This window comes from Pungitius pungitius, chromosome 4 (assembly GCF_949316345.1).
Source record: "Pungitius pungitius chromosome 4, fPunPun2.1, whole genome shotgun sequence".
Lineage (NCBI taxonomy): Eukaryota > Metazoa > Chordata > Actinopteri > Perciformes > Gasterosteidae > Pungitius > Pungitius pungitius.
In genome coordinates, this window is record NC_084903.1 from 5,452,446 (window position 1) to 5,514,646 (window position 62,201).

At 45.8% G+C, this 62,201-nt stretch overlaps 6 protein-coding genes across 15 annotated transcripts; all 6 read right to left on the reverse strand.

Annotated features, from left to right (window-relative positions):
* Positions 1 to 556: 556 nt before the first annotated feature.
* Positions 557 to 20,043, reverse strand: celf1 (cugbp, Elav-like family member 1). Of its 10 annotated transcripts, XM_037489527.2 has the most exons (16): positions 19,578 to 19,809; positions 17,843 to 17,949; positions 8,102 to 8,289; positions 7,686 to 7,768; positions 6,826 to 6,874; positions 6,255 to 6,389; positions 5,831 to 5,910; positions 5,538 to 5,699; positions 5,386 to 5,455; positions 5,092 to 5,214; positions 4,721 to 4,837; positions 4,353 to 4,538; positions 4,056 to 4,076; positions 3,531 to 3,674; positions 2,779 to 2,938; positions 557 to 1,071 (listed from the first exon to the last, which is right to left on the reverse strand). In XM_037489527.2, the coding sequence occupies exons 2-15, from the start codon at positions 17,932 to 17,934 to the stop codon at positions 2,811 to 2,813; spliced, it is 1,578 nt and encodes a 525-aa protein (XP_037345424.2). In that variant the 5' UTR covers positions 17,935 to 17,949; positions 19,578 to 19,809; the 3' UTR covers positions 557 to 1,071; positions 2,779 to 2,810. The 10 variants fall into 10 exon arrangements, with proteins under 10 accessions (XP_037345424.2, XP_037345416.2, XP_037345399.2 ...); XM_037489519.2 differs by lacking the exon at positions 19,578 to 19,809 and adding an exon at positions 19,833 to 20,041 and having other exon boundaries at positions 557 to 2,938; XM_037489502.2 differs by having other exon boundaries at positions 557 to 2,938.
* A 1,550-nt stretch (positions 20,044 to 21,593) lies between these two features.
* mtfmt (mitochondrial methionyl-tRNA formyltransferase) lies at positions 21,594 to 24,714 on the reverse strand. Its single transcript, XM_037456783.2, has 9 exons — positions 24,403 to 24,714; positions 24,112 to 24,309; positions 23,404 to 23,526; positions 23,220 to 23,322; positions 23,058 to 23,133; positions 22,889 to 22,980; positions 22,731 to 22,809; positions 22,434 to 22,507; positions 21,594 to 22,027 (listed from the first exon to the last, which is right to left on the reverse strand). The coding sequence occupies exons 1-9, from the start codon at positions 24,558 to 24,560 to the stop codon at positions 21,845 to 21,847; spliced, it is 1,086 nt and encodes a 361-aa protein (XP_037312680.2). The 5' UTR covers positions 24,561 to 24,714; the 3' UTR covers positions 21,594 to 21,844.
* A 1,453-nt stretch (positions 24,715 to 26,167) lies between these two features.
* On the reverse strand, positions 26,168 to 32,244 carry gpt2 (glutamic pyruvate transaminase (alanine aminotransferase) 2). Its single transcript, XM_037483089.2, has 11 exons — positions 31,827 to 32,244; positions 31,453 to 31,542; positions 31,180 to 31,288; positions 30,819 to 30,952; positions 30,386 to 30,629; positions 29,226 to 29,305; positions 28,719 to 28,855; positions 28,456 to 28,630; positions 27,826 to 27,981; positions 27,600 to 27,712; positions 26,168 to 26,595 (listed from the first exon to the last, which is right to left on the reverse strand). The coding sequence occupies exons 1-11, from the start codon at positions 32,097 to 32,099 to the stop codon at positions 26,463 to 26,465; spliced, it is 1,644 nt and encodes a 547-aa protein (XP_037338986.2). The 5' UTR covers positions 32,100 to 32,244; the 3' UTR covers positions 26,168 to 26,462.
* A 1,604-nt stretch (positions 32,245 to 33,848) lies between these two features.
* c4h16orf87 (chromosome 4 C16orf87 homolog) lies at positions 33,849 to 39,796 on the reverse strand. The gene is made up of 4 exons (XM_037483100.2): positions 39,521 to 39,796; positions 37,140 to 37,239; positions 35,638 to 35,817; positions 33,849 to 34,622 (listed from the first exon to the last, which is right to left on the reverse strand). The coding sequence occupies exons 1-4, from the start codon at positions 39,584 to 39,586 to the stop codon at positions 34,504 to 34,506; spliced, it is 465 nt and encodes a 154-aa protein (XP_037338997.1). The 5' UTR covers positions 39,587 to 39,796; the 3' UTR covers positions 33,849 to 34,503.
* A 985-nt stretch (positions 39,797 to 40,781) lies between these two features.
* Positions 40,782 to 51,873, reverse strand: vps35 (VPS35 retromer complex component). Its single transcript, XM_037483074.2, has 17 exons — positions 51,779 to 51,873; positions 50,859 to 50,957; positions 50,206 to 50,302; positions 49,198 to 49,321; positions 48,432 to 48,614; positions 47,771 to 47,990; positions 47,340 to 47,423; positions 47,011 to 47,120; positions 46,715 to 46,811; positions 46,025 to 46,173; positions 45,663 to 45,870; positions 44,991 to 45,146; positions 44,780 to 44,902; positions 44,516 to 44,695; positions 44,011 to 44,250; positions 43,377 to 43,520; positions 40,782 to 41,873 (listed from the first exon to the last, which is right to left on the reverse strand). Exons 1-17 carry the CDS (start codon positions 51,779 to 51,781, stop codon positions 41,694 to 41,696), a joined length of 2,397 nt encoding a protein of 798 aa, XP_037338971.1. The 5' UTR covers positions 51,782 to 51,873; the 3' UTR covers positions 40,782 to 41,693.
* Positions 51,874 to 52,813: 940 nt separating this feature from the next.
* fgf19 (fibroblast growth factor 19) lies at positions 52,814 to 57,482 on the reverse strand. Its single transcript, XM_037456835.2, has 3 exons — positions 56,280 to 57,482; positions 56,103 to 56,206; positions 52,814 to 54,884 (listed from the first exon to the last, which is right to left on the reverse strand). Exons 1-3 carry the CDS (start codon positions 56,488 to 56,490, stop codon positions 54,576 to 54,578), a joined length of 624 nt encoding a protein of 207 aa, XP_037312732.2. The 5' UTR covers positions 56,491 to 57,482; the 3' UTR covers positions 52,814 to 54,575.
* Positions 57,483 to 62,201: the final 4,719 nt, after the last annotated feature.

Genomic DNA, 62,201 nt, shown 5'->3' on the forward strand with positions numbered 1-62,201 from the left:
ACAATAGAAGCACTTTGCTTTCTGCTGTGGCATCTCATTTAAACCGGTCACAGAGCAGTGACATGTTGGATATTATATACACGATACATATGAGGGAGCAGGACCTTCCATGTACATTTGAGCACTCAGTGCAGCTTTGAAGCAAAGAACATTGATATAATTAAGAGATAAAAAAGTCAAATTACACCTACACAAAATGATATGAACAGGTCAAAGAATATATGTATCCTCTGGAGATCAATATGTTTCGATTATTTTAATCTCGAGGTCAAAATGTGTCACACAGTATTTTATTCCCAATATTTGTGTTGTTCTTAACTTAACAGAGCTGTGCCATGTTGCTCTTAACAAGAGATTCTGTGGCCAACAGAATTGAGCAATTACCTGGAGTTTGTTAAATCGACCAAACCAGGCAGGACACAGAGACACAAAGACAGAGTCCTCAAAAAAGCTGCAGTGTTGATGAACTGTATGAACTGAGGAGAATGTTGGTTGGGTTTCCTTTTGGTCTGAGGAGCGATCTCGTCACACCAGGGAATAAAACAGTCATTGTGGAAACATTTGGCACCAGTTTATTCATCATTTAACTCAACGCAAATTAGATAACATTTCAGTTATGTAAAAAACAAACAAAAACAAACAAGCACACCGAATACGCTGAGACAAAGGTCTCCTCTCCGGGCATCGTGTGCGTGCAGTATGCTGAAAGGAACACACACACACACACACACGCACGCACGCACGCACACACTCCAAATAGTGAACAAAACCAAAGGGGGGGTGGAGGTGGGGTGCGGCACTGGGAGGACTGCTCCACAACACAACAAAAACAAACTGGGATAAAGAGTCCAAATGAATCTGGTGGTTATGAAAGTCTGTTCTACAAAAATAGATTCCTTTGATGTCTCGTGGTGATTTGAATGCAGTCCTTCTAGTGCTCAGAGGACAGAGACAACCTCCTGGAACTTAAGGCCTAACACAAGGGCAATGGTGAAAGTGGGAGCGTCAGAAGGAGACAAGGACTGGACGACGGACTGTCACATCAACATGCTAGGACGAACAGGAAGAGATCTAGAAGGACAAAAAGACAAACCACAGGGAGACAAACCTCGGTTAAACCGCAAAGGAACAGGAAAGAGAAACCAGAAGGATCAGCTGTGTGAGGTGACACACACACACACACACGTGTCATGTGACATGGAGGGGGGGGGGGGCAGCCATACCATGATATTTTATTTAACAAAACACGAAAAAACTGTAAAAACATCATCACATCACAGCCAAGCATTGTGCAAATGCTGCCAACTCCCCCCCCCCGAGAAGAACAGCTGGATCAGTCCCTGATCCACACTCATGCCTTGGTACACAGCACCAACAGAACAGGGGCTGAATGGGACCGATACACAAAACAAGCACTGCTCGAGACCAGCTGCTGTGGAGAAAGACAATACCTAGGGCTCTGTGTGTTTTTGGAAAAAGAGGATTTTATTTGGATGAAGGCATGAATGACAGTGAGGGGGTTCTGTAGCAGCGCTGATGGATCCTACACACACAGTCCATGCCACAGCGACACACAGTACACATCACGCGCAGGAGAACACACACGACAGGAAAGGAGAGCACGCACACACCAGGAGATCAAACTGTTGCTCTATACATTGTTTTTTGAAATGGATTTCAATTCAGATAAATAATTAAGGCAATAAATAGTTCCCCAGCACACAGGAGAAGTATAAAACCTATATAAAAATAGAAAAGGCATAATAGTTTAAATATACATCTCAACAATTGTCTCGGTTCCTCCTTCAAAGAAATAAATAAAAACATGTCTTGCTGTCCAGAGCCATGTGACATTTATATGAATGATCCAATCACAGTGGTGTAACCCTCTAGACTGAGGGATGCTGAGGCCTGACCTCGGACCTCTGACCTCTGTCACTAGTACGGCAGCACAGGAGGAGCACCACTGAAACATGCTGGATGTGGTCCTCGAGGAAACTTCCAACCGCATCCTCATTAAGGAAAATACGATGAATTCCACATGCAAATGTGTAGCCGCATCAACGTTGGCATTTGGCAGCGGATGGGACTCGTCGATGCGTGTGTCACGGAGTGCATGCAGAGTAACAATGTGTGCTACGGACAGACGTAGCGCTGCGTGTGCATGTTCTAGTGGAGCTCCTCTTGGGAGCGACGCAGGCTCCTGGGCCTCAGCACTCGCAGAAAATACAGAGAACTAATACAAACCACCTTGGCTTGTGACAACGTAAAAGAAATCGCTTTGGGTGTTTCTGTTCACTGACTAAATGGGGCCTGATTTCCGGGTGAGGGGGTGGGGGGCTACATTGGGAAGGTGAACAGGAAGTGAAGATTCACTGGATTTGGCACTCATCTGACCCGACTGTCAATGTGCAACATAAACTAACAACTCATTTGTGTATTATGTACACAGCACACAGTACACAGCAAACTGATAACATGGCAACTGAAATGAAAATACACTTGTTTCAAACTGAAACCCAGGTGATAAAGCACAAGGTGAGACCCAGGTGATAAAGCACAAGGTGAGACCCAGGTGATAAAGCACAAGGTGAAACCCAGGTGATAAAGCACAAGGTGAAACCGAGGAAAGCCGTCCAGCCTGAGAACTACTCCAGTGAGCCGGTGCCCGCAGTGCTTAGAACGACCACAAGGGGCAGCGCAGCAGACTATGCCTGTAATGCACAGATGGGTTTCTGAGTGGACCGGTCTGGGCTGGGCTGTTCATCCTCAACTTACCACAAGTCCACCCTGCCTAACCAAGTGTGCCGTCAGTAAGGCTTGCTGTCGTTCTTTGAGCGCTTCAGCTGCACCTTCAGCCTCTTCATGCCGATCTGGAAGCCATTCATCGACTGGATGGCGGCCTGCGATGAGACTGGGTTGTCGTAGCTCACAAAGCCTGGGGGAGAAATGCAACAGAAGCCAACCCACATCATTTTCTGCAGTGCTCGGAAGCGTTACCCAGAAGGTCGTCGGGGTCGCTTAAAGCAGGACAGTCAGTGCAGATGTGCACGGTCATCACTTGCATGAGAAAAAAAGGCGTTGACGCTTTTGCCACGTTACATTTCTGTGGGATGAGGCGGGGTTAATTGCTCACGAAGCTTAGCACAACTAAACAGGCTGGCAAGAGAGGGATTCTGTGTTTTTAGCCCGGTTTGATCATCTTGGTAAACAATACGCTGTATTTGTGGTGCGTTGCATTGGACTCATGTTTCAAACACGGCCATTTTATTGTTTTACTGTTTCACACAAACTGGTCACATTTGCCAGTTTGTGCCAAGAATGAATTCAGTAGTAAGTAAGTAATGCTACATCCTTGTGTGCAAAAATGAACCCTAACATCCATCAATTCTAAGAAAGCCGTAGAAGCAAAAACTTTGGATGATGTTCACTTCATTCATCTAGCTTATTTTTAAAACGTTATACAATTAGATCCTGGGGGAGGGGATTTCGATATTTCATAGATAATAAAATGACTTTCATGAACTCACCAAAACACTTGCTGAGGTTCGTCTGTTTGTCGATGAAGACTTTAGCAGAGATGACATTTCCAAAGGGCATAAACATCTGGAGCAGATCCTGGTCCCCAAACTCCTGGGGCAGGTGGTAAATGAACAAGTTGGCACCTTCTGGACCTGCCAATCAATTCATCGGTTTACCCATCAATCATAAATCAATAAATAGGCAAATCTACACAATAACTCCATCTAGTACTTTCCCCAGGCCTCTAAAAGTGTTGTGACAGTAAACACTGTGACCAAATGGAAATGTCTGATCTGTGCATGCAGTAGACTAACCTAATACTATCTATAGATAGTACTACTATAAGCATTAGTAGGACCAGAGGCGAGAGGAGGACACGGGGAACCAGAAGCTTCCAGACGGTCTTCATTATAGAGAGAGTGCACGTTCCTTTAATAGGAGGAATAAACAGTGTATGTCGTAGTGTGTGTGTGTGCAGCGTAGTAACAGTCAAACAGTCATGGGGGTGAGGCCATGGAGAAGAGAAGTCTTACCGGAGCTGCGACTGTGGCTGGCTGACGCAGCAGAGTCAAAACAGGACACAATTCTTAGCACATGGCGAGGTCAAAACACAGCACACAAACATCTCTACCAGCTCATCTGGCTCCTCCCATTAACCCACATCACTGATAACGTCAGAGAGAGCAGGAGAGTCTGCCATTTACTGTCATTTCCATACTAATAAATCAATAATATAAATACAGCTGTTTATTCATTAGGAGGAGCCAGAGATGCATCTAACAGACGTGGCCTGCTCCATTTGGTCTCATCCTGCTCACTTTAGGACCCACCTTCCTTCTGGCTGCCTGCGGCTGAGACACTCTGCTGGGACAGCAGGCTCTGGTTGTAGAGGCTGGGGAGGGCGGCAGCGGCATACTGCTGGATGCCGGAGTACGCCTGGCTCAGGGCCTCCATGGTGTTCCCAGACCCATTGGACAGGCCTCCGGAACCGAGGCTGCCATTCAGTGCTGCCATGCCTGCATCGCCGTCACAGTGGGGGAAAGGTCAGATCTTACCACCCACAGCCATGTGCACCCTGTGTCCGCCTCAGCATCCTACACCTGCTGTACTGACGCACAGTTATAACCAGCGCACAGGATTCACATGACACCTGGTGTGCTCTATACAGCGCCAGCACAAAGTCCGACCCGGTCAGTACCTGCCAGGGAGCCCATGTTGAGGCCGGCTCCAGCACTGGCAGCCAGAGACTGCAGGGCACCCAGAGAAGCCATGGGGTTGACTGACGAGTTGCTGCTGGAGGTGGGGGAGGAGCCTGCTTGGGGAACATTTAGTGTTAGTGTCATAAACTCAACTGGAAAATATGAGACAAAGCAATAAATGTTTATCCAAAGCAATCCTGAAACTGGAAGCTTTGTCAATTGATAGAATATCGCTGAAGTTACACATAAATGAACGGCTATTCCACCATGAGGGACTGTCAGAGGTGTGTGTGGCCATTCTACTAAGGCCACCTGGATGTAGCTGCCCTATGGAACAACACTGCAGTTAGAATTCTTGTTTTTCTTTTACCTGAGCTTGTGAGTGCACTGAGGGGGCTACTAGATGTTGTCATGGCGCTGGAGCCCGTGGGCGTGGCCTGTGTGGCACTCGCTGCTGCCGCTAAAGCAGCCAGGTTCTGCATGGCATTAAGACCTGGCAGACACACACATGGTTAAGTTCAAGGCTCCACCCCTCCCGTCCTCTGACCACCACTGTGCTGCACACACAAACACACAGCAGAAGGACGTATCCTCCCCTGGAGTCGGGTGGCGGAGCGGGGTTCAATCCTACATGAGTGCGTGACATCATTGTGTGTGTGTGTACCTGAGACCGGGTGCAAGTTGTTGAGAGCGCTCCCCGTAGACGCAGACTGCTGCAGCAGCTGCAAGTAGAGCTACAGCCAGGAGACATGAGAAACGGCACGCTATTTAAACTGTGCTCTGTGCACACAGACACACACATAAACAGACACTCACTGCCAGGTACTGCGGGCCCAGGCTGTTGAGCCCGGTGAGGTTTCCCCACATGGAAGCAGCACTGAGCTGCTGCATCTGCTGCTGCAGCTGTTGGGCCATTCGCTTCTGCTCCTTGTCCTTCTGGGTGTCTGCAAACTTCACCACGATGGGCGATGAGCAGCCCTGAACACAGGTAGCGACAGCTTGGAGCACGGAGGAACGGCATCTCATTGGACTACTCAACAGAGCACTGCAGACACTACAATCCACGAAATCAGGGCCACCGTTGGGTTTTAGTGGAGGTGGAAGCTCACCTCCATGGTTTGGGACTGGTGCATGGACTTGATGGCTGACTGGGCCATCTGTCTTGCTGTGAATGTCACAAAGGCACAACCTGAAGGAGAGAACCACAATGTATGGTATCAGAACCTCTCAGAGCTCTGATCCAGCAGTAAACTTGTGATGCCGGTGTGGTTTTCTTTAGCATTTTTCTCCTCTTTTCCTTTGTGTGCGCTCTAAAGTGTGTTGGCCCACATCCAACACAAGTGAATCAGTCTGGCGTGAGACCGATTCAAGCTATATTTTGGTTTTATTTCACTCATTGCTACCCTTTGTCCGCCTCTTTCCAGTGGGCATTGTCTATTGAGGCACAAAACAGAGAGACATTTCATACCGAATGGGGGGTGTGTGTGCGTGTGTGTGTGTGTGTGTGTGTGTGTGAGAACCCAATAGGCTTACCCCGGCTGAGTCCATCAGGCCCTCGGAGGATCCGGCACTCCTCTATCTGCCCGTATGCTGAGAACATCATCCGGATGTCGTTCTCGTTACACTTCTTGGAGATCATTCCGATGAAAAGCTTCCTGTCCTCCACAGCTGTATTCAACACAAGGCCATGTTACACACACCTGCTCTGTGTCAAGGGGAATGGTGTGCACGACACCCAACAGGCACCTACGGGTCACATGGGCTCTTTTACAGCATATGTCATCAGAGTGACTTGAGCCAACTTGGTGGACACAGGAGGATGAAACCCCTGATTGGCTTTCACTTTGAATATATCACAGAGCAAACTCTGCCCATGGCTCACGATGAACGCCTTTAGGGTTAAATGGGATTACATCCTGTCTCGTGATGATGGACAGAACCTGAGGAACTAGTCAAAGGTTCTTTAATCATTAGGTCACAGCACAACACACAATTAGTCACACTAAATGTCACTCAACCGTCTCACCAGGCCAGCATCTCACAAATGATAGTTATTTAAAGCAATAGGCCGCTTTAGGACGATTAAAGAACAGGAAGTCCTTACCGTTGTTTTTCTCACTGTCAGCTGGCTTCATCTGGATTGGGTGGTGCATCTGGACAACAAACAACAGCACTGAGACGTTAGCACAGGTTAGCTCATGAGCATTTACTTTGATGTTAATGGACATTGATATAGATGCCTGTATCTCAGGGGTAAGTGTGTGTGTGTGTGTGTGTCTGTGAGAAAGTATTTACATGAAAATAAATGTAAGAATGTAAAGCAATGAATATGTCTGTAAGCAATCATTTTGAAAATTGATTTCATTATTGCTATTAATATACACACTGCATTCATGAGATCAAATAGATGTGTCACATGTTTATTATTATTGTGAAAGAACACGTTGTATTGACCCCACGACAGTAGCAGTGAACGTACAAAATACAAAAACTCTGCTTCCTCTTTACTTAAAGCTCTTCATTGAAACATGAAGTGGTTTGTAAATGAATACAATAATACAACGGCTGTAGACTGAAGGTTTTAAAGACGTTGCTGGGCCTCCTGTTGTTTCAATTAAACATCAAACATCTACAAAGTAGGAAGTCCACTGGGTGTCCACGTCCTCAGGTGATGGAGGTAAATGACGCGATAGCCAGAAAATCACAATGGCGGATTGAGCAGAGCTCCTTAGGTCAGTGTCCCCCAACCACCGGGCGGGGGCCGCAGAGGGAGAGATGGAACTTTTATTTCTAATTTTAATTCTCGCCCAATTACGTGACACATTTTCCAAGTGTCACCCAAGCGGTACCCCCCCCTCCCCCCGCGGAATACTGTCTAGCATGAAAGCGGTCTGTGGGGCTGCACAGGTTGGCGACCGCTGCCTTAGATGAATGTGTGGTTCACTTTTATGACCAAACACTTACCCCTGGGAGAATCTTCATGTTGTGCAGTGCATTCTGGGCCTCCAGGGCTGATTTGCGAGTGTAGTACGTTATAAAACAGCAGCCTGCCGAGGAGGGAAACACGCCGTTAACAGATGTGCTCTCTAGAACACATGTGGAATGTGGAGGGTGGGCTGCTACAGTCCCTGACCATCGACAACTACTGGAAGTAACAAAGATAAAGAAAAGGTTCATATTGAACGGTTGCAGTTTACATCCCTGTCTGGCCTTGACCAACCCACATTCGACACATTGGCCTTGACCGTTGAGCACCACGTTCTAATCACTGTGTCCATGAGTCCAGGGGGACAGTAACTGCGGTCTCCGGGATGAAGGCAAAGAACGAACTGCAACCCAGTTAGGGTTCATACGCGGCTAATAACAAAGTGTTTATTGACCTTTGCTCTGAGGCGGGTTCTGACTGCGGTCTCGGAGAACGTTTATCTCATAGACCGCTCCGTAAGGCTCAAACAGCTCGCGAAGCTGCTCCTCGGACCAGGACCGGGGAATCTGTCCCACGAACATCTTAATGGCATCAACATCTGGTTGGTCAGGGTGGTCCAGAGACCCATTCATCTTCTTCGCACTACAAACACAAAGAACAACATGTAGTGGGAACATGGAGGAAACAACAATCCCAATTGTGTCTATTGATTATTTTTATTCTATCATATAAGGATTCTATTGGGACACATACACAAACAAACCAGAGTTCTCTTTCGAGTAAACATAATATTTATTAATACATAAACAGTCAAATGTGGAGTAGAAATGTTAACATGCACCTTATAATAGCTGAAAGTATCTCACACCATCAGACTTTTACTAACTCTCGTGATATCTGGATTTGGGGATACATGGCATATTGCCACTGCTATAAGGATCCAACGACCTCCTGCTGGGGCCAGTCGGATGTGTCAGGTTCATCTGCGGGAATCAGGACTCTAGTGCACCAAACACTTTGTTTAAGTAAAAAAACAAAATGCCCATGGACAAAACCGGGAGCAGACTGAGCGACAGGAGACACGGACACACCTGCTTTAAACACACCGGGAAGGTGCACAGGAGGAAACAATCAAGTCATTCATGTGGCATTGCAAGCCTTTACAGTTCTAAATGTTATCCTCTTATTTGGTTATGTACTTTTATAGCGCTTTTTTCTTAAAAAAAAAATTAAAATAAGGAGAATGTTTCATTTTGATTGATTAAAAGAATTCTAATCAAATGCTGTGAAAAGATCTCCTTCTCCTTCTCCTCCTTCATTCTCAACAACGCTCATTTTCACTGAACGGAGCCTGAACACACCATACTGGTACATATTTTACATAGTGATCTTAACGTTAAACTTGAAATCAATCCAGAGTTCACATATGTGCCAAACTGTGCTTTTAACAGTGTTAACATTGAATTACTCCTGATGTAACATACAGTAGTCCACCAGTAATCTTTGCACTTAATTCAAACAGCCGATTCAAACATTGATCTTAAATCAATAAAAACACAATCTAGTGTTGTTAATCATTTTAAGTGTGTTTATGCAACTAACCACTATGGAGGATTATAGCAAAAGTAAAAGGACAACATTTAGAGCCTTCAACGGTTTATGGGATAGTGGTGAAATGAAGTTATCAGCAATTGGTACAAGTAGCAAATAACCTAAGGCAATCAATAGTGCTGGTCCACCTTAAAGCAAAGCCCAGTTTAAGGGCTCTGGAGCCCGAGCTGTAACTTTGGGACTAACACCTTCGCATAAACCCGCAGCAGGCTCACAACGAAGACATGGGAAGTTGGTTTGGCTCTCCTCCCAGCTCTTCAAGGACAACAAGCATTTGCCAACCAACTGAAAGCTAGAACGTGCTGCCGACTTCATACCAGTCACACTTCATACATACACACGTCATACCAGTCACACAGACACACTTCATACAGACACACTTCATACATTTGGTTATTTTATTCATAATTGACTAAATTCTTTTGGGATTTCTTTTTTTTAACCATTAGGTAGAACTTTTCTTTATGGTACTATACGTGGTCCATTATTTGGAGGTGCTATACTTTGGGCACAAACCGTATTTCTTAAATGAATGACTGAGTATCATGTATTGTCTGATCCTAAAAGAACATTTGAGATCGACATGCCAATTACTGCTCCATTATGCACAAATCTATTTGAAAATACAGTAAAATATTTGAAAAAACAACTCCAAATACTCCCAAATATGTGCACACGTGGTGCTTTGGGGCAAACAAAGGAAACAGCCCACTGAAGAGCAGGGCCAGACAGCGCGGAGGACAGTTCTCTCAGAAAAAACATGCCAAAACCAGAGCAATAATAACCACCAAACATCCAAGCACACATGAATCATGGATGCCCCTCATGAAAATAATCCAGTATTTCTGCAGTGCAATACGGCCAGCCGTTATCTTCAATGACTCAGCTTTTTTTTTTAAATGACGTTAGTGGGGTATATGTGATTTTAGCCTGGTATGTATTTACTGAGGCGGTGGACAGGATTTTATTTCAGCCAATTCCCAAAACTTTCTGATTTACACATCACACTGCTGCTATGATCATTATTGTACATATTCATCATATTACTATTACTGACATCTTAAACCAACATTTAACATGAAGTCTTTGTGCTTTCCCTCCCCACAGAAGCTTCTGTGGATGGTGGTTCTACCTGATGGTGGTCCTGCCGTACACCTGGCTTACTACTTGCAATTATTTGTATCATCTCTGTTATAGGAACTGAATGTATTGTACATCTTTTACATTGCTCCTTCTTCGGGAGAGGGATCCCTCCTCAGAGGTTTCATCCAGTTTTTTTTCCATGGAAGAGTTTCATTTTCTGGGGAGTTTTTCAGGAGTTTTTCATAAAATGAATTGAATTGAATTTTCGGAGCAGAGGCCAAAAAAACAACCTCAGTGTATTGCACCTTGACCATCTTCTTACTCAGATACCAATTATCTCCAGACCGTAGCATAGATCCACTCGATTGGCACTTCCCTGTTCAACAGTAGAACTGTTACAGTGAACTGTAGTAGCTAACCTCCCATACAACACAAACATTGGAGACACAGTCAGGAAGCAACTAAGCCCTCTGTTCATGGAGCGTCTCCACCCTGAAGCAATAATGTTACATTAGTACGAGCAGTTGTTTGAGACTTAACTGGAATACAGTGAACTCTTAATGGTTTATGGCTTCATTTTTCTTTTGTATGGTTGTTAGATGTTTCTACCTAGTGCCATTTTTTTTGTCCTTGTTTTTATGTACAGTGTGTGGAGAGCAAGGGATAAACTCCATGTATGCGTAAGCATGCTGTTGGGTTTTTAATGGTCACAGATACACTCACCTAAAGGATTATTAGGAACACCATACTAATACTGTGTTTGACCCCCTTTCGCCTTCAGAACTGCCTTAATTCTATGTGGCATTGATTCAACAAGGTGCTGAAAGCATTCTTTAGAAATGTTGGCCCATATTGATAGGAGAGCATCTTGCAGTTGATGGAGATTTGTGGGATGCACATCCAGGGCACGAAGCTCCCGTTCCACCACATCTCAAAGACAGACATGCCAACCCTCCCGATTTTTCCGGGAGACTCCCAATTTCAAAGCCCCTCCCGAAAATCTCCCGGACCGACCTTTCTCCCGATTTCCACCCGGACAACAATATTGCTCCACCATCCGTCACTGGGCACCTCGTTTCAGACCGAACAATAATAAAGGTTACACCTTGAAGTCAAGCGCGGCAATTAGAAGATGAAGAAATTAAGATGAGACTGGCGCTGCAAGCCCGGCCGCTAGCACCCCCCCCCCCCCGGTCCTTTTGAATATCTCCCTAATTCTGAGGTCTCAAGGTTGGAAAGTATGCCCAAAGATGCTCTATTGGGATGAGATCTGGTGACTGTGGGGGCCATTTTACTACAGTGAACTCATTGTCATGTTCAAGAAACCAATTTTGATTTGATATGAGCTTTGTGACATGGTGCATTATCCTGCCGGAAGTAGCCATTAGAGGATGGGTACATGGTGGCCATAAAGGGATGGACATGGTCAGAAACAATGCTCAGGTAGGCCGTGGCATTTAAACGATGCCCAATTGGCTCTAAGGGGCCTAAAGTGTGCCAAGAAAACATCCCCCACACCAATACCAGCAGCCTGCACAGTGGTAACAAGGCATGATGGATCCATGTTCTCATTCTGTTTACACCAAATTCTGACTCTACCATCTGAATGTCTCAACAGAAATCCAGACTCATCAGACCAGGCAACATTTTTCTAGTCTTCAACTGTCCAACTTTGGTGACCTCTTGCAAATTGTAGCCTCTTGTTCCTATTTGTAGTGGAGATGAGTGGTACCCGGTGGGGTCTTCAGCTGTTGTAGCCCATCCGCCTCAAGGTTTTGCGTGTTATGGTGGTTATTTCAGTCAAAGTTGCTCTTCTATCAGGTTGAATCAGTTGGCCCATTCATCCTCTAGCATCAACAAGGCATTTTTGCCCACTACTGCCGCATACTGGATGTTTTTACCATTCTTTGTAAACCCTAGAAATGGTTGTGCGTGAAAATCCCAGTAACTGAGCAGATTGTGAAATAACAGACTGGCCCGTCTGGCACCAACAACCATGCCACGCTGAAAATTGCTTAAATCTGACATTAAGTTTGGAGTTCAGGAGATTGTCTTGACCAGGACCACACCCCTAAATGCATTGAAGCATCTGCCATGTGTTTGGTTGATTAGATAATTGCATTAATGAGAAATTGAACAGGTGTTCCTAATAATCCTTTAGGTGAGTGTATATCCTGCATCCCTAGATGGTTTTGATGTGGAGTATCTATTTGATGCATTTCTCCTCTTTTACAGTGGAATGGTCCCTTCTGCTTCCAACATGTTTTTGCACAGCTAAGTGGCCTGAGGAGGGAATCAACTGCAAATTGTCTTTATTAAACTACCAGGTTTACTCAACTAGAGGCCGGGCCACTAAAAAGGACTACGGGCAGTCACACAAAAACAACAAGTCACTTTCATTATCAGAAATACATGGAACAATTACTTGTTACATAATCTAATGTGAGTTTTACAGAATAAAAATGCAATCTAATTATTTTCCATTATTTGTACTTCAACACCAAATGTGCAAACAGAAAACAGACATATTTCATATGCAATTTCATGAAAAATCCTCAAACCCCTGAGGCACAGTGCTGTTGCAGGATTTTCCTTGGAGCAGCCATAGATAAAGCTATGCCTAACATCACTACCTGTCCTATCATCACATTCCAAACAGCTCTCGAAGGTCTTCAAATAGAGCTTTTCATGTCCGTTCATACCTTATGTAATCAGCCAAAAGAAGTTTGGGGGGATATGGAATAATATAATTTGTAATTTGCTGAGCAGAATTGTGCCTGAAATGTGAGCTACATGGTAGAAGTGCTATGGGTCAAATGTCAACGTTATCAATAAAGCTTTGAAGTTTCACACTTGGAGGCTCAGCTCCACAAATGTGAGGACTTGTCCTGTATTTAGTTTGTTCAGAAGAGTCATCCTGATGGTCTGATCTGTAGTACCTAGCACCAGATACTCATGGTTACTGGTTGGGTGAAACCATTTATTATCGAACAACTGTGTTCTTTTTAAATCATAATGACAACAGAAACTACCCAAATGACCCTGATTTAAAGTTTACATACACCAGTTCTTAATATCGTGTACTGTCCCCTTTAACATCAATGACTGCTTGAAGTATTTTGTGGTAGTTGTTGATGAGGCTCTTATGTTCTCAAATGGTAAAGCTGCCCATTCGTCTTGGAAAAAAGCTTCCAGTTCCTGTAAATTCTTGCGCTGTCTTGCATGAACTGCACATTTGAGACCTCCCCAGAGTGGCTCAATGATATAGAGGCCTGGATACTGAGACGGCAGTTCCAGAACCTTTTCTTTGTTCCGATGTAGCCATTGACATAGGGTTGGGTATCGAGAATCGATTGGAATCGGGAATAGCTTTGCGATTTACCCGGTATCGTTCAAAAGTTTAAAATTCGATTCCTAGTTTCGTTCTCAGTCCGCCGGCGCCGACGGGAAAAAGAAACCGCTGAAGACCAACGAAGAAGCATCCACCGGAAGTGTTGGCATAACAGGGCGATCGAACATGGATAGCGTGCATCGGTGATCCAAAGTGTGGTTACACTTTTCGAGACGAACCGAAAACTCGGCAAAATGCAACATTTGCAGCAAAATTGTTTCATGCATAAGCGGGTGCACGTCAAATATGATTAAGCACCTCCGAGGTCATGGAGTGGAAGTAAATGTGTGCCCGTCTTTGACGCGCTGCGCAGACCGTCCTCCGCTGCCTCTGGCTCCAAGGGTTAGCCCATCAGTGGGAGCAAGGTGACGTTTAAGTACCTGCAGTATCATACACTCATGTGTAAATCTGTTTTTGTGAGGTTTCAAAAATAAAGCTCTCTTGAGGAAAGTGTACCCATTAAAATATATTCATAATTTATAATGTTTATACAATATTCAAGTTCATAGTTTGATATATATATATTGTAGTTGAAAACAGCCCTGTTAGAAATTCATAGTAAAGTTAATAAAAAAGTTCATAGAATTAACATTGATGGAGAAGGTCAGACTATTTCCTTCAGAAAGACCCTTGGTTAGCTAGCTCATTTAAAATATCTTAAAATTTAACTTTTTTGACCCTGCCTCTTAAAAGAATCGGAATCGAGAATCGCTAGGAACCGGAATCGAAACCAGGAATCGGAATCGTTCAAATTCAAACGATACCCAACCCTACATTGACAAGTCAACTTGGCCTTGTGTTTTGGATCGTTGTCATGTTGGAACGTCCAAGTACGTCCCATGCCCAGCTTCCAGGCTGATGAGTCCAGTATTTTCGGATAACATGCTGCATTCATCTTGCCATCAATTTTGACCAAGTTTCCTGTGCCTTTGTAGCGCACACATCCCCCAAAAAACAGCGCTCCACCTCCATGTTTCAGAGTAGGAATGATGTACATTTCGTCATAGGCCTTGTTGACTCCTCTCCAAATGTAACATTTATGGTGGAGACCAAAAAGTTCAATTTTGGTCTCATCACTCCAAATGACTTTGTTCCAGATGTTTTGAAGCTTGTCTCTGTGCTGTTTGGCGTATTGAAAACGGATTCTTTGTGGCATTTGCGTAGTAATGGCTTTCTTCTGGCGACTCAACCATGCAGCCCATTTTTCTTCATGTCCATCTTGAAACTGCCGCACCACATTATTTCAGAGAGGCCTGTATTTTCCTGGCAGTTATGGCTGAAATTTTGGTTCGTCTATCTGACCGTGATTTGGTTTCAACAGAATCCCTAATTTTCCACTTCTTAATTAGAGTTTGAACAGTGCTGATTGGCCTTCTCAATTCTCTGGATATCTTTTTATATCCCTTCCTTGTTTTATACAGTTCAATTACCTTTTTCCCACAGATCGTTTTAACAATTCTTTTGCTTTCCCCATGACTCAGAATCCAGAAACATCTGTGCAGCACTGGATGAAAGACGTAAGGTTCTGTCAGGAGCCAGAAACTCACTGACCTTTTATACACAAACATCGATTACAAGCAAACAGATCACAGGTGTGGATGGTTACCTTTAGTAGCCATTCAAACCTTGTGTGCACGTTATCAGGCCAAAATCACCAGGGTATGTCAACTTTTGATCATGGTCATTTGGGTAGTTTCTGGTATCATTATGATTTAAAAAGAGTAAACACGGTTGAAGGAGAATAATTGGCTTCACCCAACCACTAACCATAAGTCAATGTTATCCTTCTTATTCTCTGAAAAATGACCAAGAAATAATTAATTCTGCCAGGGTATGTAAACTTATGAGCACAACTGTGTCTATACCTGGCACCATACTACAAGGCTGTTTCCCTTCCTACATAGAAAATACTGAAGAGAGACAATGTCCACAACGTCCTGCTCAGCAAAAATGCTCTCTGTTAAAATATATATATAATAAGCTGATATTTATATTGCATCATATTTGACCTCAGACCCTTAAACATCTATATCAGCATATGTGACTTTAAAACAGTTGGTCTTTAGATAACTGTGCATATTATATGTAGCTCATCTTCCTGCCTGAAGAGAGGGAATGTTTCACTTATGTGGGCCACACAAACACCTGTGTCTGACGGCTCTGTGGGTCAACTTCTGAGGGTCTTTGTGTAGACTCCTTTCATGAAGTGGGAAGGTGTGTGAACATCTGCAGAGTGTATTGGTATTAGAAACTCTGTTCCATGTAATCTGCTAATCTCCAACCCTGTCCATCATGTCCACCGTACCTACAACATCCCCGACATCCACTGCATCCACGTCCATTATATCTACCATGTGCCCTATTTCCACCATGTCCTGTTCAGCAAGAGATGCTCTCTGTTCAAATAATTGAATTTAGAACACACACACACACACACACACACAATTGTCAAAACAACTGTCATCGAGACCCTGAAGTTCCTGTGACATTATGCAATTGTTGCTTTTGGGGGAAATTGAATGAAAGGTCTGTTTAGAGAAAGAACTGCGACTGAGAGGAGAGGCAGTCATTGGTGGTTTTAGTTTGTATAGCAGACTATTAAAGCCCAGAACACTGTTAATATGCCATGAATCAGAGGAAGCTTTACTCATGTATAGGAACTGATGACAAATACAATTACAAGAGGCTAATAGTCACCCTGACACCCTCAAACATGTCCATTGAAAGTGCTCTTGACAAACATAGAAGCCAGTTACTTACACAGGACTAGAATTCAATGAGCAATGGTCCACCATCATCTCGGGGAGAAAATCCAACTTAAAAGAAGCCATGATGGCAAACCGGCTTCTTTTTTTTCTTCCTTCTTCTTGGAACACAGCTGACAATGAGGCTTAATTGGCCCAGTGATCACAGGGGGGGGGGGGGGGAGTGTTAAACTCCGGGTGGTACGCAGGTTGGTAAGCTCCTGGTTGAAGGTGGACAGCAGCAAACGGTGCACAGACAGAAAAGCACACTGCTGCACATGGAGACGTCGTCCACCAGAACACGGACACGACGGACGGAACGCGGCTTGGTGTGAGAGCAGAAGAGCGAGCAACTGACAGCGCTTCACCTTGTTTCCAGCTTCTGGGACTGACCGCAGCAGGGATCATCGGGGCCACACACACAAATGGCCATTTGCGTTCCACAATCAGAGTGCTGATGATCCACGGCCTTTGTGAACGTTTCTCCTAGGCCAGCAGATCTGGCTGCAGCGTCAGATAAACATGGTGTCAGATTGATGGTGATAAGGCCCAGTGGGCACAGGGAATGAAAGAGGGAGTGAATAGTACTCCCCAGCCAGGAGCTAATCCCCGGACTAGCCACTCCACAGGCTAACAATTAGGTTCCGGCCTGAGGGGGGGCTGTGTTTACCCGGTTGTCCTAAAGGCTCCGCTGGTTTGGGTGTGATTTGTATGTGTAAAAACAGAAGTGAGACAATGTGCAATGACACAGGCTTTGTTCATTGTGAACACACACACACACACACACACACACACACACACACACACACACACACACACACACACACACACACACACACACACACACACACACACACACACACACACACACACACACACACACACACACACACACACACACACACACACACACACACACGACTGATAAGAGCAACAATCAGGCCATTTATTAAAGCAACACGTGGGCACAAACACAAGCCAACATCTCTGTGGAGGTGTGCAACCATATGTGTTGACCTAGATCCATCATTGATAGATGGACGTCCCGTGCCGTTGACGGCTGACCCACCATTACAGCGCTCACTGTTTGAGGAAAGTGATGGCCGGATAAAACCTCCAAACCCGTCCTGTTATCATCTTGGGCCTCATGATGTGTTTTGAAACAATGGGAGCAGTTTTCGGATCACGCTACAGGACGAGACTTTGCCTCGTCATGTAGTCACATCCATCTCACCCTGCTGTTGTGGTTCAGCCCACTGAAGTGTAAATGCATTCTTTGGTTGTTTGGACTGTTCGAGAGAGATGTGGCTTCATGGTGACACATTCTCTACAACCCCAACCCGCAGCCCCCATCACAGCTTCTTACCCCACTAGTGCCAAGCTGGAGACCTCCGGGGCAGAGAGCGGTAGGGTCTCCTCTGGAGAGACGTACAGAGTTTCAGGGTCCAGGTTGTCCATCCCGGCCTTGCACTACTGTTAGCAACACACACACCGAAACACACACACACACACACAGGAAACAAGACACACAACACATTACTAATGGACACACAAGTTTATACACATGTAACACTCAACACATGCATCAGTGACCCAAGCTAAAGCGTGCAAACATGGTGGGTCAGTGAGGCTGTTTCCTGCTGTGACCAATAACTTCACCATTGGGCCCACTGAACAAGCTCCATCGATTTCCGGGAGCACTCTGTCCTGCATGACGCCCCCCCCCCCAGGAATTATATGTAAATTCTTAGAGATTATGTCCAATTTTAAACTGGTGGCGAGCTCGTAACAGCATATGCTGTTTTAAGACTTTAAACGTGTCTCTGTCCTATGCTTCCTCTTTCTCACAGTTAAATGAGGAGACATCTGTTCTAACCCATGAGGATGGAGACTTCTTTCCAGATAAGCTATGGTGTGAAAGAATAGAACTCAAGAAATAACCCAGAACTTGCAGTACGCAGTCAGTGTGCACAACCTATCTGCAGCATCTAAGCCATAAGCCCAGATGTGTAAACTGCTGGCTCACAGCAGGACATGACCCCACAGACCCACCATATCCTCTTAGTTTGGGAACCATCAAAGTTTGCAACTTTGTGTCACTATGCAGAGGTCTATGACGCCCCCACTGTCCAAGGGACCCTTATCAGTAGATCATCAGTTGCCACAGGCCTATTGATGATGTCTTCCAATAGGTTGTACCACAGACATGATGAAGAGCAGGAGTGGCTTAAAAGTAAATTATATGTGTAGTGAGAAAATAATAAAAGAATCCCAGCTGACCATGACAAACAAAATGTTGAGGGGGCAGCTGCTTTGGAGTCTACAAAGACTACTCAGCATGCTCATACCCAGTCCACCAAGTGTGTGAGCTCCCCACCTTTCAAATACCAGCCCACATGGCCCACTGCTGGCTGTTTACCAATAGAAATGAGGTGTTTGGACACATTTTACCACGCAAACCATCTACTGGGGAAGCAAAACCGATTGTAGCATTTTAAAATGATTACAAGTCAAACGACGTCTCCATGTGCATGAAAACGAGACGTGGTTTGCCTTGTGAGTCCTTACTGACACACAAGCCCAAAGCCAAAAGGATTGAGTCCGTCCAGCTGACACGAATCGAACATCTGGTGCCGTGAGGTTGTCACGTGTTAATGTAGATTATTGAGTTGTGGACACACACAGTTCGCTAGAATTGTCGAACTTTGCCCCAGTGGTCCGCGTAGACCAGCTGCGGGAGGAGTGACGTGACGTTGTTAAATAATAACTGTTATCTGATGTTATGTGTGTTATGCACCGCAGCAATGCCCCGCACACCTGAAACACTAACGACACCCGAAACACCACGCGAACCCCATCAGCTCCGGCATGACGTAATTTCACCAAAACATAAAAGAAGTAGGCGACGTTTGGAGCGCAGCGGCTACTATCTAAGCGGGCAGGCCGCCCGGCACGGCCCGGAGAACAGCGGCCGCCCCGGCGGTGTGATGCTAGCGACGGCTAGCTACCCCTGCTAGCTTCGCCAGTTAGCTACGAAAGCTAGCTTCCACAGCAAGCCAAGACAGCTGGCAGCGGCTGACAACTTAAAATGACCAACTTACCCGTTTGCTTACGCCACTGTTAATTTGACTTGTGCTTAAGACAGGACGTCTTTGGGGATATTTGCTCACGACACAGCGTTAAGCATGCTGTACTTAAGCAAAGTAGCCGGCTACTGACAGCACAGGTGAAGAAGTTGTGCCTGTCACCGGAGACGCAGCTAGCCTTAGCAGTCCCGTGTAAAATGGCAGACTCCCCTGAACCGTTACCAATCACAGGCTGCACCCGGAGGAAGGAGGGCAGTGCTGCGACATTACCTTCTGCGTGCCCCCAAATAGACAAATGCACCGTTACATGTGTGGCATCATGCTGGTTCTTCTAGTGAAAGCGCTTCAAGTGGAACGTAGAACAGAAAGGAACATCTCTCTCCGGTCTGTGTGCGGGGTCAATTTCCTACAAGAAGATTCTTTATTGTTGTAGAAGTTTTCAATAATAATGAAGAATATCGTTATAAAAGAGCAGTGAGACTCAAAATGTAAGTGAAACACAACCAGTATCCGCAAGCAGCGTTTCGCATGAACTGTGCAACAAGTGTCGTGAAATGCATGACAAAATTTACAGGAACACGTGCTCAATGTGTACAAGATGACCTAACTCACATTTAAACACTACAACATTCTATCTATATATAGAATATAAAAAAATAGAAAATCAAACAAAACAAAAAATACTGTGGTATAACCAAACCTTACGAACATTAACTACATTTTTGGATTATATAAATATATGTTCTATGTTAAAAAATAAATTACATTGCTTATGGAACAAGCCTGCCAGTACCCCAAATGACTTACTTATCTGCTCTGACCCAAGAGTACCGGGATACCAGGAGAAAGTTAAGCAGTTAAGCTCAATCTAGAACATATTGAACCAAATGCACCTTTGAAATAAGACCAATGAAGAGGCTAACCCTCAGGATCACAGCCTCCACTGTCTCATCACAAAAGGCCTGTACAGCAGCAACAGCAAACTGACCCACAGTCAGCAGCAAGGCCAGCACACAGGGTTGGACATGGAGCTATTTTAAATAGAGAGAGGGTAAGTATAACCTGTTAGCAACTGCTAGTTGAAGACAAATAATTGAGAGAAGTATGGTCACATGTCTCTGTGGGTTGAGCAGGTTGTCTTTAAGAGATTCCTGGTAGGCCAAATAATACATATTAAGACGATTGTATCAAAAGGATTATTATAAACAGCATTGCATGTACACCCTTTTAAAGAGCTTTGGTCTTTTAATTGGAACTTACAAATACCCTAAATGCATAGAATGTAACTGAAATGATCCCAACCACGATGGACTGTGGAGCTGTTCACACGGTGTCTGGTAGAGTGATTCATTCCTAAGCCCACCGGTAACATACTGACAATACTGTCCTCAACTGTTGGGACTGTAGTTAAGAAAAAGGACAAAGGGACAGCAGTGTTAGCTAACATCTAGTACCCATAGACTATACAAGGAGTTGTTGTGATGTCACCCATTGGTTGGTGGAATGTGCTTCAGCAGTTCTTTGCAGCCAATGAGCAGGAGCAATCACATTTGGTCCGTGGAGGAGTGACAGGCGCCTTCTGGTAGACCTCTACAGGACCAGAGGAGTCGCCCCCTGCTGGTCACTAGACAGAACGCTCATTTCTAGGCACAGCCTCATTGGCTTGTGTTGTCAGAACACAGAACAGGAGGTCCCTACCCGAGTAGCTGTGACCCAACAAGGGCAGACGCCTGTCGATGATGTGGAGCTGGCTCCAGCTGCAGGGATCCATCCCTAAACGCAGCGTTACACACATGGACCTGGGGAAGTGCCTTCACAGCTGCTTTTTGCCCAGGACTCCAGGCACCATCTTATATATACGTCATATTTAAATGAAAACATAAGCTGTGACTTGCTCTTCATAGCCTCTTTACTTTAGCACAAAGTATATTGGACCACTTAAAGCTCACTAGGGAATCAAGAAATCAATCATGAGAATAATGAATGAATGATCCCATTCGACAGCACGACGCAATTGACTCGCTGACGTAATCGTTTATATTCCATTTAATAAAATCCACTGCAGTGTAGAATTGCTTTACTCATTAGGAAATGTACAGTTTGAAACAGAAATAATGAGTTGATAGGTGTCTCTTGGATCCGCCACACGCCAGCACATTGACTATGAAATGTAAATGCAGACGTCTTAAAACAGACAGGAGCACCACACACACCAGAACCGGTGAGGTCATAGGTCATGTGTTAAGGGAACGTCCAGTGGGAAAAGGACCTTCTCCGCTGCATCACAGCTTGGACTGGTCCCTCTTCTCATGTGCGTGGGTTGCTGGTTTGGGGCTGACGAAGCGCCCCTCAGCTGTGTGAGGGCGGGGGCCCTGCTGCAGGGCCTGGTGCAGGTAGCCATTGTAGAAGTCAGCAGCGGTCAGCCTCTTCTTCAGCAGCACCGCTTTGAATCCCACCCAGCCGTCCTGAAACACGCAACACATGCTGCCGTCAGGCTGCGCACACACACACGGCTCTTATGCCATCACATTTCATACCCAGTAGTGTCAGCAAGCCGTATTGCTTCAATAAGTAACGGGGGAGTAGAGGGGAAGTGTTGATGAATACTGTGTATACATGGGTCAGCCCTCATCAGGAGGAGGCTCCCCAGGAAAGGACTCCAATGGCCCCCTGCTGACGTTCTCACATCATCTAGAAAGTCCCCCTGGAGCCTTTGTGACAGAACAGGTTCAGCCTCCTTGAAGGTTCTTCTCAAATGAGTCGCTGTATGTAGGTTCCTGCTTTGCTTGTGTTATAAAATGGCTGAAGGCCACATATTCTAAAGAGTAGTAACTCTGCTGCCATAAGCTAATGATCATCATGTCCACTGACCTTACAGCAGACAGCCAGAGTGTTGGACTCCTTCTGGTAGCTCAGTGTCCCCGGCACCGGTTTCCTCTTTGGATCTGCAGACGGGGGGTAGTGATGAGTGACAGCAGGCAGACACACACACACACACACACCTCAAGGCCCCCACAGGGGGGGGGACAGCCACGGGCTCTGAAAACCCTTTACACCATGTCAATCTCCATGTCATCCTCTCTCATTACAGACACATTGTGTCCCTTTTCTGAAACCACAACAGTCTTTACATTCAGTAAAGATTCAGTCTAATGTTGACAAACTTACCCAATAATGAAATGTGACATTTCCCTACAAAATCCAGGAGTTTGATGGTCCTGCCCATCCACGTGGTCCTCAGCGGTATCTGTTGGCAGAGAGGCGGATGAGCATGGTGATGTCACACAGGCTCTTTCTGATCCTCCCACAGCAGCAGGCCTTCTTACCCGCGATCCGATGGCCCGATACAGGCGGTCCACATGCTCACACGTCTGCTCCTCCCACTGCAGCCAGCTCATGGACGCGCTGATCTTCGGGGCTTTTGAGAAATACCAATGTGATGCATTTTGCCAAAAAACATGAAGTTTGCAGGTACGTATATTGTGACTTCCTTACCAAATGTTGCGCCTGTTGGGCTTTGCTGCCTTTTGAGTACCAGCCTCTCAGGCAGCGTTCTGAACGTGTCAAGCAGCTGCAAGGAAGGATGCAAGTGAAACAAAAGGAGACTGAAGGAAAGTAAGTAGGCATTGGTTAACTACGCATGTTCCAACGCCTCACCAGATGTGCTCCCTTAGTGGCAAGGAGGGCTCCAAGCTCATCAGCGGTACAGTTCCCAGGGACCTCATGGAGCTCCTGGTTGAGAATGGGGCCCACATCAAACCTGGGATGTGGAGACACAACGCCCTTTGACATACTGTGACACTCAACACTTGTTGAACTCGGCCTTCCTCCCTCGGTTTACCTGTGAGGGCGGATCTGGATGATAGTGACCCCCGTCATTGTGTCTCCGTGCAGGATGGTGTGGAAGATGGGGGCTGGCCCTCGCCACCGAGGCAGCAGGCTGGGGTGAACATTCAACACGCCACTGCAATGACACACACACACACACACACACACACAGTGGTTACATGCCATGCTGAGGGTGGATTAGACAGTGTGGGATTAGTGGAGCCAAGGGCCCCTTCTGTTGTTCCTACACAGACACAATGTTATTAACTCTAAACATTATACATCTTGGGTTCATCTCCCCCAGGCTGTCTTCCTCTCACCTTGGCCCACAGTACACAGTGTAGGAGAACAAACAGCATATGTGGGCTGCTAGCTCGCTAATACATTAGACACGCCAAGTCATGCTATTATCATTGTTATAAACCTTCATGTGCAGCGAGCAGTGACATCATTGACATCTCTTTAATGTGAATTAAAACCATTATGTCTTCTCTGTGGTTTATCAATAATGAAATAAAGATTTAAGTTGTGTGTAAATAATACTGGTCCTAAAGTTGTGAACTTCCATGTTTTGTTGGCTTGACCTTCTGACCTCTTCTCAGACTCAAATGACATCACAAGTGTGGGACCCCAAAGTAAGAACCGTGTTGCTCGTGCATGGGCAGGTGAGACATTCAGCTGCAGTGTCTCCTGAGGACAAAGGGACAGGAACAATGCTTACTGTGGAAACTTGTTAATCAGCCCCTCGTGGAGTAGACAGCCGAACGACACCACCACGCCGACGTCGAAGCGACCTTCTACATTGTCGGGGGGCCAGCTGTGGACCGCTAGCTGCTTCTGGTGAGCGAACCGCTTCACCGGGACGTCACCAGACAACGTGACAACCTCAAGGGACTCCACGATCCCGTCACGGCTGCTCCTACGGTGACACCACGGAGGATGTTGGTATACGCCGCTTCATGGCGTCACATTGGCATGTAGCAGCTTCCGGTGTACAGTTACGTAACGTTACCTGCTAGACGTGAGCAGCTTCAGAGATTCCACGGCAAACTGGTCCGAGCCAAAGAACAGGAGCCTCCAGGGGGGGCCCGGTGAGGACGAGAGTCCGCGGGACAGCCGCCGCAGCGGGCGCGGCCAGCAGCGCCGGCAGAGGGAGCCGGAGGCCCACATAGTAACGCGGCTGGGGCCCCGGCTGTAAATATCATGTCCGTGTCAGTGGAGACTTTAGGGAAGCTTCTGTGGCTGTGTTCGATTCTCCCTAAATGTATCGACAAAGGACGCCGCCATGTTTTCCCTTCAACTTCTTCTTCTGTTCGTTTAAAGTGGTTGAAGGTGCACAGCGCCCTCTACTGTCCAGGAGGGTGATGTTACATCTTTTCATCAGTATAGTTTGTTGTCATGAATTTATAGTACATGGAAGATGATTCCTGAAATTTCAGTGTGCTTTCCAAGCCTTACTGTCTTAATAGCTGTCACAAAACTAGCTGCAGTAGTCTAGTTTGGAGACTTTACCTACTTCCTGGTCCAGGGTGACCTGAGCCAGCCCTAACGATAAATCTAACCTGAGCCAGTCTTAACTATTTGATAGTGCCTCGATGATAGAGCCTGGATGATAGAGCTTTATAATAGAGCTTTATGATAGAGCCTGGATGATAGAGCTTTATGATAGAGCTTCATAATGGAGCTTTATGATGGAGCCTGGATGATAGAGCCTGGATGATAGAGCTTCATAATGGAGCTTTATGATCCTGGATGATAGAGCCTGGGTGATAGAGCTTTATAATAGAGCTTTATGATAGAGCCTGGATGATAGAGCGTTATGATAGAGCTTCATAATGGAGCTTTATGATGGAGCCTGGATGATAGAGCCTGGATGATAGAGCTTCATAATGGAGCTTTATGATCCTGGATGATAGAGCCTGGGTGATAGAGCTTTATAATAGAGCTTTATGATAGAGCCTCTATGATAGAGCCTGGATGATAGAGCGTTCAGCTTTTTTTTGCTGCTTCAGCCCTGACATCAGATGGGTAATTACATCCTGTGCTAATAATGTCTCCTAAATTTGGTTCTCCAGGTCAAGTGCAGAGTAAGAAGTGTATAGAGGAGGTGCTCCACTTCGCCTATGAGGAGAATCTGTTCGTCACGGCGGATGAGGTAACTTCTAATGCCAGCAGACACCTTTTAAACTCTTCATCCCTCACCGTAAATTCACACTGTGCACTTTCTGAGGCAGGTTGTTTTTTCTTAAAGTCAAATCAGCAGAGATCAAATCCAAAGAACTGGTTTTAACCCATTAAATTAAACTTAATTTGCCTAAAAGCTTAGACAGCATGCCTGTGCAGCCTAAAACATCAATGGATGATCAATAGCAGTGAGTGTGAGTAAGTCAATGGAGGCTGACCTCCTGTGAGGAGACGGATGTCTCACTGGAATGACTGTGACTCGCTAAAGAGCAAGCCCTAACCCTAAACCTAACCCAGCCCCACTTATAGACCTAACCTGAGATGTGACATTTAGTTTATATTTTTAAATATAACGCAAGTTTATAAAGCCGCAACAGTAATGTTTACAACTCTATATAAAGTAATCAATATCTCCACAGACTACACCAAGAAAGCTTTTTCTTTTTAAATAAAGTTTTCTAAACTTGAACTTGTTTGTTTAAAAAAATCCAGACTCGTCACATGCACTGAACTGAAGACATATCTGTAAAGCAGTATGAGCAAAACTATCTACATGGAAAAATACCAGTGAAACAAAATATACCATACGTATATAGTGATGCATGTTAACCAACCCTTTATTTTATTCAAGGCAATAGCAAATCAAACAGAACATACGTTTGAGGATCATTGGAGCTGCCCTTACAGACAAGCACCAACCAATGAGAGCATGGCACGGCACACCTTACTGTGTGTGCTTTCATTCAGGGACAATTGTCCCGGCAGGTAAAAAAAAAAAAAACTCAGCAGAAGGCACAATATTTCTGTAACATAAGTTCTGAAAAAACAGTCAACTTAATTTAACTGTTAACAAAAATACAAACATGACAAGCGCTATGTGAAGCAGCATCAGTCTGGCTGCACTGACGCTCTGGAGATCTGAGGCTCCTCTTCGGAGTACTCTTCAAGGAACCTCAGGTGGAATCCCTTCAGCTGCTCCAAGAGAACTTGTAGCTTTTCTGGGCTCGGCAGGATGGTCATTCTTAAGAAACAAAACACATACATGCGGTAAGAACAAAATACACAGAGGCTCTAAATGGTTTTATTCAAGGCTTTGCTCTCCTGGCAGGTTTTGGAGCTTCAGGCCCCATATGTGCACCTTTCTTGTTGCGCCTAGGGGGCTGGATCTGACGGCCTTAAAAGTGACGTAAACTTTGCTCGACCTGTGTCATGGCAGGTGGGAGGGGCTTGTTGGTCTGTGCTTAGCGTCTCCTGTCCTCATCCCCCTGTGTGTAGACCGTCCTCAAAGTTATGTCTGCCGGCCCTCTTCCCCCGAACAGCAGGGTGCTGAGGCTCAGCGCCCCGCTACATGCACGCCTGATTTCCCCTGCTTTGGGTTTGGCCTGAGCCCCCCGTGCCTGAGGGGCAGTCGGACCGTAGAAGACTTAAGCTTTAATAAATGAACATCATGGTGGTTTTAAGGAAGTCCATAAACTCAGTAATAAATCAGTGAGGATTCTCCCCAACAGGAGGAGTCGTCCCCTGGTGGTCAGCACAGAGAATGCACGTCTTAAGACGGATCTGCCTCACTGTCAGAACCAGAGGTTGTCTCCAGGTGGAAGAGGGCTCTGGGTTGGCTCGTGTCCATTACATGCCTGGGGAGGGACAGCTAGGACCGTATCCCAGCGGAGATGTTGAGGGATTATTCAAAGGCATTCTGTTATTTTACAGAAGTTTAAAATACATAGTGGCAGGCTTACAGCACCATGTATTTTAACATCATGTGCAGATGAGTTTTTCTATCATGCTGTTCTCAGGGTGGCACTATAGCAACGGACACTTTAATAATATTCCTGTGTTACCACAGATGATGGCGCCCCTGATGGCCCTAAAAATGTACTCATGACAAGCTGCATATTGAATGTGGACCTGAGGATCACACCGTACGTTCAGAAAAACACAGAGTACCAGAAGGAGGTCCTGTGACTCTTAAAAAACAGCCTTTTAAAGCTTCAAGTTGAGATGATATTGAATAAAATGTCCAACCTGAAGTGAAAGGTGCCCTCTCTCTGGCCGAAGCCAGACCCAGGGACCACACAGATGCCCGTTTCCTCCAGCAGTCTGAGACAGTACAGCATGTCGGGGGCCATCGATAGGGACTGAAATAACAGACAAAACCATGACTCCATCTGTCCAACGGTACAGATCTCACATTCATACATATGATGGTACATATCTCAATTCCCTCCTCAGAGGACTTGAAGGAACAGACCTGAGCTTCCTGAATTGCTCGTGGTGGGATGAAGATCTGAGGGAAGGCATACATGGCTCCTTGGACCGGGTTGCATTTGATCCCAGGCACAGAGTTCAGGAATTGCTCCGTGAGCTTGGCCTTGTGAGCCAGGACGTCAAGGACTGAGCTCTTCTCCTGGACACCCACACAAGGGAACACGTTGGTGTGGCACTCAGCACAGATCCAAGAGACCAGACGTTTACAGGGCACTCAGAGGGAGACCCGACTTAAGGCGTACATCTGGTAAAGGATGGCCCCCCCTCCCCCTCCATCTGGTGTGAGAGATAAGTACACTGTATTCCCCAAGGCCATTTGAATAGTATGGCACAAGCCCATCCAGCCACAAGCACACATCCGCAGAGCTTACTCTGAGCTGCTTCCATATGTTTAATGAAAGAGAACCATTAGCTTCTGGCGCTGGTACTCGTGTTGTATCCTAATAAATCACCTTTACGCCCACAAGGAGCTTTGAACATGGACCAGGGCTTCATGCAAACATTTGGCAGAACTACACGTTATCCTGAATAAGAGAATTCTAATCTTTACTACTTTATTATAATATATAGTAAGTTATGGGTGTTTTGACCATGGCATCACACACACACACACCTTGGTAAACTGAGCATAGGAGGGCTCATGCTCTTTGGGGGGGTTAACAATGACGTCCATCGCTGCCTGTCCGGGGACTGGGGGGCACAGGCGGACAGACAGTAGTTTGACCAGCTGGGCCTCCACCTGCGGATCCATGTTCAACACCTCCATGTAGCCCCCACGGAAACCACACCTAAAGGGGACAGTATTGGTACCCAGGAATGAGCTGTATATACATGGAAATGTGTGTGTGTGTGCGTGTGCGTGTGTGTGTTACTTACTCTCCGGTGTAGCCCTTGGAGGTGGAGTGGAAAGACACCAGCTCCACACTGTTAAAGTACTCTGGGCCCATCTCATAGAGGACCTTCTTAAAGGAGTGGAACTGGCAGTCAGGCGAGTACACGTTGTCCTGGTAAACCTGTGAAAACACAGCATGATGAAGCACATGTCACAGCAGGGTACACACACACTTACTGAATCTCTTTAGCGAGTCACAGTCATTCCAGTGAGACATCAGTCTCCTCACAGGAGGTCAGCCTCCATTGACTTACTCACACTCACTGCTATTGATCATCCATTGATGGACATTTTAACTGTTTTAGGCTGCACAGGCATGCTGTCTAAGCTTTTAGGCTAATGAAGTTTATAATGGATTAAAACCAGTTCTTTGGATTTGATCTCTGCTGATTTGACTTTAAGAAAAAACAACCTGCCTCTGAAAGTGCACAGTGTGAATTTACGGTGAGGGATGAGGAGTTTAAAAGGTGTCTGCTGGCATTAGAAGTTACCTCATCCGCCATGACGAACAGATTCTCCTCATAGGCGAAGTGGAGCACCTCCTCTATACACTTCTTACTCTGCACTTGACCTGGAGAACCAAATTTAGGAGACATTATTAGCACACGATGTAATTACCCATCTGATGTCAGGCCTAAAGCAGCACAAAAAAACAACAAACGTCAGGCATGCGTGGTCTGCGGGAGCTAACGGAACACATCCATGCATTCTAACAGACACATTTCATTTCATTCAACAGCAACCCATGAACATGAAGAAGAAGCCACTGAACTGTCAGCTTAGTAATACAGTTTAGCTTATTTATGAAGTTATGTTAAATTTGTATAAAATGTCATAGCAGACAAGAAGTTAGCTGAACGCTCTATCATCCAGGCTCTGTCATAAAGCTCTATCATCCAGGCACTATCATAAAGCTCAATCATAAAGCTCTATCATCCAGGCTCTGTCATAAAGCTCTATCATCAAGGCCCTATCATAAAGCTCAATCATAAAGCTCTATCATCCAGGCTCTGTCATAAAGCTCTATCATCAAGGCCCTATCATAAAGCTCTATCATCAAGGCTCTATCATAAAGCTCTATCATCCAGGCACTATCATAAAGCTCTATCATCAAGGCCCTATCATAAAGCTCTATCATCAAGGCCCTATCATAAAGCTCTATCATCAAGGCTCTATCATAAAGCTCTATCATAAAGCTCAATCATCAAGGCTCTATCATAAAGCTCTATCATCGAGGCTCTATCATCGAGGCTCTATCATAAAGCTCTATCATCAAAGCTCTATCATCCAGGCTCTATCATCAAGGCTCTATCATCCAGGCTCTATCATCAAAGCTCTATCATCCAGGCTCTATCATCAAAGCTCTATCATACAGGCTCTATCATCGAGGCACTATCAAATAAAAACTTGAAGAAAAACATTTTCACGCAGGGCAGTTCCACACTGATGCAAATACGTGTGAGCTTACAGCAGCCGGGCAGAGATCACCAGACTCACTACTACCCCCCCTGAAGTCATAAACCTAGGGGAAGTACTGAAGAGGGTCTATTATAAAGGTTGTATAAACATACACTGCATGTATATATAAATATAATGTGGAATCTTGACTGTGAGACACAGTATCTGTTATCCTCCTTGGGTCTTATCCTACCAGTGGGGTTCCCAGGGTTGATGATGCAGAGGACACGCGGATGGCACTGCTGTTTAGCTGCCAGGTAAGCTCGCTGCAGTTCCTCAATGTCCAACGCCCAGCAGTTGTCCTCATCCAGGTAGTAGTTGATGTGGACTGCATCTAACTCCGATATGGCGGCTGAGTAGAGCGGGTACTGAGGGATTGGGATCATTACGCCCGTCCTGGAGGGGCCCTGACCTGATACGATCAGCTTCAGGATGCTCTGGATTGACAGAGAGGGTTCATTTATTTGCAGAAGCTGCTCCCCACTATCCGACCGACTAACCCAAACAAAACTACCCCCCCCCCCCCCACCTGCACATCTCCACAAAAAGTCTAATGAAGCCAGGAAGTCACCCCCCACCCCCCCCCAATTACTGGTTGGTCAGTTCCCTGCCTTCTCCCTTCCTACCATGATGCCATCGCTGGCCCCTGTGGTGAGGTAGATGTTGTTCCAATCAGAAGGGACACCCTGGTCTCTGTGTGTGATGTAATCAGCAACATCTCGTCGGACACACGGCAGCCCCTGGCTGGCACTGTACGAGCCTGAAGAGGGGACACGTCGTGAGGGTTTCAACACGCCAGTACAACTGAAATATACACCCTCTATGCCATTTAATGCACAATGCACAATAAACAAATAAACACACATACATCTATAATTTGTGATGATAGTAAGTTATGGGTGTTTTGACCATGGCAACACCACACACACACACACACACACACACACACACACACACACACACACACACACACACACACACACACACCTATGCTCTGTCCACCACAGTCCTGGAGAATGTGCTGGGCTCGTTGCTTGGCGTCATCAGGAAATACCGGACTGCTCAGAAGTTCTGGGCAACAACACAGCGCCACCACCTGCAGAGAGGAGGAGCGTAAAGGACGAAGGACGAAGGACAGGAGGACGTGTCAACAGGGTGTCTTGTAACTCGATGCATCAGATCAGCTAGTCAGCATTTAGAGGAAGATGCACACACCCACACATTACTCAGGTTACACAATGACATTGGTTGGCTGCTCACCTGACGGAGGAAAGTGATTGGCTGCTGGCCCATAGCGTGGGCATCACCAATGTTGGCCTTGATGACATCAGTGAAAGACAGTTTCTCTCCCTGGGGAGACAAGACAAAAATACCATTTTGAACTCAAGTGGAGGAAAAAAAAACCGTCCCCGTTGCCATGGTTGCCATAGGAGGCACTGTGTGCACAGAGAGCCTCCTATCATCCGGATGGTGGATAGGTAACAAAAGAGCACGAGCTGCCACATCAGAGGATGATGCAACTTCTCTCCCGCAGAAGAGTCGATCCCTCGGGCGAAAACATGTCAAATGTAACACTTGTGTTAACCCCCCCCCTCCCCCCCACCCCGGATCAGTGGCGTGAAGTTGCTCCTAACCTGCTGCAGCCGCCTCTCGATGTCTCCCGCCTTGATGACGATGGGTCCTCTCACGGCGTACTCCACCGCCTTCACCTGCGGGTTTAGGGTGCCCATGGTCAAGGACTTCTCCCGCATCCGGGCCGGCGCTCCCGTCTTCACGGAAGCTTCCACCGTGCCGAACCGCTTTGTCCCGGCGGGCCGCTGTGAGGAGCCCGCCGCCTCACACGGAGCCTGCCGCCCGAGAGAGGAGGCGGCCCGCCGCGCCACGTGTTTAACAAGATGCATGTTCATCCAGTCCCCGGTTAACGTCGACGGTCTACCGGCGGTGCAGCCATTACTGTGTGGGTGACGCGCGCACGCACGAAACGCGCGTTCACGCTGACTCTATTGCTCCTCCCGTGGCCGCGTCAAGATGAAACACCCAACCGACGCTCCACGAGGCCGCCAATCAACACGCGTGTGGTTTTAGATCAAACTTGATTTCCCACGATTCACTAGAAAACTAAACATGACACAACATGAAGACTGCAGCAACCCATCCAAGGAAGTGCATCAGATCACATGGATCTGTACATATACACACACCCATCTTTATATATATATATGGACTTTATATACATATATATCTTTTACTATATATATATATATACTACATACATATATGTATTATATTGCATTCTGTGTTACAGAAGTATATTTGATGATTGGGGCACTATAAGGATACAATAGAATACGAAGATTAAGTAAAATAAGATAAACCTATACATAGCAAAATAAAAACAATATAAACAGATAAGTACGTTAAAACACATACAGTATGTACTGTATGCCCACATGTTTCCATGGGGAGAGAAACCGTGTGATACTGTGTTCTGGTGGGACGTCTTGGTCCTGATGGACCGAGGGATGGGGCTCTAAGGGTTTGTGTTTGGGGGAGAGGGATCGGCCTCAGAGTCCTGGAGCGACTTCAGATTGCAGGTGATCATCCTCTCTGCAGAGCGGGTGACACGCTGTACGCATGGATTTTTTTATATAAACAAGAATAGGTTTTATATTTGGAACTGTTGAGTATTAAATATAATCATGCACGCTCACGCTAGACTGCAATTACACTTGAACAATAATGTAATAATAATAATGAGTGGAGGCCGTGTATGACCCGGAGCACACAAATAAGTTGATAAAAAGGCTGCATGCACTCTCAGGGTCACGTCCATACATGGGACTGGGTGGCCATGGCTCACACGGAAACATCCTCAATATGCAGTGAACCTGTTGCTAAAGAACTGCACGTACCCTCAGGGTCAAATGTAGATAAAACAGAATATTGAGAATAACATGTCTCACACACAAACTATCTTAAGTATGTCGTGAGCTCATGAACAGCGGGAGACGTGATGGACATCCCTGTGCTCCAATGGGGCTCTTCGAAGGTCATAAACAAGGAGGCGCCTCCATCATAGTGAAGCAAGGAGCCGCCTCCATCATAGTGAACCAATCGAAAATGCTCTAAAAGACTATATAATCCAAGCGCACTCTGTATTAAGTGCCCTTTCATTGCTGTTGCTAGACAGCTTTGAAACAGGTCCGTGCACGTATGACTGCAGGACAGAATACTCCTGTCACAAATAAACATTGTCATATTGCTTTGATTAAAGTCTCAAGTCTGGTCCTTGCTTTGCTCCGGCGAACCCTTTCACGAGGTAGTGACCAGTTCTCAATAAACAGATGTTTCTTGTCAAAAGTATATTTGTGGATGTCTTGCTTGCTTGTTACACTGTTGGTGATTCATTCAACATTCAAGGCAGCAGCATTCTGCAGCGACCTGCTGTCCCATCTGGTTTGAGTTTAATGGGACCAGCAACAGGACAAAGAACCGAAACACACATTCGGGCTGCGTCACATGACCTGGATTCTACCATCACCCCACCTAAACCCACTTCAGAGGGTCTGGGATGAGTGGGAATGCAGAGTGAAAGCAAAGCAGCCAACAAGTACGGCAATATATAGAAACTGCTAAATGAATCAAAGTTGGACACATTGATCTTAATCATTTATTTTAAAGAATTCTATATCTCAGAAATATGCTTCCGACTTCCTTTATAAAACTGCAAAAGCTGGAGACCATCTTCAGTCGATTGCACTTTTTGTTCCCTGGTCCAATTGAGAGCAAGAAGAAATGAATGGTAAAAGACAACTTGACATCCTCTGTTCAAGTAACAAATACATGTGTGTACTGTGCATAGAACATCACTTAGCAATCTACTCATTTTTATTGCATCTTCAGGTTATAAGAAAGTGCACAGCTAACATATCTTGGTCCCTCCAATTAACATTAAGCTCCATTATTCCAGATGAATGTAGTATCTCTTTAGGCGCAGACTTTTGTATCTGCAAAAAATTTGGAAATATCATCGTATCATTGTTAAAACACGCAATGCATACTCTAGAAACATATGTTTACATGTGTGTGGTGGGGTTATAATACATGGTGCAAAAGAGCTGTGATCTCCCCATGACATCACCCCGCTTGAGTCTGAAGCTCCAGCAGGTTCTCCATCTCTCAATGTCACCGAGTGAACCACGTCCAGATCAAAGTTGTGCTCCGGACCGTTGGGCCTTCTTTGGTCGTCCTCTTGCTGTTTGATAGTTTCTCTCGGATAGGTCCTGTGTGCCAGGACTCATCAGCATTCATCTATAAGATGAGTCTTTGACCCAAGATCTTACGGTTGATCTCAGCCAAGGCGACAGAAAACACAAAGGCCTTCTCGTCTGAAAGACTGGCGTAAATATCCACCTCCTTCTCTTGCTTTTCTGTGGACACAAAACAACACTATCAGGCACAGGCAACCCCATTATGTCTCTATGGTCGTGATCAATAGGCGTAAGATGAAGAAATGGTAATGTTCAAATACAATGGAGAGCAGAGGTTTTCAAACTATTCTCAACCGATACCCTGGTTCCCCCGAAGGTCACTCACTCAGTGGACTATAAGTGGAGTAAAAAGAACTAAATCCCTTTGGAGTGGTGTTGACCGACATGTGTGAGGATGGAACACGTGACATTACCCTCTGCAGAGCATCCACAGTGTAGCCCACAGAGATGTTGCATCCTTAAGGACACGTTCGTCGACCCCATACGTTACTTCCGCTGCCACTTGCCTGTCCCCTTTGGAGGACACATCGGATCTATCCCGGCATATCCCAGCATGCAGTGCGGGCCGACAAGGATTTAATTTATTCAGGAAGGAGGCGGGTGCTCCAACAGCGGGGTCGAGTTCACTTTTAAATGTAATGTTAAGTAATAGAATTCACTCTAATATCTACAGATATAAATGTTGTATTAGAATATATAACATCATTACATTACATTACATGTCATTTAGCTGACGCTTTTATCCAAAGCGACGTACAATAAGTGCATTTCCACACATCACAGTTAATTAAATCGCTTAAGTGACGTTGGTAGCCAACGTCATGTTTTTAAAGCTTTGAGTTATAACATTAAGTCCATCTCTGCAGACCTCAGACATTCAGTGCAAGAACATTGCCAACTTTGTTGTTCTCAGGCCAATAGGACTTGTCACACCCATTTTAGGCCAACAGACCACCGAGGAACTGGTTTAGCAGAAAGCTGCCTGTCAAAGAGGTGGTTACCTCTAGAGACTGGTGGTAGTGGGATTAATGAACATTTCAGTCGCATAGTTTACCTTATTGAGGTCGAACTATTTAAGACATTCTAATGTTTCAGGTCTTTTCCAAAGAGTACTTGCATTGCTACTCTCAGTACTATACAGGTGGAATAAGACTAAATGAATAGAAGCGTTCACCTTTCTCCTCGTCCGGTTTCTTCAGACCCACTGTTTTAGGTCTGCCCCGCCCCCTGCGAATGGGATCCGATTGGCTGTTGGCTCGGGACCTCCTCCTGTTCTCCATGTCACTGGTTAAAGAGGAATCGATGCGTTCTCTGCGGATGCGTTCCGTCCTCCTCCGCTTGAAGTCCAGCTTGTCTGAAGGCCAACACGGACAGCAAAGAACACATCCAGTGTGGGTTAGATGGTTCCAGGCAGACGGCTCGTCTAGTATACCACCATATATGAAAATCATGTAGGGAAAGGTATAAAACGACATTAGCTGCCCCTTCCAGGCTCAACTAAGCGGGTTTAGACGCCATTCAGTCTGAAGGAGGGAGTTCATTTCCTCTTTGTCTTGGATTACTCACTAACAAACTATCCAGGAGCCGTACATCCATGATCCCCATAGTTCCCCCGGGTTCACAGCTTCACATATCCATGCCCGTTCATGTTTCTACTTTTAGATTTGACACCAGCAGAAATCTGGTTTGGTCTATACAGGTTTTGTAATCTATTAATGTAAATAGATACAACATGCACATTTAGAGATTAATTAACCAAAGACAGAACAGAAGAAGGACGAGCAAATCATGTGTGACGACTCAAAAGAGATCAAATTAAATGAAAAGTGTTTATCTGCAGGAAAAATTTGAAAACAATACAGAACACCTCAGCAGTATTTTCTTCTTTTCTACATACAAAGACATTTCCAAAAGGAATATTTCCCAGATTGTGCAACAGGGAAGAACACCCAAATTCAGTGGAAAGCCCGCCTCAAATAGGTTATGAATTAATTAATCCTGATTAACGTTACAACAGTAGCAACAAGAACCATTCTCTTGTCAGATAATTGGCCGATATCTTTCAGCTAAAAACTTATGAAGAAAACCGCCTGTCAAGGACTGAGCACCAAGCATCAGGAAGTAAACACTGGTTCCTCCTCCTCGGCCATGGTGCAGCTTGATCCAGGTCTCTGAAGATGTGGGCTAAACCGTCCTAGACCTCCTGCTGCTTTCCGAGATTGCCATTAGACAGCCAGCGGCATGCTGGGTAGTGGAGTAGTCTCTGTTCCTATCTGGGTTAGCTTAGCTCCTTCTCCGCTTTGGGGAGGTTTGGTGGGATTTGTTCCGGTGGGTTGGGCGCCGATTGTCTCAGTCTTCTGCAATCGATACACTTCTTCTTGATCAGTTTGGTATTTGATGTAAAAGATCCCCACAGAATGAGCTGGAGAGGCAATTTCATTTTAGACCGTTTAAAACCCTGATTGTGAATTCCCCAGAGGCTCCAGAACGTTTCAGTTGGATGGCTTTATGATGTGTGTTCAGAGATCCACGGCAGACTTTACTAAATAAATAACAGCACTGAACGCCTGTCTTACAACTAACAGGATTTGCTCAATACACAGGCAGAGTAGTTAAACAAAGAGTAAACACAAGGTGAAACATTTTCAGGCATCAATTACGCAGGCTGAGCCTTACCTGCGATAGCTGGAGAGGAGCGCTCATTTAATTTGGCATTTAGAAGTTTTCTGCTAATAAACACATAACCACATGGACAGGACTTGCACGCAACTGGAATCTAGAGAGAATCAAAACAGAAACACAGATGATTAAATGACTTGAGGTTCAGGCCCTGTGGGGGGGGGGGGGGGGGGGCGTTGGCACAGCAGAACAGCTTGTAGAAACATATAAACTGCTTATTTCGCATATTCAATTATGCAGTATCTTGCATACAGTATTTTGTCAGTTGTAGCCAAGTATGAAGCAGAGTTAGCTTTGAACCGTTGATGCAGCACTAGGGCTGTCCAAGTGGTCCAACGTCCAAAAATGACGTTTGAATATTTCACATATATTTGAATATCTGGTTGCGCATTAGGCGTACACCGGAACATAACTACTTGTATAGGTATTTACTAAGTTTAAACATATTTAACAACATATTACCTACACAAAAAAGGAAAATTAACTAATCGCCAATTTTCTCGCTACTCTCAAAACGGCAAATAATGAAACCGGTGCATGAAGCTATTCATGCGACATAAAGTCGGTGCAGCAGCATCCCTACAGGGACACATGGGGTGGTAGCATCATCACAATGAGGGAAAGGTGGATGGAGCCAAATGTTGAAGAAAATATGACGTACTACGCAAAAGACTTGAGACTGGGCGGAGGTTCCTCTTCCAGCAGGACAAGGACCCTCAACACGCAGCCAGAGCTCCAATGGAATGGTTTGGATCAAAGCAGTGAAAGGGAGTTCTACCGCGTATTATGCAAGTTGTGTAGATCAAACAGGAAAAAGTTGACTTTAATTCCAGTTTGTAACAGTTCAAAATATGGAAAAGTCCAAGAGGGGTGACTACTTATGCAAGAAGCGGTCATATGAACCTAAAAGAGGTACAATTTAGATGGTACAGGTGACTATATTTTCACAATGTCTGTTCCATGTGTTGTGGAATATTTCAATAAGCTCGGTAGAAGAGAATGATTTGTCTAATAAAACGGAGTCTTGATGAATGATCAAAGTTGCAGAAAGTCCATTTATTGCTTGCAAGCAGGAGGTCAACTACACAGGCACGCATCACGGTGCTCTGTGGAGATGGCGTCTCCGAGCAGTGAAAATGCTGAGTTCTTATACACACACACACATGAAGGTCATTTCTGGTGGTATGCAGACACGAGAGCTACTGAAGCCTGAAACTCTAAACCACCTGTGAGATAACACAAATGAAAAGTTATAAATCAAGCAGGAAACGAATCAAGGCAAAGATGGGAGTAACAGGGTTCCTTTGTTCGAGCATTCAGGTGAAGGCCAGTTTGACTGTCCTCCTTCACAGCTGCAAAAGACAACTTTTAACTTTAATTTAATTGTGTTTGATGCAAACATCCTCTAGAAAACATTCCCACAATGTTAGGAATGCAACGCTGAGAGACGAATTTCAAATGTTCCAAAACAATCAGGAAAACAATATTTGGAAAGTTAAGACAAGTTCCAAGAATCTTACACAAAAATCATTCAGAACTGATAACAATCCACAACAAGATTAAAAAAAAACACATTCAGAGAACGTAAAAAAAAACGTATGTTCAGAAATGTTTGGGGAAAAAACCTTCCAAAAAAGGTAGTAACTGAGAATGTTGGGAATAAATCCCAGAAAACAAGGTCTGAAAACTTTCCCAGAATCTGATGAAGACAACATTCCGATGTTTGCAGAAGGTTAAGGACATAACGTTCTGAAACTTTGGGGGACAAGTAGGAGCTTTGATTCAAGGACCATGATGGAGCAACGTGAAAAACTGAACAATGTTCAGGAAACATGAAGAATAAACGTTCAGAGAATATTCTGAACTGAGAACCTTCCTGAACAAAGTTTCCAGAAGTCATAGAAAACAACATACAGATGCAGCAAGTGATGGACAGATCTGCTCTGAGCAAATGCATTTAAATGAATGAAATAAGTGCAAGTTGTATTTCCAACGTCAATCACAGTGCCATGACTCGTTTTCTTATCAGATACACGGCCCCACTGGAGGCAGCCATTAACAAGTGGCTTTGCGTGCTGACCTCACGTGACTTTGGTGTGGACGTTGACTCCTTATTATTTAGACAACTAACATTAATGTTCCAACAATAACCCAAAACGTGAGCGAGCACCCGGAGTCGTTCTTTGCAGCGAGAAGAGCAGCAGCTTCCGTCAAGCTGCTCCCCCGGTGAGTGGGGTCTGCCTCTCGTGTCGTTTCCACGACGTGTGCAGTGAGGGCTGCAGCGTGCTTACAGCGCACGAGCGACCCAGCGCTAAATGACCACCGGCACACACGTCACTATCGACGACGTTTGAAACGGATAGGCGGCTTTTCCTCACCTGTTGGTCGCATTCAGGACAAGACTTAGTAGCCATTTTGACTTTCTTTGTTTTATTCGCAGACATGGTCCGTTTCCTCGAGGTGCACCGTGGTTACTTCGTCTCTCGGTGACTGTTGGACGGCAGCGGGTTCGCGCAGAGTCCCTGACGTCCGCGCGAGGGACACTCTGATGTGGCTAAATGGCAACACGGCGCTTAGAAGCACACGGACGGTACTGTACACTAGAAAGACCACGGAACTCTGCGCATGCGCAGCTGCAGTTCCGCTGCTGGTGTGTTGCATTCAAGTAGCATAGGAACACGGCGGTTATCGGTGGAGTTATAACTATTATGATTCTGTTAAAATTACTGTGAAAAGTTGCAAAGCTGACTATTAAAGAGACGCCATTCCCAGTGGCACGTGAAAACCATTTTATAGGAAAAACAACCACCTTAACCGGGCTCTATAGTGAAAGTAAGTGCTTTTTGGTGAATAACCCTCCAAAACCTGACAATATTCCCACATGTTCCTGCACCTCCTGACATTGGCGGTGTCAATTTAGCATTTTAGATGATTCCCTTTTCTGCTTTTATTTGATGAGGAATGGAAGCAGCTAGTGGAAATAGGAACGTGTTAAAACATTGAATGCATTTGGCCTCTGGGCAGATTCGTGAAATTACCACGATATGACCGACACATGTGACATGTGTCAATGAAGAAAAAACACGGAAGTAGATGGAACAAACACGGGACTTTGAGAAAGGACGCCAGTGTTCATGTCCCAAAGTGATGAGCAAAGCTCTGCGTGACACGAATGTCTGCTGAAATAAGGAAGGATACTTATGCTCACTTTCAATAGTTTTTTTTCTGTAAACTGTAAGAAACACGACACAAGCCATCATACGGATATTGAACATATTAGTTCACAGTCGCCTCCCGGTTAGTTTAATGGCGGAACAGACACCAAGCGCCCAGTCGATCCACCAATAGAAACTCCTGGTTCATTCCGAGGCGTAAACCCGCCCACTACGTACAAAATTCGAGACCCAAGCTTTTTGTTTTGAGAGCAAAAACAAGTTTCATAAGCAAAACGAACACATAATTCATTCTCCGTTTATATATTTTTAAACACACTTTTTTTGCTTGTTTGCATAATAAACACACATCTACCTTCATAAAGGTAAGCATGCTGAGAAATTAACATTGGATATCAGTTTGTGTTTGTACTCGAGCTTGGTCCAAGTGTGTGTAACTGGGTGCCAAATTAGCACACTTAATATGTATTGTTAATATCAATTTTATTTCAGCAAATGACAATGATAATTGCTATTTCATCTTTGATTTACAAGTAGGTTTACACCGATTTAAAAAAGGGGAACGAAATTGGTCAACAGATAAGAGCAAAGTAAGAGAAATCAGCAGACACGGTCAGTGGCTCCAACAACATGTACATGGTAAGGTATGTAGGCAGTATGGCAACTAGCATACAATCCTGAGGAAGGAAGAGAAAAAATGACAATTTGGGAGAGTTTTGGGGAAATTATTGGTAGTTTCTTTGTATCCCAGTTTGAATGGCCAGGTGAATAAGGGACATTGCAGACCACATGACAACGTCCTTGCATCCATTCGTGATGGGAACAAAGTAGTTTGCTCTTGTGGTGTGGGGGCCAAAGTTTGCTTATGCTTCAGTTAGTCTGGTCCCTTCCTGAATCTACAGCAGCAGAGCTATCCCTTGTTATTAAGGTCTGCAAGCTGGAAACCACTGCTACATCCTGCAGCCATTACACACTCACTGATACATCCACTGCTTCGTATGGAACAAAGGGAGCCAGTGAGGCGACATGCCTACGTCAGATAGGAAGTCTAATGGGACCATACAATGATGGAGGTTAGAGACAAATTGGACGAGCAGGAATAGGAATACCTGCGATGTTGCCCACTGGAACGCAGCGCAGCTGGCACACAACGCTTAAAGGTAACATCTCCAGCCTGTTACACATTACTGTTCGTAAGGGACCGTGAAGACTAAATTATGCATAAACATTAACAATAGTAATAATAAAATGATGGTGTGAGTTCTTTGAGCTATTGACATTTCTTTTTTATCTCTGGCCTATAAGGATGGGACATTGTGCGCGCTGTATATTTATAATATAGTGAAACATCCAAGGATGGACTTCCTTCCAACCTCCTTTAAAGGACGAGGCCCTCATAGGCGGGGCCCTCAGACTCGGGGGATTCTCTCTGCAGGCGCAGATGCTCCAGTGTGTTGTGGAAGTGTTTGTTGATCTGCTCCGTCTCCTCACTGGCCTCCAGGTTGGGAAGATCTTCCCTGATCTTCTGGATGAGCTGGTTTAATACCTGCACCGTCACCTGGAGGGGCGGAGGACGAGGGACAGATTAAGACTCTGTTTGTAGAGGGACAATGTAAGACTTGCTGGCTGGATTCAAACTGTCGAGGAAGGTTCCTCGCTGAGTAATGACCCAGTAGAGTAAGTTGACCCCACAAACCACTGAACCATCCTTTAACAAAGGAAATTCCGGCCCACAATTCCTTGTGGCGGCAAAATAAAAAAAAATAAAACGCTGCATATAACGATTATGACCGAGAAATACAGATCATGTGAGTAACTGTTCGCATGATTCATTTATGTTAATAAAGTTACACTTTGAACCTGTTTTTTTGTGTTGTCTGCATGACTCACACTGTAACGACACATGAAGGCATCAAAGATGCTTCTTTGTAGCCGCTGCTCACTGACTCACCAACATGCGTCTCCATCCATACGCAGCTCAGCGGAAGTGGAGTCGATCCCCTAAACTAACTCCTCATAAACTCTCCTAACCATCTTTCCCTTGACCCCTTCTACAGAGGTCAAGGGATAGGAGGTAATCCAGCCCATGTTTGAGTAAGACTTCCTATCTGTAGTGAGACATTTGCTCAGCTTTTTTTGTCTACTCTCTCATCATAAGGAAGCAACCATCTATGTGTTGTGAAAGTTAAAAATGGTGGTTATGTTAAAGACATCGACATAACTGAATGTTACAATTAGTTAAGTCAGAAACAACATATTTCCTTTTTGTTTCCCTGCTTTGACGTATCACTATAGCGGTGTCTCAATGTCACTAGGCTGCATCCTTGTAGCCTCCGTAGACCTGCGCTGGTCCAACAACCCCTTAGGCTGAACAAAAAGGTCTGACATGGGACGGTCTGGCCTACAGGGGGACTTCCTGCTTGCGTCATCAGCTTTACCTCCATCGCTCCCGTTGCCTAGCAACCTGCTGAGCTTAACAATAAAAGCTTTAAAACCCCCAAAAAGATAAAGAAGATTATATAATTTAGGAGGATACACTTCTCCGGAGCATGATATATTTAAGGGTGAGATTTCCGGTTATTTTAAATAAGTTAATGTATAATACTTTACTGTGTGAATTCTATTACTAAACGTCTAAAAGGGAAATCTTCTGCGATCACCTGCCTCCGTCCTGAATAAATTTAACCGTCATCGGCCCACACTGCATGCTGGGATATGCTGTGCCGCAAAGGATAGATCTGATGTGTCCTCCAAATCGGCTCCTGGGGGGCTGCGTTTGGAGGAGCCGACAGCGGGACAGGCGAGTCGCAGGGGTCGACGAATGCGTCCTAAAGGATGCAGCCCAGTGACATTGGGACACAGCTACCGTAGTTTTAATCCAACAGTGAATATTGCGATTAAGATGCATTGCGCGTCTATGTGTGATGGTGGAAATGCTCATGAACACCTGCTACATCAGACAGCAGCTGTAGCTGTCTACCAGTTTCTTACGTCCATGCCATGTCAGAGGTCAGGTCACAGCAGAGTGAGGACTAGATCAAGTAGGTGTGTGGTGTCCTACCGCATCGTTTTCCCTCTCGTAGAAGCAGACGTATCTGTTTAGGATTTCGATGAAGAGCTGGACCTGCAGCGACTGGTCCATACACTGGTTGGCGATCTTCAGGGCTTTCTTTAAGCACTCCATCACCCGCTTGCCGTCACGGATCTGGAGATGCAACATCAGCACTGAACAACAACAGCTCCGGAAACAGATTCAAGTTCAAATGACCAAACCAATGAAGCCGTTTCCATTGGTATTTTTGGGGCATCCCGGTGAACTCTGGGTTTAATTGTCTCTAATTCAAGTCCGCTCTGGAACCTTTGATGCACCTCATCCTCTCGCTTGGCCTCACTTCACAGATATCTTAAACCAAATAACCCTATGCGCTTGGACTATTAACAGTATTTTTAACGATGGAAGTGTGCTTGCATGAAAGCTTTGTGTGAACCTAGAATTCTTCAACAGCTTCTACTTACATAGTCTGAGAACAACGGGTTCAACAAAAGCAGAACTGAAACACAACTTGGGCAGAATGCTCCGAGTCCCACGTGTCCAGCTGCGTGCGCACTGCGTCCCGGCCCCATCACCGCTAGGAGCTCCATAGCTGAACAGACATTTAGTACTTTTGAAAACACGGAGGAAAGCAGCAACGCACCTCTTCCCCGCTTTTGTCGGTGCTGCGGCCCGACCAGAAGAGGTGGGCACAGATGCTGACGGCTCGGCACTGGTCGGGCTTCTTCAGCAGCTTGGAGGCAGCCAGCGCACACTGAGTCCTCAGCGGCTCGTGGTTCTCCTCGCTGAAACAACGCATGCGCTCAAAGGTCCCGATGATCAGGGTGATGGCCGCCAGCTGGGCTTTGGAGTCACTGATCTCGTCCTCGTACAGGGAGAAGGCCTGCAGGGAGAGAAGAGCGCCTGTGAGACAAGGGGTGCTCTTTTTATTCCTCGTGGGTATTCAAATACCACTGCTCTTTATTCTGTGGGCGGTTTAGCTAATCCACGTGATCTCAAAGTGAGGTTCAACTCAACCACTGGAACCCTCTGTAGCATCTGAAGCCAGCTTATTATTGGTTTCCTCCCCCGTTTTCCAACTGGCGTTCACCACCGTGACCCATCAGACCGTCACAAGGTCCAGAAGGCCGTCGCATTACACACTGTACCTGGGACATGAACTCGTAAGCTACGGTCTCGTGGTTCTCAAAGCCAATCTCGCCTCCAGCCAGAGCGCCCTGCAGGAAGAGGCGAAGCGGCAGCTCAGCCAGCTCAGCCTTGATCAGAGCACTGATGGTCTGGTGGGCGAAGGAGAAGATCTTCTGGCACTTCTTTTCCCACTTGTCATCCTGATGGGAGACAGAGTTGGGCCAACTTAAAGCAGGACGGACAAAAGGAAGCATGCCAGGTAATGAAAAGGGACGTGTGCACACCGATGAAGAGTTCTCCTTGTATCTGAAGGCCAGTTGGTAGGCAGCGAACACCAGGGGGGGGAGCGTGTAGCGGATCCGGAGGTTGCCACCCGCACCAAAGTGTTTCCTTGCGGTGTTCAGAATCTGACCACAAACAGAGAGGCAGCTTTAACAAGGCATACATGTAGTCTATTCACTAGCGTGCTCGTTTAATGTTGACCAGAGGACCCACAAGGTATTGTTGATCAGGATCTTCAGAGTGGAGCAGATGGATGAACCGACCCACAAGGCTCTGCTCCTCGGCAAAGTCCTCCGGGTCCGGGTCATCAGCTGGTTGGTCCGGCTGGTCCTGGATCAGTGTGGCTACCAAGGTCAAGATGGAGTCCACCTAGAGGAGCCAGGGAGTGATGGGGAGTCAAAGGCTGCAGCGACAGTGGGAGACACACATTACTCCGTGCTTCATATGGGAAGGGGTCACAGATTAACTAGGGCCTCCCCTGTGGACAGCTGCCTTATTAAAATGGAAAGTACCCATTTGGGTGGAAGGGAACCGGCAGAACTGTGAATGGTCAAATGGTCAGTGAAGTGGAAGAAAGGGACATAAGCAGGCAATAACTGCATCCTCATTGTTAAGGACATGAGGACCCCTCAGAGGGGTGGATGTGGCTGCTCTCCATCAGCGAGCGATGGAAGGAAAAACATGCTGACTCATTCAATGTAGTGTTGCAGGAGGGAAATCTGATCCCCTTGCTATAACAAGCTGAGCTTAGACTCACAGTAATTGCCACATCCACCATTGTTTCAGTTTAACAGCTTTACTGATGATCTCCACGTTGCCCCTCACAGTGGACCAACCTCCCGGCTCGGGGGGGGGGGCATGTGTGGCGAGTCATCGGGTCCTCACCTGTTCCTGTGCCAGGATGGTGGTGTTGTAGTCCAGCGTGTTGCTCAGCACGTAGCAGCTCATGCTCTTACGAGACTCGTAGTCAAAGTACTCAAAGAGGGGAGGGAAGTGCTTGAGCTGCAGCACGGTCAAGATGTTGTTGTAGGTATCCACCGGGATCTTCAGCAGGCGAGTGAGTTCCTTTGACACGGCGCTGCTGGTCGCTATGCTGGGGGGGGGGGGGGTCATAGTGACAGTATGTCACAAGAATTATAGCCACCCTTTAATGTATTTAAATGAACAAAACAGAACAGAAATGTGTTCCCTGTAAACGACGCGCTACATTCTCCCCGAGCACTGCGTTCCATTCATTCAGGACTTACTGTTCCAAGTTGAGCTTGTTGAAGATCTCCACAGTGCTCTCCAGGACTTTGTCCACGTAGTCCACCCGGTCCGGGTAGCACTTCATGGCTAAGTTAATGAGAGAGACCTGAAGAGAGACCACGTCCTCCGATGGCATGTCCTGGCGAGACTGAGGGAGGAATCACAGAAAGCAGACGTTTGAGTGGTCCTCCACGTCACCGATGCTTGGAGGACTGTTTTGCTGGATTATCAAAGCTGAACATTTAGGTGGACGTATAAATGGATGGAGCAATGTTTGTTTCTCTTTCCTCTTGTCGAGGCTGAAACAAAAAGGTTTCAGGTTCATCTCTTAACCACAAAAGAGCTTACAAACAATAGTCAACGGTTTTTCTTTCAGTTTTATTTTTAGATCAAAAGAATTAACAAACATACTGAGTGTGTGTCATGAGGGGCTATTTAGTGATTGCTTTAGAATACAAACATGCTGCATTTATGGATGTCAACTTCTCGGAGTACCAGTCAGTACAACACAATGTCGTTAAGTGGTGATGTTGTGGACCTTGCACTGAGAAACCCTGCTGTGTGTATTGCTTTGTTGGGCAGCTTTTGTCTGGACACATCTCGCTGAAGTGTGAGTCAATGGAACACATGCAGATGTTACACAACCATTTAGCTTGTGTGCTATTCAAATACCTTGACGCGTCACCCACCTGAATGACTGTTGCCACTTGCTGAGAGAAGATGTCAAAGAGTTTGATCTCGGCTGGGATGCCGGGGCCATCTTCTCGATGAGCAAAGAGAGCCAGCCTGAAACACAACAAACCCACAGATTGTTCCTCCTAAAAGGAGAAGACTAAGTCCCATCAAATCCAATGAAATGGGTGGTCACATTCTGAAGCGGTGCAACACAGCTTCTCTTCCCTTTTACAGAAGACACGCAGCTCTGGCCCCCCACAAAAGGCTTGGGACTAAGGGAGGTTGGTCCGTACAGTGAAGCCAACTGTACCTGTCAATGAGGGCAATGATGATGTTCTTCACATTGACATGCTGATGGAGCTCAGCACAGGAACGGAGGAAAGGGTTCAGGGTCTGAAGGTGGAACTCGTCTGGGAAAACCTTTTAGAACGAGACCATGTTAGTTCAGGAGGAGCAAGATTGAATACCCATTCAGTGTAGTAGTACCAAAAACCGCATCGTGAAGCCCCCTCCCCCACATCGTTTGTATGCCGTCTTATACATTCAATCTGTTTCAATATGCATTCATACGTTTGCGAGCATGGGGGAAACCTGAATAGCACAAAGACATTAACAGGACTCCGGGGGCTCGGCGTCTACCTGGATGATGCACTCCATCAGGTACTCCTGAGCCAACGAGTCCCTGCAGTTCACTACCTGTTCCAGCACGCCAGCAAGAACAATCTGTGGAGAGAAGCCAGTGTCACTGGCGAGAAGGCCAAGCAGCAACACGCTGCTGGGGCATCATTGTGTACTCATGATACCCGGGTATTACAGACCCCAGGGGACAGTGGGTCAGACACCGATCCCAGTTGAAGGAATTATGTGCAGACAGAAGCCACAGTCGACATTTCAATTTCCCCTTTAAAAACTTGGGCTTACTGGTGAGGAGGTGCTTTGAGTGCACGGACCTCAGTCTGAATCCACGCTGAAGCCCGTCTCCATGGAGACTGCAGCTTGTGTTGGTATGGTTGTTGGGTCCGGGTCTGATCTCAGCTTGTGTAATACTCCCACAGTGCAAGCAGACATACCTGTTTGTACTTCTCCACGTTGACGCCCTCCAGCTGGCTGAGGCGAACGAGGTTGGTTCCCACCAGGATGCGGAGCTCTTGTCTCTCTTTTTCCCTCTTCTCTCGGTCTCGGCTGTGACCCTGATGCTGCATTCGGACCCATAACTTGTTCATTTCCGCAAAGTTCAGCAGGACGAAGTCGATCGAGTCATTGATCTCTCCGGTCATCTCCTCCGTTCCCCTGTGCAGTAGATGGGAAACGATTAGACAAAGTCATGTGTCTCCATGGACAGTTAGAAAGGTCTACATCAGTTTAAGCAGGCATAACGTTCACAAGGGGGAACTCAAAAGTTTGAGACTGTCTCACAGAAAGGTTCAGAGAAAATATCCTTAAAATGAGGGAGAGTGAATGCTTTTAGTTGGCTTATACAGATACAGGACTGTGCTGCAGGCTCGTGGTGACCACCTCCTGCAGTCACACAGCACTAGAGCTCTTCACAGAGACAAACGCCCTCTGCAGTTGGTCCCCAACGCTCTGGTGAAATGTACAATTATATCTAAACCTGGGCTACAGTCTAAAAATGGCCAAATAAAATACAGCGTGGAGCGGCATTGGGACATCAGTGAAATCTTCTTCACTGGGATGTTGTGGGGTTTCTGATGGACTGGAGACTGGTCTCACTCTGGCTGTTCTCCGTCATCTGGCAGTATGTTGCGGGTGCACTGCAGCAGGTAGTTCCTGAGGAAGAGGCCCCTGAGTGGGTGCTGGACACCGCGGCACATCTCCACCAGGTCCTTCAGAATGTCCTTACGAGACTGGGGGAAGGAGCGAACGTAGACCACGCCCACCGTGATCAGCAGATAGCTGGAGGCAGAGAGAGGGGGGGTCAGAAGCTCATATTTCATAGTCTGCATGAAGCCAGAGTATTACAGATTCTTTCAAAACAAAAGCAGAGCCCTTCACTTTAGGACAAGGCGTACCAGTAAATCTGAACTCCACATCCCATAATGATCAGGTGTGAAAATAGGTTTACAGAAAACAAAGCATCGTGGACACTCTCACTACAGGACAAACAGTGTCTTTTCATGGTTGCTTGTTGCTCTTATTACATTTGTTAAGTTTTAAAAAAAGAAAGCCAACCAGGGGCTTTGTAGTGCAAACCAGTGAGTTATTAATTTTCCAATCCGTTAATGGCCGTGCATCACAGAAGCAATCCCGCCTTCGTTATCTTTCACAATAAAACCACATTAGGTGATTAAAAAAACCTCTCTGTAGTCGCTTGCTTTTATCTGCTTGGAAATTAAACTACTTTGTTCTGTTTGTGTCACTTTATCTACACAATGGGCCGCTGTTTGCTTGGTCCCCCATGCTGGCTGCCCAGGGCACCTCACCTGTCAATCACTATGGCCAACCCAAGGAACACATTTCTTTCTGTGGTGGTACTCACAGTCTGGGGATGATGTTGCCTGCATACTGGACCAGCTCATAGAGATCTGCCACCTTGCGTCCTTTGGCAAACTCGTCAGTCAGATAAACCTCTAGGTAGTGGAGTTCGTCAGAGATGGCCATGTCTAAAAAGGCTGTTAGGGACCAGTGCAAACCGGGATTCATCCACACACAGACGCTAGACGAGCTCGGCCAGGGTGTCTGCGGGGAGACGCTGCTGAATCGGACCATTTGATGAGAACAACACCGTCCGTACGAGTCCGGCTGCTTCCATTAGCTGTGAGCAAACGGAACTAGCAGTGGAAAACCATAATACACGGGCGGCTGGGGGTGTTTTGAGAAAGTACGTGCTTCCACGACAACGATGTCTGTCGAGGTGGAGTCGACAGCTGGCGCTTAGTGCAGTGAGGAGCAGACCAGTGGGGCACGTTCACATGCATCAAAAGGGACTAGAAGCATCGGTGTCACTGATGCGAGGAGAAGCCTAGATACACATCGTCTGCTCAGGGAGACATTGGTCATGTACGGTGCCAGTCAAAAATTTGGACACTATTTCTCATGAATTGAATGAGAAAATGTGTCCAAACCTTTGACTTGTTGTACATGTCTACATAGCACGATGACTCGAACATGTGGATTAGGATTTTCAAAATTAAAAAAGGGCTACTCGACTAAAAACAGGATTCTCCATCTCCTCCCTTTACTGTAAGGAAACGTAGCAAAAAAAGTTTATTGGCTCCAAATAATCATTCAAATGTGTTTTGGGAAAAAGTATGCCAACAATGTTTCATCCTTCCATTTTAACAAGGGGGTGCCCCCCCTAAAAAAAAGTATCTTTTGTAATATAAGTAATAAAAAAGTAATATGTCATGAATAAGTGCGTGTGGCGCTCGCAGCAGGAGAGAGAGCACTTTGTTTGCCCGACAACTAAACCCCCCCCAGGTGAAACCCAGGAGCCGTATACATGTCCCAAAGTAATCCCCATTATGCAGAACTTCACCAAGGATACAGAGCTCGTAGTAGCTCTTAGGAGAAAGCATGGAGGTCCTCAGCTCACCCAGCATGTTAGACGCGTGCTTCAGAGCATCCATCAGCTTGTTTTTGTCCTGCAGGCAAGATGTTGGACATTCAGCCGCATCACAAAAGTCACACAAAGTCTACGGTAGCATATGACTGACATCAGATGGAACTACGTAGTATACATAAAGCTATTGGAAACAGATTGTCTCCCTGAGAACAGAACTGCTGACGTTTCTGAAACGAGGCGGAGGGCACCTCCGACGGAGCCCTGTGTTCGTGCTACAAGTCCTTCATGCGCCGCCCTTTATTGGCTGTTGTCAGAGAGTGAGGAAAGTAAAGGAAATGTACATAGTGTTGAGGCCTCCTTCATGTTCCTCTGTAGTACCGTTCAGCACGCTCTGGGTCCCGTTCAGACTAAGATTGTTGCTCCCCAATCTATTCAGCAAGATTGTGTGAATGCCTCTAAAGGGAAGAGGTCCAGGTGGAGCAGTCATTGCTACACCTACAGTATGAACTAATGCTCTTATCCAAGTGCACTAGTGAGCTTTGCAAGTTAAAGTAGCAAATGGCATAAGATAAGGATTCTGTACTCTAAGAATAACTCATAATGATGATGTGTTCAACATGGTGGAGTCACCCTACCAGGCATCGCTTCATCTGGAACGACTGGACCTTGACGGCTTGCACCGCTTCATCAAGAAGCTTCTCCTGTTCATCCTGTGGAGACTGCTGGGAGGTTGGCTGGAGAATCGAGACATTGACAACACAAAGAATTCATCATTTACAAAACTACCATTTGTGTTTATACAGAGCTGATTAATCCAGACGGCCGTTCAGCACCGATGTTATGTAATGTCCACTTAGGTTCTTTAGCGGTGGACCCAATGGACTGTTACACATGAGAAGTTTCGGTCATCTCAGAGCACCCCGGTGGCCATGCGAAGTGGAACAAGAACAGGATCTCTTTTCCTTTCTCAATCCCAGTTGCCTTCGATGTGATCGAATGTATCTAACGTAGCATTAGCTTACGTTAGCTAACGGCTGACTGATATCCGGGCAGTAGTGACGGTGTGTGTGAACGGACATGTCGAAGGTGGCATAAATGCTGTGGCTCCTGCTCGCTGACCAGCTGACACGACATCTGTTTATGTGACGCGGAAACGAGCTCAGGCCACAACATTGCGCCAACGAGAGCGCTTAGCTGCGCTGCAGTCTGACCCAGCGAGCGGAGGGGGCTAACAACAGCTAGCCTTAGCCTTCAAAGCGTCCCCTGGGATGTCCCGAACACCGGCCCAACGGCACACTCACTGGCTCACTGGACCAACATAGAACAGAGACTTTAAGGACATGTTGGATGTAGCACAGCTAACGTTAGCCTCTGAACCGCTGGAGAGTGTTAGCCGAGCTAGCCTCTGCAGCGTTAGGCCATCGCACCGCTCACTAACCAGTCTCCTTTAACACAGGTCAAGGTTGACACTTTAAATGAGCTGTTCCGTGGAGTAAGAAGAAAGACAGGCGAGCAGACAGGGGCACACTGGACGTCTACCCGGAGAACTGCTTACCATGATTATTAGCTGTGTGTCCGATCAGTCGGAGAGGTTTGCCTGTCATGTGACTCGCCTTAACGCTGCCTTCAATGTCCGCACCCAGCGCCACGTCACAGAAGAGGCGGGGCCAGCGAGCCTACAGCCTTGTTTCAGCAGACACCTCCAAGTGAGCTGCACAACGCGTCCATCACATGCACATCTACCCAAAGAGTCAGATGAACTAACTTCATTAGCAGCGGATACCAGAACACACACGGCGGGCTCCTTGTCTGCAGCTTACTGATGGTTGTATTTGTAAAGCTGAGATGTGTATTTATGATAACGTGAACCTTTTGCCAACGTTTAGGTTAAATATGCATTTAAAACCACTGCTTTGCTTCACAAAAGATAGTTTACTCTGTTTTAAGCATACATTTACTTATACCATACCATGGAGACCACTCACACACATTGTCAGGGTACAACACAACAACACTGATATTTGTATCTAGTATGAACAAAGATTATAGGTAATCAATAGGAAATCCTGATCAATGTCTACTTTCTTCATTGTTAGTCCTTTTTTCCAGTATAAGGTGGGGGAACCTCCCCCCCCCCCACCTACTTAAAGCAAGGCTCCAAGAACAGAGGATATCATCCTATGCTGCACAGATTGTAAAGGTGGATGGTCTAAAAATGGCAATATTTCTATCTTCAACAATCCATCCATCCATCTTCAAACTGCTTGCTGTGAGGCGACAGTGCTAAGCACCACACCACATGCCACCTATCTTCAAATAACTATATCAATAATTACAAAGCGTGCTGTACATCAATGGCCTTTGGAACGGCTCCATAAAAAGACTCAACTATCAGCAGCCTGATTCATACACATCTTCTCTCTTTTATTACAGCTGATACTTCAAAATGTCTCTTAATGAGCAAGACTGAAATATCATGCTAGTAATGTATATATTTTTTTCTATTCCTAACATTTACCCCCCCCCCCCCCCCCCCCCCCACATACACTCAATCTCAATCACAACTCTATCACATCCTGTATTAACAAAGTTTAATGTCGGTTTAAACCAGGTTTCCTAAATACATTTGATTTCAGTTGACATCAGTTCTTGATCAGTGCTTTCATTTCTCATCCATTTACCAATAAGCTTCTTGCCCTCCATTGTCGCATGACCAGGGCCAACTGGTTTCTGCTTCAAGTCCTACATGCCCTTCAGAACACATCGACCTTTCTGTGTTTAGAGTTTGACTATTTCATGCACAATACATAGAATCAGCGTCATGCTTTCCAGGATTTCTCAGAGTGACCCAAGAATCCTTTTGGGTCAGATGTTTCATACCTAACACTTTGGCCTTGTACTTGTACCTCTGTGTGGCTCATGTCATTAACTGCTTTTACCTACTGGGTTTCCAGCACATATTATACCCTGAGTTGGCCTCACCTGGGCCTCCTCGTGTCCCCCTTTGCAAACTGTTGCTAAGGGTGCATACCTGTTGTAGCGGACCAGAGCGAGGGGGACAAGCAATAGGGCACCCCTCTAAAACTCATACATCCCATTAGGACCCATTCCTTAATGGGCTCGGACAGGGGGGAGAGTGGCTCAGTGGTCGAGCACAGTTGGTTTTCAAGATGGGGGATTTATCTTGCTTTAAGCATTACAGGATTATTATCTCTTGCAAACAATCTTTTATCTTTACCTTCATCCAGCTGTGTTTACCACCTTGACTCCTTCACCTTGCGTGCTCTCTCCCTTTTTTTGTCACCCTCTGCCATAAGAGACTGTCTTCAGAATCCTCCACATCAGAGTTGCCATCCTAACCAAGTCACAGATCCAGAAAATGTTATCGCCAAAGCTCAAATGTCCAACTTTTTTTTTTCCTCTTCCGTCACTCTGTCCTCCCCCTGCATGTGGATCTGTGTGTAGGGCATTTACATAAGTCATGTTTATATGAGTCCAGTCCCACTCCCTCCTTTGTTTCCTCTCATCTGTCTGTAATCCCAGAGGCTTTCAATGACCCGAAGAAAACAAACGATTACATGTGTTCACATAATCGTTTTTCATTTCAAGTGATATGTATTTATTACATATTGTTCTTAAAATGCTTTGAAGACTTCAAATCAAACATCAGCCAAAACAAATTCTCGCTTTACATTGCTGCAAACATCCACAAACAGAAAATGCCACAGTGCGTTCAGCACAAACTACATCACCCTTTGAGTCGTCTTTTCATGCAGTTCACTTTACTACTAGCTCTGCAGGTAGCACAGCGTTTCCCTCTCCCTCAGCTCACAGGCAGCAGGCCCTTGTCCGAGATGGCAGACGGGTCTGCAGCATGTCGCTCACTTGGTTCCACTACACCCGCTGATCACTCGCTGTGACCAAAGGTGTACCCTCCTCAACCTTTTTCAACATTCTACTGGTAGATTGGTCACGTTACCTTGTCTTTATGCCCAGCAAACCGGAGGGTGGAACCAGCCCCTCCCTCTGGGCCACAGGCGGCCTGTTGGGGAGGAGGAACCAGAACACTGCGGGTGTGTGTTCAGTAAAAGTACAGTGACAGAATGAAACCTTATATATTGTCCTGCTGGTGCCGTTCTCCCCTCTGTAGGACACTGCACTTGTATTGTGTGCAGTCACGTCCAACTGGACCGACCTGGCAACCTGTCTGGCAACCTGCCTGGCTGCAGGCTGGCTGAACATGCAGTCAGTTCTTGGTTCTATAGCGCAGCATTGAGGAGTGCAGGTCTTCAGGCCTTGGACCAAGAACACCTTGTGGTACATCCCTTCACATGGAGTCCGGAGCGACGGACTCATCTCTCGTGGAAGCTGGGACTGTGAATGATCTGAGAGAGCCTTCCAAACGAGTCCATGGAGAGCACGGGCTCCTCTGTCTCTGTGGCGGTCTGCCGGTGCGGGTCGGGGGCATCCGATGAAGCCTCCAGGGTGCTGATCCTCGGGAGGAACTGGGCCAGAGCCGGTACGCCCTGGTCCCGACCCTGCAGCCTCTGCCTGTGGTTCCCCAGGCTGAGCAGGGCCCCGTGTCTCTCCGAGCTGTAGACGTTGTAGCCGTCCGGCAGGATCTGCTCTCTGAAGGCGCAGTCTTCTCTGCTGTAGGCGTCCTACAAGCCATGGGACATGTTCATGTTGTGAGTTTTAATAAAAGGACACTCGGCTGTGAGAAGATGATCCCAGGAACACATGAGACAAAAGCTTTTATAGTTTATATATGAAAAACATGTGCTTCAGTTGCTTCAGCCCAACTCGTACGTCTTGTGTGATGCTGGCTCGTGTAAGGAAACCTGGGATCAATATTGCACGTTTCTGGCATCCATCTTTTTTACAGTCAAACCATGAACACAGTTTAGAAAGTTGCTCTGATCAGTAGGATTTAAATGATGTTTTGAGGTACAAGGTCGTTTTTATTCAAAAAGTAGCTGTGAGTTCTTCGACGGCTGTTTACTTTGACCACACAGAGACAGTCAGAGGCCAAGGTTGTTATTCCTGCTGCTGGGACTTTTCATTCAGCTTTTTCCCTTTGCAAACATCGTACCCTGCGCCGCACGGACAAAGGTTCATGAACTGGCCGCCTGTTTCAATGAATGACGGACGGACATTTGTGAGCATAGAAGTTGATCAACAACATACGAGGAACCACCAAAATTCACCAAAGATTACAACCATTGGTGTTCTCTTATTAAAATAGACGCTTATTTATCTTACAGAGATCAAAACAACCAAATTGTATGGGATGCACCAGAAAAGGACACACATTTCACATGTGCGCAGAACACACAGTGACAGCTAATCCCCTCTTTGGGCAACAAGGCTACAGGTGGTTTCACCGGTTCTCTGGAGTCTGAGGCTAACTGAGCAGCTGCTGAAGCTACCAAGGGAAACGGTACTGCCAAAAGGTGAGGGGGGGGCACAGCGGTCACAACATCACAGAGACATACTGAAATTAAGATGTAGCTGTCAACGACAGAATTAATGAATATGAACAAAGAAAAGAGATAAATGCATTATTTTTAATAAGCCATAGTGCTAACTTACTAACCCATAGCTTTAGTTTTTAGCGTACTAACCCATAGCTTATATTACTTATGTTTTATATTTTATTATACTTTTATTTTATTTCTATCTTATTTGCACTATGTCGTCACTATTGTACTGTCTTCTGTCATGCACCTACCGCCAAGACAATTTCCATGTATGCACAACATATTATGGCAATAAACGTTTCCTGATTCCTGATTCCTGATTAGGGATGAATAATGACTCAGCTTAATTCCACATTATCAATAACTCAATAACACAAACAGACGGCAGGTTGTCCTCACCGATGAGTACAGCCTTCCATTGCCTTCGATGCAGAGAAACCGTGCGGTTGCTACTCCTCTGATGACAACACAGCCCGGACCCACGGCCCTGATCTCCAGCAGGCCTGCATGTCAAAGGATCATCGGTGTGAAAAAGCCTCCAAACCTCCTCCGGTCATCTTATCGTGGCGGACTTACTGTACGGGCTTTGCTGCGCGGAGCCTTGGATCTGACCATCCTCCCCGATCAGCAGGTGGAGTCCCGCGCTGGCGGCGTACAGGTGCTTGAGTCGGACCGACTGGCCCCAGTCGTCGGCCAAGTGGAGACCCTGATCCGTGAGGGGCAAGCAAACAACCCCGGGAGCTAAAAACATATTGGCGACCGATACGGTGACCACCAGCAGCAGCATGGCTGCTCAAAGGCTCTGTGAGTCGCTGCTCCCTTCAGCAGGCAGATGCAAATCCTCCAGTCTCTTCCTGGCCCAGTCTTTTAAACGTGGCCCTTATCAGCAGGAGATAACCCTCTTTCCCAAAGCCAGTTCTCAGAAGCAGGCCGCAACACACCCCTGAACCACATCCAACGGAATCATAGCTCTCCATTGGCCCCCGGCATGTGTGTGAGCTGCAGCTCTGTCAATTCATTTTGCTATCAGGAGTGTGGCAGAAGACACTGATGATGTGGTCAAAGCCATAACCGTGTAGTCTACACGTGAGCCAATACAAACATACACTCACCGGCCACTTTATTAGGTACCCCATGCTAGTAACGGGTTGGACCCCCTTTTGCCTTCAGAACTGCCTCAATTCTTCGTGGCATAGATTCAACAAGGTGCTGGAAGCATTCCTCAGGGAGTTTGGTCCATATTGACATGATGGCATCACACAGTTGCCGCAGATTTGTCGGCTGCACATCCATGATGCGAATCTTCCGTTCCACCACATCCCAAAGATGCTCTATTGGATTGAGATCTGGTGATTGTGGAGGCCATTTGAGTACAGCGAACTCATTGTCATGTTCAAGAAACCAGTCTGAGATGATTCCAGCTTTATGACATGGCGCTTTATCCTGCTGAAAGTAGCCATCAGAAGTTGGGTACATTGTGGTCATAAAGGGATGGACATGGTCAGCAACAATACTCAGGTAGGCTGTGGCGTTGCAACAATGCTCAATTGGTACCAAGGGGCCCAAAGAGTGCCAAGAAAATATTCCCCACACCATGACACCACCACCACCAGCCTGAACCGTTGATACAAGGCAGGATGGATCCATGCTTTCATGTTGTAGACGCCAAATTCTGACCCTACCATCCGAATGTCGCAGCAGAAATCGAGACTCATCAGACCAGGCAACGTTTTTCCAATCTTCTATTGTCCAATTTCGATGAGCTTGTGCAAATTGTAGCCTCAGTTTCCTGTTCTTAGCTGAAAGGAGTGGCACCCGGTGTGGTCTTCTGCTGCTGTAGCCCATCTGCCTCAAAGTTCGACGTACTGTGCGTTCAGAGATGCTCTTATGCCCACCTTGGTTGTAACGGGTGGTTATTTGAGTCACTGTTGCCCTTCTATCAGCTCGAACCAGTCTGGCCATTCTCCTCTGACCTCTGGCATCAACAAGGCATTTCCGCCCACAGAACTGCCGCTCACTGGATGTTTTTTCTTTTTCGGACCATTCTCTGTAAACCCTAGAGATGGTTGTGCGTGAAAATTCCCAGTAGATTAGCAGTTTCTGAAATACTCAGACCAGCCCTTCTGGCACCAACAATCATGCCACGTTCAAAGTCACTCAAATCACCTTTCTTCCCCATACTGATGCTCGGTTTGAACTGCAGGAGATTGTCTTGACAATGTCTACATGCCTAAATGCACTGAGTTGCCGCCATGTGATTGGCTGCTTAGAAATTAAGTGTTAACGAGCAGTTGGACAGGTGTACCTAATAAAGTGGCCGGTGAGTGTATATCTATGTATATATTATGCATTTGGCAAAAACTGTGAACACACAAGGCTTCACCTGCTGCTCCTGGTGGGATTGAGAACCTCGCTACCATATTAAGCCTCACATTTCTTATGTTGAAAGTCTGTGTAGTCTCTATAGTTCTGCTAGTAATACGCTGAAGTACTGTACATCACACTAGTAGGAGGCAAGGTGCTGCTGCATCTCACACACAGGCAATGCACTAGTACTAGGCTGCTGGTGGTGGGCCTAACATGGCAGTGTGCATTCAAAGACCTAGTAGTAGTAGTAGTAGTAATAGTAGTAAAGTAGCATCAGCTGTATTGTCGTAGTGAAAACATGAAATATGGCTCTGTGCCTTATATTGATGGTCGTGTTGCATAAGTGACATAAAGTGACACCAAATATACATCTTTCACACCAACCCTTTTCTTTATTTGTGGAGAGGGTAAAGTCTGCAGATCGGTCCTAATCCAAGTGGGACTGTGGGACTGGGTCACTGCACACTGAGTAACACACTCCTTTCCGCTCTTATCACGTGTCGGCCTGTGCTTCCTCTCACATTTACGCAAGAGTTCAACTGCCACGGTGAACAAATTCACCACAAGGTTGGGGAATTGATCTTGTCTGTGTTATGGCACATTGACAAGTGTTAAAATAAGTGCTCAGCTTCTGTCGCTAGATGGCAGCCTCCAGCAGGGATGTTGGAATGTCAGTGCAGAATGCCAGCACATCTTTAGATTTCTTCAGTTTCTACATTTGGATCCAAGTTGTTTCACTAATTAATAGTTAATGTTTTGTCTGCTGAGTTTTTTCCATGAGTTTTTTTAGTTATCTATCTACTAACCTACCCTTCACAAGTGAGACAATTTATAATATTTAATTATACAATTCTATAATTTAGTTGTTATCGGTAGATCATGTATAGTTTGTAACTCATGTAATTCCCACCATTTATCCAAATTCCAGCCAAAAGCCCACAGTAGATGCTACATAGTGATACTCAGTGCTGCAGGTTGGATTGTAGCTTCATGTTTCTGGCTTCTATTTAAAATAACTTGTGAAATGTTGAAATGTTCCTTTGAAACGATTGTATTTGTGTAGTGCATTTTACTATCAACACAAAGTTCTATTGAGTTTCAAAGATTCAAAGAATCAAATGTCCCTTTGGCAGTAACACGAGATCCAGCTGGACTTTGCCCTTAAATCTGATGATGTGCACACACAAGAAAAATAATAAATAACGGGCCATCCTCTTTCCTCATTCCTCTTTCCTTTTTGTTTTTGTTTGTGTTTCTCTGTGTGACTTTGGGGGCATTTGAGGTGCTTCGCACCCTCCTCCCACCTCACTGCTGCAGAGGCCAGGCTGCGACATGTAAACCTGTCATAATGTGCACCAAAATAATCCGTTATGCATGGGGAGGCCATGAGACATGGGGGTAAACAACTCACCACTCTCACCTGCGGGAGCAAAGGAACGTGGGAACCAGAGCAAAGCTGTCCTCACTTCTCTGCTCAGGTACAACGCCCAGTTACATGGACCTTCATCGGCCTTCTTGGTTAGGATAGGAACCATTACTCTTCCTTAATTCATCCCATGCATTACTCGCTTAGAGGCTCACGACTCAGTGGGGTCTTCTCAGGGACTCATTACGCCACAGAAGACACAGAGCTGTTGGTGAGGGTTGTTTATGAGGCATGCAGAGAAGACTGACTCTACGAGAGTTGACCTGCTGACATTTGAGATGCATCCCTCGTAATGCTGGTGGTGTTGTGTGTGATGACAGAATACCACATGTTGCAGCCGTGGAAGCCACCGCTTTATGTGGTCACACACCGGCACTGATTTCTATCCCAACACTGGAATGTCCTCACACATACTTACAGTATCTACTACGAAATCTCCCACGTATCTCCAGATAGGTTGATCCAGGCCTGATTCGTAATCATTTTTTTCTACCATGGTGCAATACAGTGAAAAGGAAAAACATAAACATCAATAAAACATAAATTATAAAAACTTTAAAGAAAATGATAATACCACAAATTCAACAGGATTATTAAATAGAATGAATAATATTTTAGACATGGTATTAGTATGATCAGTGTATCCATGACATACCATACAGTTTCCTGTGTGGTTTTAATGAACTCAATCCAACAGAGGGCAGTAGTGACCCTTTAAAGAAAAGGCTGCACCTCAGGGGTCAGAGGGGCACCTAATTACAAGAAGTGTTGAAGAACCAACTGAGAAAGGTAGCAGCACAAACCTCTCCCTGTTTGACCCTCAGTGGATGGCTGCACACCACCTGAAGATTGACCTTGACACGACTGAACATCTTTTCCTTCTAGGGAGAAAGACTCTCCCACCAACACCATGACCGTTACCTTTGACCACTCTGTCCTGACCCCATCCCCCAAACTTCCCTCACCCGCCGTTCCTCTAGATACATGCTGCACAACATCAGGAGAATACGTCCTCTTCTCACTAAGAAGGGGACGCAGGTTCTGGTACAGACTCTGGTCATCTCACACCGTAACTATTGTAACTGACCAACATGGTCAAACCTCACATCACTGCACGCTCACTGTGCTCTGCATCTGCTTGTTGCTCCCTTACAGAGAACTAAACACTCAACAAAATCCCAACCGCTTGCTGTCCTGGCTCCTAAATGGTGGAATGAACAGAGTGATTGAAAATGGGAAGGTACTTATCGGTACCGTATTGATATGTATCTTTTCTAGTCTTCCAAGCACTCAAAGGGCCTTTACACTGCATGTCATCATTAACCATTCAAACCACTTTTCCTTGCAGATTTCAGTTTTTTTTATTTTTATTTTTGATTGGACAAATGTCCTCAGGGTGGGTGCACAGCGTGATCTGCTGCTCTTCTGTTGGTAGAATGACCTGCCAACGTTTCTGTTCAACACCAAATCAGTACCAACAGCACAAGAATAGGTTTTGGAGACTAGCCTCTTTTGGGCCTCTGCTCCAAAAATGGCACACCCATCTATTTTCTTGTCAAATGTTCATGTTGTCTACACAGGTTTGTTTGGAGTTTGGGAGCTGTCTAATCAAAGAATAAATAGTTTCCTTTATTATTAGTACATTTTTTAAATCTAAGAATTACTAACTTTATGTCATGACTGCTTTAAATTTAACAGTTTATTTATACTACATCAAAGTTTGAATGGTTCCTAAGGTGGTTTTCACTAATATATGGTTTTAATCAAGTTTTTTAGTGAATGTTCTGCCAACAACTTGTACGTGCACAGCAGCGCTATGTCCGTTTTAGCAGCAGACAAAGCGGTAGGGTCAGGGGGATGTTACTCAGACAGCTGTGGAGGGACCATAAGCCCCGCCTACACTAAAGACCACGTCATTTCCTTACGTCACACATAGACCAAGCAAGTCGACAGGGAATGGTGGCGCTGGGGAGGGGTCTGCTTCAGAAGTACCTTCACTTTACTGCTCAACATCTTAAGCATCTCAGACGGATGATGAGTACTCACTGGCACAGACAGTGGTGTGCTTTTAAGTGGAATGATATGATGATTGTTTAGAAATAGTACAAATCTAAAATCAAGACCAAGTGTCCAATGAGTTCTCATGAACACCACAAGGTAAACTGTAGTTATTAATGTTGACTGTGCACTATTTTGCAGTTAGTTTAATAGTTCTGCATGACAACTGAAAGCTACCATTTCATTTGCATGTTAAAAACATAGAGAGGAACAGGTTTAGTGTTGGCCTTTTCAGGAGCAGCTCAGCTTCGACGCTCAGATGGATAAAACTTGGCTCGAAGTCACAATTGCTTGGGTAAATGCACATCTATGTATTTGTGTAGCTGGTAGTTTGGACAGCTTTGAGTGTATATGAGTGCCATGTGCAGCCGCAGGTGTCCAGTCGGACAGATGAGGAGGACATTTGAATGCTGCAGAATAAGCCCCTGATTTGCCTCTGGACTATCCAGAACCCGCTGGCTACTTAGACACCATTGTTTTCTTGTTGTTACTTGTTGTTGTGTATGTTTGTGTGTGTGTGTGTGTGTGCTGGGAGGCACTTGACTTGAAATCTCCTCACCTCCAGTGTGTTTACTCAGACACCAGTGAATAGCCGTTGAATCACTTCTCTCTGTTGGCACAGACTTTGTCAACATTCTCTCTTCACA

Bases quoted from the DNA above. Each gene is read 5' to 3' on its own strand.
- celf1 (XM_037489519.2), bottom strand. From the start codon at position 17,934: ATGGACAACCTGGACCCTGAAACTCTGTACGTCTCTCCAGAGGAGACC. The intron at 5,911-6,254 runs GTAAGCCTATTG...TCTCTCCTTCAG, and splicing joins GCCTGATGGACTCAGCCGGG to GTTGTGCCTTTGTGACATTC. The intron at 4,838-5,091 runs GTAAAAGAAAAA...ATGTTCCCCAAG, and splicing joins CAGTGCACTCACAAGCTCAG to CAGGCTCCTCCCCCACCTCC.
- gpt2 (XM_037483089.2), bottom strand. From the start codon at position 32,099: ATGAACATGCATCTTGTTAAACACGTGGCGCGGCGGGCCGCCTCCTCT. The intron at 30,953-31,179 runs GTGTGTGTGTGT...TCCCCTCTTCAG, and splicing joins CTGTGGTGGACAGAGCATAG to GCTCGTACAGTGCCAGCCAG. The intron at 27,713-27,825 runs GTCTGTTCCTTC...CTGTTATTTCAG, and splicing joins GAGCAATTCAGGAAGCTCAG to TCCCTATCGATGGCCCCCGA.
- c4h16orf87 (XM_037483100.2), bottom strand. From the start codon at position 39,586: ATGTCTGCGAATAAAACAAAGAAAGTCAAAATGGCTACTAAGTCTTGT. The intron at 35,818-37,139 runs GTAAGGCTCAGC...GTTGGCCTTCAG, and splicing joins CTCCTCTCCAGCTATCGCAG to ACAAGCTGGACTTCAAGCGG. The intron at 34,623-35,637 runs GTGAACGCTTCT...TTGTGTCCACAG, and splicing joins GAAACCGGACGAGGAGAAAG to AAAAGCAAGAGAAGGAGGTG.
- vps35 (XM_037483074.2), bottom strand. The intron at 49,322-50,205 runs GTATCCTTGGTG...CAGCCTTTTTAG, and splicing joins TAAGAGCTACTACGAGCTCT to ACATGGCCATCTCTGACGAA. The intron at 45,871-46,024 runs GTAAGTCCTGAA...CCCCCCCCCCAG, and splicing joins AACAAGCTCAACTTGGAACA to CATAGCGACCAGCAGCGCCG.
- mtfmt (XM_037456783.2), bottom strand. From the start codon at position 24,560: ATGTGGGCCTCCGGCTCCCTCTGCCGGCGCTGCTGGCCGCGCCCGCTG. The intron at 23,134-23,219 runs GTGAGGCGTTGG...CCTTCCTTGCAG, and splicing joins CCACTAAGGGAGCACATCTG to CTGCTTGACACGTTCAGAAC. The intron at 22,810-22,888 runs GTAAGAAGGCCT...CTCTGCCAACAG, and splicing joins ATCGGGCCATCGGATCGCGG to ATACCGCTGAGGACCACGTG.
- fgf19 (XM_037456835.2), bottom strand. From the start codon at position 56,490: ATGCTGCTGCTGGTGGTCACCGTATCGGTCGCCAATATGTTTTTAGCT. The intron at 56,207-56,279 runs GTAAGTCCGCCA...TTTGACATGCAG, and splicing joins CGCGCAGCAAAGCCCGTACA to GCCTGCTGGAGATCAGGGCC. The intron at 54,885-56,102 runs GTGAGGACAACC...CATGGCTTGTAG, and splicing joins ATGGAAGGCTGTACTCATCG to GACGCCTACAGCAGAGAAGA.